At 44.4% G+C, this 72,089-nt stretch overlaps 3 protein-coding genes across 3 annotated transcripts; 1 reads left to right on the forward strand and 2 right to left on the reverse strand.

The window, feature by feature from the left end:
* The first annotated feature begins 12,727 nt into the window (after nt 1-12,727).
* On the forward strand, nt 12,728-16,677 carry LOC125518519 (putative disease resistance protein RGA4). Its single transcript, XM_048683343.1, has one exon. It carries the CDS (start codon nt 12,962-12,964, stop codon nt 16,292-16,294), a length of 3,333 nt encoding a protein of 1,110 aa, XP_048539300.1. The 5' UTR covers nt 12,728-12,961; the 3' UTR covers nt 16,295-16,677.
* Nucleotides 16,678-18,252: 1,575 nt separating this feature from the next.
* LOC125518530 (probably inactive leucine-rich repeat receptor-like protein kinase At5g48380) lies at nt 18,253-21,545 on the reverse strand. Its single transcript, XM_048683349.1, has 3 exons — nt 21,387-21,545; nt 19,620-20,505; nt 18,253-19,522 (listed from the first exon to the last, which is right to left on the reverse strand). The coding sequence occupies exons 2-3, from the start codon at nt 20,439-20,441 to the stop codon at nt 18,527-18,529; spliced, it is 1,818 nt and encodes a 605-aa protein (XP_048539306.1). The 5' UTR covers nt 20,442-20,505; nt 21,387-21,545; the 3' UTR covers nt 18,253-18,526.
* A 30,119-nt stretch (nt 21,546-51,664) lies between these two features.
* Nucleotides 51,665-54,185, reverse strand: LOC125518541. Its single transcript, XM_048683357.1, has 3 exons — nt 53,825-54,185; nt 53,660-53,719; nt 51,665-52,090 (listed from the first exon to the last, which is right to left on the reverse strand). Exons 1-3 carry the CDS (start codon nt 54,104-54,106, stop codon nt 51,917-51,919), a joined length of 516 nt encoding a protein of 171 aa, XP_048539314.1. The 5' UTR covers nt 54,107-54,185; the 3' UTR covers nt 51,665-51,916.
* Nucleotides 54,186-72,089: the final 17,904 nt, after the last annotated feature.

A 72,089-nucleotide genomic window follows, 5' to 3' on the forward strand; every position in this document is an offset into this window, starting at 1 on the left:
TTGTTTCGTTGAATTTTAATGCGTTCCTTGAGAAAGAAAAGTTGAAAGATGATGGTAGCAATTACACGGACTGGGTCCGTAACATGAGGATTATCATCATTGCTGCACAGAAGAATTACGTCCTGGAAGCACCGGTGGGTGCCAGGCCTGCTGCTGGAGCAACACCAGATGTTGTGAATGTCTGGCAGAGCAAAGCTGATGACTACTCGATAGTTCAGTGTGCCATGCTTTACAGCTTAGAACCAGGACTTCAACGATGTTTTGAACGTCATGGAGCATATGAGATGTTCCAGGAGTTGAAGTTAATATTTCAAGAAAATGCCCGGATTGAGAGACATGAAGTCTCCAATAAGTTCTATAGCTGGAAAATGGAGGAGAACAGTTCTGTCAGTGAGCATATACTCAAAATGTCTGGGTATAATAATCACTTGATTCAAATGGGAGTTAATCTTCCAGATGATTGCGTCATTGACAGAATTCTCCAATCACTGCCACCAAGCTACAAGAGCTTCGTGATGAACTATAATATGCAAGGGATGAATAAGACTATTCCCGAGCTCTTCGCAATGCTGAAAGCTGCGGAGGTAGAAATCAAAAAGGAGCATCAAGTGTTGATGGTCAACAAGACCACTAGTTTCAAGAAAAAGGGCAAAGGGAAGAAGAAGGAGAACTTCAAGAAGAACAGCAAGCAAGTTGCTGCTCAAGAGAAGAAACCCAAGTCTGGACCTAAATCTGAAACTGAGTGCTTCTACTGCACTGGTCACTGGAAGCGGAACTGCCCCAAGTATTTGGCGGATAAGAAGGATGGCAAGGTGAACAAAGGTATGTGTGATATACATGTTATTGATGTGTACCTTACTAATGCTCGCAGTAGCACCTGGGTATTTGATACTGGTTCTGTTGCTAATATTTGCAACTCGAAACAGGGACTACGGATTAAGCGAAGATTGGCTAAGGACAAGGTGACGATGTGCGTGGGAAACGGTTCCAAAGTCGATGTGATCGCGGTCGGCAGGCTACCTCTACATCTAACTTCGGGATTAATGTTAGACCTAAATAATTGTTATTTGGTGCCAGCGTTAAGCATGAACATTATATCTGGATCTTGTTTGATGCGAGACAGTTATTCATTTAAATCAGAGAATAATGGTTGTTCTATTATGGTCATGCACCCCTGAAGAGTGGTCTATTCTTATTGAATCTCGATAGTAGTAACACACATATTCATAATGTTGAAACCAAAAGATGCAGAGTTGATAATGATAGGGCAACTTATTTGTGGCACTGCCGTTTAGGTCATATCGGTGTAAAGCGCATGAAGAAACTCCATACTAATGGACTTTTGGAACCACTTGATTATGAATCACTTGGTACTTGCAAAACGTGCCTCATGGGCAAGATGACTAAAACGCCGTTCTCCGGTACTATGGAGAGAGCAATAGGTTTGTTGGAAATCATACATACAGATGTATGTGGTCCGATGAATATTGAGGCTCGTGGCGGATATCGTTATTTTCTCACCTTCACAGATGATTTAAGCAGATATGGGTATATCTACTTAATGAAACATAAGTCTGAAACGTTTGAAAAGTTCAAAGAATTTCAGAGTGAAGTTGAAAATCATCGTAATAAGAAAATAAAGTTTCTATGATCTGATCGTGGAGGAGAATATTTGAGTTACGAGTTTGGTGTACATTTGAAACAATGCGGAATAGTTTCGCAACTCACGCCACCCGGAACACCACAGCGTAATGGTGTGTCCGAACGTCGTAATCGTACTTTACTAGATATGGTGCGATCTATGATGTCTCTTACTGATTTACCGCTATCATTTTGGGGTTATGCTTTGGAGACGGCCGCATTCACGTTAAATAGGGCACCATCAAAATCCGTTGAGACGACGCCTTTTGAACTATGGTTTGGCAAGAAACCAAAGTTGTCGTTTCTGAAAGTTTGGGGCTGCGATGCTTATGTGAAAAAGCTTCAACCTGATAAGCTCGAACCCAAATCGGAGAAATGTGTCTTCATAGGATATCCAAAGGAGACTATTGGATACACCTTCTATCACAGATCCGAAGGCAAGACTTTTGTTGCTAAGTTCGGAAACTTTCTGGAGAAGGAGTTTCTCTCGAAAGAAGTGAGTGGGAGGAAAGTAGAACTTGATGAGGTAACTGTACCTGCTCCCTTATTGGAAAGTAGTGCATCATAGAAAACTATTTCTGTGACACCTACACCAATTAGTGAGGAAGCTAATGATAATGATCATCAAACTTTAGAACAAGATACTACTGAACCTCGTAGATCAACCAGAGTGAGATCCGCACCAGAGTGGTACGGTAATCCTGTTCTGGAAGTCATGCTGCTAGATCATGATGAACCTACAAACTATGAAGAAGCGATGGTGAGCCCAGATTCCGCAAAATGGCTTGAAGCCATGAAATCTGAGATGGGATCCATGTATGAGAACAAAGTATGGACTTTGGTTGACTTGCCCAATGATCGGCAAGCAATTGAGAATAAATGGATCTTCAAGAAGAAGACTGACGCCGACGGTAATATTACTGTCTACAAAGCTCGACTTGTCGCAAAAGGGTTTCGTCAAGTTCAAGGGATTGACTACGATGAGACCTTCTCACCTGTAGCGATGCTTAAGTCTGTCTGAATCATGTTAGCAATTGCCGCATTTTATGATTATGAAATTTGGCAGATGGATGTCAAAACTGCATTCCTGAATGGATTTCTGGAAGAAGAGTTGTATATGATGCAACCGGAAGGTTTTGTCGATCCAAAGGGAGCTAACAAAGTGTGCAAGCTCCAGCGATCCATTTATGGACTGGTGCAAGCCTCTCGGAGTTGGAATAAACGCTTTGATAGTGTGATCAAAGCATGTGGTTTTATACAGACTTTTGGAGAAGCCTGTATTTACAAGAAAGTGAGTGGGAGCTCTGTAGCATTTCTGATATTATATGTGGATGACATATTACTGATTGGAAATGATATAGAATTTCTGGATAGCATAAAGGGATACTTGAATAAGAGTGTTTTCAATGAAAGACCTCAGTGAAGCTGCTTACATATTAGGCATAAAGATCTATAGAGATAGATCAAGACGTTTAATTGGACTTTCACAAAGCACATACCTTGACAAGATTTTGAAGAAGTTCAAAATGGATCAAGCAAAGAAAGGGTTCTTGCCTGTGTTACAAGGTGTGAAGTTGAGTCGGACTTAATGCCTGACCACTGCAGAAGATAGAGAGAAGATGAAAGATGTTCCCTATGCTTCAGCCATAGGCTCTATCATGTATGCAATGTTGTGTACCAGACCTGATGTGTGCCTTGCTATAAGTCTAGCAGGGAGGTACCAAAGTAATCCAGGAGTGGATCACTGGACAGCGGTCAAGAACATCCTAAAGTACCTGAAAAGGACTAAGGATATGTTTCTCGTATATGGAGGTGACAAAGAGCTCATCGTAAACGGTTACGTTGATGCAAGCTTTGACACTGATCCGGATGATTCTAAATCGCAAACCGGATACGTGTTTACATTAAACGATGGAGTTGTCAGTTGGTGCAGTTCTAAACAGAGCGTCGTGGCGGGATCTACGTGTGAAGCGGAATACATAGCTGCTTCGGAAGCAGCGAATGAAGGAGTCTGGATGAAGGAGTTCATATCCGATCTAGATGTCATACCTAGTGCATCGGGTCCAATGAAAATCTTTTGTGACAATACTGGTGCAATTGCCTTGGCGAAGGAATCCAGATTTCACAAGAGAACCAAGCACATCAAGAGACGCTTCAATTCCATCCGGGATCTAGTCCAGGTGGAAGACATAGAGATTTGCAAGATACATACGGATCTGAATGTTGCAGACCCATTGACTAAGCCTCTTCCACGAGCAAAACATGATCAGCACCAAGGCTCCATGGGTGTTAGAATCATTACTGTGCAATCTAGATTATTGACTCTAGTGCAAGTGGGAGACTGAAGGAAATATGCCCTAGAGGCAATAATAAAGTTATTATTTATTTCCTTATATCATGATAAAGTTTATTATTCATGCTAGAATTGTATTAACCGGAAACATAATACATGTGTGAATACATAGACAAACAGAGTGTCACTAGTATGCCTCTACTTTACTAGCTCGTTAATCAAAGATGGTTATGTTTCCTAACCATGGACAAAGAGTTGTTATTTGATTAACGGGATCACATCATTAGTTGAATGATCTGATTGACATGACCCATTCCATTATCTTAGCAACCGATCATTTAGTATGTTGCTATTGCTTTCTTCATGACTTATACATGTTCCTATGACTGTGAGATTATGCAACTCCCGTTTGCCAGAGGAACACTTTGTGTGCTACCAAACGTCACAACGTAACTGGGTGATTATAAAGGAGCTCTACAGGTGTCTCCAAAGGTACATGTTGGGTTGGCGTATTTCGAGATTAGGATTTGTCACTCTGATTGTCGGAGAGGTATCTCTGGGCCCTCTCGGTAATGCACATCACTTAAGCCTTGCAAGCATTGCAACTAATGAGTTAGTTGCGGGATGATGTATTACAGAACGAGTAAAGAGACTTGCCGGTAACGAGATTGAACTAGGTATAGGATACCGACGATCGAATCTCGGGCAAGTAACATACCGATGACAAAGGGAACAACATATGTTGTTATGCGGTCTGACCGATAAAAGATCTTTGTAGAATATGTAGGAGCCAATATGAGCATCCAGGTTCCGCTATTGGTTATTGACCGGAGACGTGTCTCGGTCATGTCTACATTGTTCTCGAACCCGTAGGGTCCGCACGCTTAAGGTTACGATGACAGTTATATTATGAGTTTATGTATTTTGATGTACCGAAGGTTGTTCGGAGTCCCGGATGTGATCACGGACATGACGAGGAGTCTTGAAATGGTCGAGACATAAAGATTGATATATTGGAAGCCTATGTTTGGATATTGGAAGTGTTCCGGGTGAAATCGGGATTTTACCGGAGTACCGGGAGGTTACCGGAACCCCCCGGGAGGTATATGGGCCTTAGTGGGCCTTGGTGGAAGAGAGGAGAGGTGGCCAGATATGGGCCGCGTGCCCCTCCCCCCTTGGTCCGAATTGGACAAGGAGAGGGGGCCGGCCCCCCTTCCTCCTCTCTCTCCTCTTTCCCCCCCTCCACGAATCCTATTCCAACTAGGAAAGGGGGGGGAGTCCTACTCCCAGAAGGAGTAGGACTCCTCCTGGCGCGCCACACCTTGGCCGGCCGGCCCCCCTCCATTGAACCTTTATATACGGAGGCAGGGGCACCCCTAGAGACACAAGTTGATCCACGTGATCATATTCTTAGCCGTGTGCGGTGCCCCCTTCCACCATAGTCCTCGATAATATTGTAGCGGTGCTTAGGCGAAGCCCTGCGACGGTAGTACATCAAGATCGTCACCACGCCGTCGTGCTGATGGAACTCTTCCCCGACACTTTGCTGGATCGGAGTCCGGGGATCGTCATCGAGCTGAACGTGTGCTAGAACTCGGAGGTGCCGTAGTTTCGGTGTTAGATCGGTCGGGCCGTGGAGACGTATGACTACATCAACCAAACGCTTCCGTTGTCGATCTACAAGGGTACGTAGATCATACTCTCCCCTCTCGTTGCTATGCATCACCATGATCTTGCGTGAGCGTAGGAAATTTTTTGAAATTACTACGAAACCCAACAGTTTCGTCAAAGGGTCTCTGATCGTAGTGTCGCGTTAGCAGCATCCTGCAGTAGTGGGAGTTCATGGAGTTGTTGCATGTTCATGATGAGGGGCTCAATGTGCCCGTTGGTGTCCGCCCACATGCCAACCCTGAGTCGGCCAACAAGACCAAGATTCTACCCTACCTTGTTGAGAAGAAGCTAGCTAATGACAAGAAGACTTGGGTGCTGAACCCATTCTTTGACATCATGCATCGGATCTTCTGCAACTCACTCTTTCCTCGCAGAGGCAACAAGGACAAGGTGCATGCCTATCTTGTGGATATGATGCTCGTCTGTGAGAAGGCGCGCCTCCAACAGACGGAACCACTTGATGTCTCACATATCATGTGGTGTGAGCTGCAGTTTGCTGTGTTCAATCATACGGTGCCCATCTATGGACCTTACCTGTTTTTCTTGATCTCGAAGACTTGGGAGAAGCTCTTTCCAGGTGAAGAGTTTCATGCTCCCAACTAGATTCGCCATGAGCGTATCAAGCTACGCATCAAGAGCAAGTGGGCTAACACCACTACATGGGCGGAGGCAGAGGCTGCTAGGATGGATGTGGATGAGGATGATTTTGAGGAGGAGGAGGCGGCTGAGGACAGTTCTGAGGGATACAATCCTCCCTCTACTGAGCCCATTTGGGCTAAGAAGCTTGAGGCCAAGATGAAGGCTTTGTTCTGCACGCAGGCCAAGGGACAGTACCGGACTCATGTGAACGCCAACATGGCTCGAGTCGCGACAAGGCTATTATGAGACAGGTTGGCCTTGAGGTCCAGTATGGCTCTGAGGAGAGGATCACAGATGAGGAGCAGTGGACCAGACAACACTGCCGGTGGAGTGAGTCAGAGGAGGAGACTGGAGTTCCCTCTTCATCCCGTGCTGTTGAGGGGTCTAAGGAGGAGGAACATGACTGGTGATGCCTTAGAGTTCTACCAACACCTGTGTCGTAGGTGTCCTCTCTGCCTTTTTGGTGTCTCGATGCCAAAGAGGGAGAGAGTGTAGGATTTGCGAGTCTTGTGTCGTGTTTGCGAGTCTTGTGTCGTGTCTTGTTTCGCTTTGCTTTCGTTCTGTTGAACCTTCACTGCTTTGGCTTGTTGGTTTGTGGTTGTGTTCGTGTGAGTCCAGGAGACTATCATATGGTGTAAGAAATATGTCCTCAACTTATCTTATTGTCTTACCGTATTATCTAGTATGTTGAGTAGATTGTGAGCTTATACTATCTTGTGCCCTTTACTTCATGCTCATTTCTTTACCTTGCCTTCACTAGTAAATTCGCACGTGCAACGCACGTGTAATCTTCTTAAGCCTCTCATCTTGCAACAAGATGCCCTTTGTCCTTCGGAGAACACATCTCTAATAGTATATTTGTGTCATAGTGGTTATATGCGGACATATGTGCAACCTTCAATTATCTCCGACATTTGCCAAATTGATGAAGTATTAAGAAATGAATTAATATCACTACATTTGATCCATGAATGTTATTTAATAGCAGGTGATACCTAATACCACATGCCTATACTTAATCCCGATCTTGACAAACTCATCATATGAAACCACAAAAGAAAACACATTCAATCAATTACACAAAACACAGACTTATGAAGTATTTAATATCAACAAAATAAAGAGCAGGGCATTTCGGAGACCGACCTCCATGGAGCCCTTTATTTAGATATTTTTCATAAATTTCTGTTTTAAAAAAATCAGAAAAAAGATACACATATATGCAAGGATGTAAAGTGCATGTGTGGAAAAATTCAGGATGAAATATCTTGAATTGCGAGCTGCACAAAAAAACCATGGACTTTAAAGGTGAACAATACATATGCTAAAAGCCCCAGATTTCTCTTTTTGTGTAGCTCACATTTTAATGGTTTTCCATCTGAAAAATTCCACACATGTACATTATGTATCTAGGTATATGTGTATTTATTTATAGAATTTTTTGAAATTGAAAAGTTCAAATTTTGATGTTTTCAAATAAAGGCCTCCATGGAGCTCGGTCTCCGTTTGGCATTTTCGCAAAATAAAACTGTAAATTAACTTTGCATAAGCCATGACTTAAGTACGCGCAAATTCCACTGAAATCAATCATCCGACCCACTATTTTGTGCACAATGGATTATACACAAAAGTGAAAGAAATATTGTCGACTTAATCTTTTAGTAACTCTAGTATGATTGGAGAAGCATGAAGATATTTTACTGATCTTGATGCCTAGTAGAAGGAAAAAAGTAGAGCACATAGACTTACCAATGGCTAGTTGTCACGATGTTTTTTTCCAGATTACCATAAGTTACATACGATAAATATGTCATCTCTGAATTTATTGTAGTGACATCGCTGACTATCTTCTAAAAAGGATAAGACCTGAGCAATGAGTTATCAATTTTCCTTCACCAATATGATGGACCTCTCAAATGGGGCTTCTTGCAACCAGCAAAGATCCTACATCTTGTCACCTCAGGTTCAGAATATTAGCTTCAGCATAGCAACCACTCCAAGATTTGCAGTACTACTATCTACGCTATTTTTGTGCCCTTTCATATAAGTAACAACATCTATAAGATCATTAATATGCACCTTTATAGTAAGGCAAAATGAAATAATAAGCATCTACATGATAACAGGAAGTTCAGTTTTATACCGGTCTGCTTGTGAATGTACTTGATTAATCACATTGACTTGATTTTTTTCATATGGACAATACTATGCAGTTCCCTTCATCTTGGTGAGAACAAATGCATAGGTAGACGTCTATACATTTGAAATTGCTAATTAGCTGAAAAGGCGAGTCCGGTCAGATATAAACACAACAGAATAGAAAAAGACATCATATCAATATGACACCTGGCGGCTGGTGCGTGGCAAGGGCATGTAACTGGCCAAACTTAACACAATGATAGATCCAATGGCCATGGTCGTCGCTTGAGCCTGGGTTGGTTCCCGGCCGGGTGGATGCACCCTGTGGAAGCTGAGAACCCGAGGGGCAGCGTCAGCCGACACCTGCTCGATGTCGACCTTGGAAGGGCACCAAGCATGAAAGATAGAGTGAGAGCCGAACAGGGAGACCACCGCCGACTCTATTGCTCGCCATTCTCCCCGCCAAGAAGGAGATCAAAGGATCCGGTTGGAGGATGTCGAGGCTGCGAAGCTAGTGAGGCAGTTTTCCGTGGAGCCGCCCGGATGGACGGTGAATAACACCGACGAACATGAGGCGTCCCCGACGACCTGCTAGGCGGTATAGGAGGCGGCTTCCAAACGGCTGGCTGTAAGAGGATGTGCCGTCCCTGGCAGCCAAGCCAGGTGGTGTAGGAGGAGGCATCGCCGCCAACGACCGGCCAAGCGGGGTAGGGAGGCGGCGCCGCCGACGGCTGAGGCAAGGCGAGGTGATGGGTTGGGGCAACACAAAGATGGGAGAGGCGGCATCCTTCAAGGTGCGGCGGCTCGAGGCGATGGGGGAGGTGTCGTGAAGGTGCGGCGATCGGAGGCGATTGGGGCGATGCGATGATGCAGCAGTTACTCTCCTTTCTTTCTTTCTTGATTGACGTGGGCAGTTTATTTCCTTTCGTGCCAAAGGAATGTGATCACGGAAGAGAAATTACTTTCCTTTCTTTCTTTCTTGACTGATCGTGGGCAGTTTCTTTCCTTTCGTGCCAAAGGAAGGTGATCACAGAAGAGAAAGTTGTGTTTAGCACTAAACGCGTTTAGTCGCTCACCATTAGGACAATAACAACTGTTGGATGAATGCGAATGGATGGCCGAGATCTGTTGGATCTACCTCACTGGGTCTTTTTATATTGGTATAGATGCTTAATGTCATTCATATTGTTGCAAGGATTGCGTTGTTTATGAAATATAGGGGGAGTGTTGGTCCTAGTATGTGTGCCGTGCAGTCCAAAGCATTTCTATAGAGTGCACACATCTAGGGGGAGCTTGTCTATATTTTATAGATGTTGGGTTTGCTTATGTTCATTTTATATCCCTATGCGCAAATCCCGTATTGTCATCAGTCCACCAAAAAGGGGGAGATTGTAAGGGTATATTTCTCCCTGAGTGGTTTCGGTGATTGATGACAATGCATTTGCGGACTAATCATGTGCATTGAGCATTTCAGATATCTCATGTCTAGGCACAAGACGATTCGGTGCCCCTCGGAGCCTATCGAAGATGGCGTTTCTCTATGTTTCTTTTTGGTGGATTGGAGACATAGGAAAGTCGTACTATTAAGAGGGGTCCGCTTCGAAAAGGTTAGGGTGGAATCAACACATACACATATGTTCCTTTCCACCACCTTTTCTTCGCTTCATTGGAGCACCGGTCGTTTTCCCTTGTCGTTGCGAAGAGAAGATGAAGGCCTCCAAGTGCTATTGTTCTGTGGCGTGCAGTAGTACTGCTCAAGGAAGCAGTAGTACTGCAGCGGCCCACGGTAGTACCGCCCTTGGCAGCGGTAGTACCGCTCCTAGCGCGGTAGTACCGTGCCCTCTAGCCCAGAAGGGTGGCATGCGCGGAAGTAGGGGGAAGTAATTTTTTACTTCCGCACCCTACGCAGTAGTACCGTTCCCTGCGAGTTGTAGTACCGTGCTGGATTTTCGCACAAACCGAAACTCAGCGGAAGTAGCCACGGATGTAATTTTCTTAGTCCGTGCCTTCCCAGCCCAGAGTGAACCCTGCCTTGTGGTAGTACCACAAGGGCACGCGGTAGTACCTCTCTGGCGGTTCTACCGCTCATTGCTATACGCAACAGGGCCTCGTCTGGCCCCTGCCGCACGAGCGGTAGTACCGCACAGCCTAGCGGTAGTACCACACGCCCGTGTGGTAATACCGTGGGTATGTGCGGTAGTACCACCTGTCGCCGGCTGAGTAAGTGGGTAACGGTTGGATCCTTTCTCCCACTATATAAGGGGGGTCTTCTTCCCCAAGTTGACCACCTCTTCCCTCCCCAAGCTCCAATGTTGCTCAAAGCTCCATTTTCGTCTGATCTCTGTCTCTAGCCAATCAAACTTGTTGATTTTCTAGGGATTGGTTGAGAAGTCCCCGATCTACACTTCCACCAAGAGAAATTCGATTCCCCCATTAATCCCTTACGGATCTTGTTACTCTTGGGTGTTTGAGCACCCTAGACGGTTGAGGTCACCGCGGAGCCATATTCCATTGCGGTGAAGCTTCGTGGTGTCGTTGGGAGCCTTCAATTAAGTTGTGGAGATTACCCCAACCTTGTTTGTAAAGGTTCAGTCGCTGCCTCCAAGGGCACCAATAGTGGAATCATGACATCTTGCATTGTGTGAGGGCGTGAGGAGAATACGGTGGCCCTAGTGGCTTCTTGGGGGGCATTGTGCCTCCACACCGCTCCAACGGAGATGTACTTCCTCTCAAAGGGAAGGAACTTCGGTAACACACCCTCGTCTCCAGCGGCTCCACTCTTGGTTATCTCTCACCTTTACTTGTGCAAGCTATATTGTGTTGTATCCCTTGCTTGCTCTTGTGCTTGTTGTTGTTGCATCATATAGGTTGCTCACTTAGTTGCATATCTAGACAACCTACTTTGATGCAAAGTTTAATTTGGTAAAGAAAGGCTAAAATTGTTAGTTGCCTCTTCACACACCCCCCCTCCCCTCTAGTCAACTATATCGATCCTTTCACAAGCTCTACATCGACGACTCGGGCTGGGTCCGGAGGCCGACTCAATCAAGTATGGGTACCGGGTCCCCTTCGGCAAGATCCATGCCTTCATCGGCATAATTGGCAAATTTGGTCCCGAGCCGAACATCGTCTCCGACATCGGCGAGCCGGCTCTACGCACCAGGCCTGCCTAGGCAAGATCCGATCGGACTCACACTTTCGTTGGCTTCACCCATGGAGTCAACCTGTCAGGAAATCCGGCGCGGGCGGCGACTTGGCGGCGATCGATCCGGGGCGGCGGCGACCCGGGGGGCTCGGCTCAGCGGATCCGGGGCGCGTGGTGGCCTAGCGGCGTGATTCCGTCGGTGGATATAGCCGGAATCGAAGGCGGCGGGACGGGCAGCAACGGTGCCGGGTGGCTGCAGGATGGGGCGGGGAACGCGCGCTGAAATGTCCCTCCAGCCAACCGCTTTCACGAGATACAGGCACCGACGGGGTGGGAGAAAACTATGTTTTCACGGGTCGGAGGGGCAATTTACCGAAAAAGGCTTTCGCCCCGCTTTATATATAAAGCAATAACCACACCTTACAACCAACAGGACAATAGGAAACGGAAAATACAATCGACACGGATAAAAGCACTACGGAACAGCTAACGAGCTCCGAAGAACCCAAAAGTACTTCGGAGCCCACGACGGTTACATATCATGACACGGACACGCCCGCAACAAGGGAGCTAATCGTCGCCAGAGGAGAGCCATGCTTCGTCGTCTCCCATGGCCACTCGGTTCACCATCCGAATCTGCCGCCGAAGAGGGCACCCCCGCCCTCTCGTCCTGGATCAAAGGACGTCGACCCATCAGCAAGCAAAGCAGCTCACCCCGAGCACGCTTGAACCAATGAACCAGTTGCCGAGAGAGTGACCGCCCTGGCGACCTCACCTCTGAAAGAAACCCATACATCGCCACCGTTTTCGGTCAAGACCCAGAAGCCCACCGCAACTGTCGAGCATGAACCCTACTAAAGAAGCCGACCAACACCATGCCAAATCCCGGACCGATGATCACCCAAAACGACGCCTTCAAGAAGTACACGACGCTGACGCGCCATCGCTGCCCCAATCCAGAGATCGTAGGGTTTCACCCGAGACCAGGAGGCGAGGGACAACGGCGCCACGGGCGTTGCCAACGTCGCGAATTTTTTTAAGGATCGGACGCATTTACGATGTCATCCCTGTTCGTGGTAGTACCCTTTTCTCGCGAAACAGCAGTTATTTTGTGGGTCCGCGCCATGTAAGGGTCCTGCAGCAGGAAATCTGTAGTGCCGTCGAGTAGATTCGAGTGGCCAGTGACTCCGGTAGTCCCTCCGTCATTCCCCACGCGGAGGCGACGCGACCCAGCCAAGTTTCGAGCCCGTCGGGCGTCGGCGTCGCCAATGCGAGAAATAGCCCCGAAAACCACATGGCGAAGCGTCCGAAATTTCCACGGCCTGACAATCCAAAACCCCTCGAACGGCCCGGAGGAGGCTCCACCTAGCCGCTGACCCCTCGTCTCGTCAACTCCTCCCAATCCCCTCGGCTCCCGACGACCGGCCGGCGAGATGGCGGAGGCGGTGGCCGGCTGGCTGGTGTGCCCGGTCATACGGATCGTCGTCGACAAGGCCAAGTCCTGCGCCGCCGACCGGATCAGGTGGCTCAACGGCGGCGTCCCTGATGCGCTCCAGCAGCTGGACGGGGCGCTCACGCAGCTCCGCGCCGTGGCGAGCGCCGTCGAGCGGAGCCGCGGCGGCGGCGACCTCGACCGGTGGCTGCTGCAGCTCAAGGACGCCGTCTACGAGGCCGACGAGGTCGTCGACGAGTTCGAGTACCGGACGCTCGGCCCCCCGCGCTCCCCCCTCGTCAAGATCGGCAAGCAGCTCGTCGGCACCGACGAGTCGCTAAACAGGCTCAAGGGCGTCATCAAGAAGCTGGACGGCATCAACGACAGCTCCGGGCGGCTGATGCAGGCGGCAGGCCTCCAGCCGTCGTGGTCCGGCGAGTTGAGCGGCCACCCGCCCACCCCGGTCGGCCCGGCCACAGGCTCGCTGCTGGAGGACAGCGAGGTGTTTGGGCGCGACGCGGAGCGGAAGAAGATGGTCTCTTGGCTGGTCGCCGCCAGTCCGCCCGACCGCGCAGATCCGCGCGCCGCCGCCATCCCCGTCGCCGCGATCATTGGGCTCGGCGGGATGGGGAAGACCACGCTGGCGCGCGTCCTGCTCCACGACGATTTGGTGAAGGAAACATTCAATCTGGTGATGTGGGTGTGTCCTTCTACCACTTACCACAAGGTCGGGCTCGTGAAGCAAATCCTGCAGTCTGCTGGGGTAGAAGTTCCTGACAACATGAACAACTTTGACTGTCTCCAGAGGCGGCTCGAGGATGCCGTGTCATCCAAGAGGTTCCTGCTGGTTCTCGACAATGTCTGGAACAAAGGGGGCATGGACGAGGATAACTGGAGCGAGGTCTTGGCTCCTCTCAGATGTGGCCAGCCCGGCAGCAAGATCATGGTCACCACCAGGAAAAAGATTGTAGCAAACCTGCTGAAGGCGAGCAAGCTGGTCCCGTTGGACGGACTGGCGTTCGCGGATGTCTGGTCGCTGTTCACGAGGATTGCTTTCAGCAATGACAGCGCTGACAAGCATCCGGCGTTGCAGGCAATTGGAGAGCAGCTTGTTCACAAGCTCAAGGGGTTGCCATTGGCTGCCAAGGTCGTCGGCGGGATGCTCAAGGCTTCCCGGAGTATCAGTCACTGGAAGAGGATCTCGGAGATGGAAAGCTATGCCAATGTAACCTCAACGCTAGAGCTGTGTTACCGGAACCTGCAGGAGCACCTGCAGCCATGCTTTGCAATCTGCAGCATATTTCCGAAGAACTGGCGGTTCAAGCGTGACAAGTTGGTTAAGATTTGGATGGCCCTGGATTTCATCCGGCCAGCTGAAGCTGATGGGAGGAAACTGGAGGATGTAGGGAAGGAGTACTTTGATCAACTTGTGCAGGGGTCCTTCTTCCATGAACGCAAAGAGGGCCATCAGAATTACTATTACATTCATGACCTGATGCATGACCTGGCAGAGAGTGTCTCACGAGTTGACTGTGCAAGAGTTGAGAGTGCTGAGGAGAAGCAGATACCTCGTACAGTTCGGCACTTATCCGTTACTGCTGATGCTGTCACGCAGCTCAAAGGCCGGTGCGAGCTCAAAAGATTGCGCACGTTCATAATTCTAAAGCATTCCTCGTCTTCTCTCAGTCAGTTGCCAGATGATATCCTCAAAGAATTGAAGGGTGTCCGTGTGCTTGGTTTGGATGGCTGCGATATGGTTGATCTGTCGGATAAAATTGGTCAACTGATGCACCTCAGGTACCTTGCTCTTTGCAAGACAATTACAAGGCTTCCACAGTCATTGACAAAACTGTTCCTTCTTCAGACCCTAAGTATCCCTAAGAGGTGCCGCCCCGAGCAGTTTCCGAAAGATATGCGGAACTTGAAATATTTGCGCCATCTGGATATGGACAGGGCAAGTACGTCGAAAGTTGTGGGTATTGGGGAACTGATTCATCTCCAGGGATCAATTGAGTTCCATGTTAAAAGGGAAAAAGGTCATATGTTGGAAGATTTGTATGATATGAATGGTCTCTGCAGAAAGCTCCATATCAAGAACCTTGATGTTGTATCCAGTAAACAAGAGGCCAGCAAAGCTGGCCTGAGAAAGAAACAGGGTATTAAGGTGCTGGAACTAGAATGGAATTCCACTGGTAAGAGTGACCCTTCTGTCGACGCTCAAGTGTTAGAAGGCCTTGAACCGCACCCGCATGTTGAAGAGGTCCGTATCAGAAGATATCATGGTGATAAGTCACCGTGTTGGTTGGACATGAGCTTCAAGTTGAAGGAGGGAAGTACACCGTGCCTACTTAAATCTTTATATTTGACCAACTGTAGGAAGTGGGAGGTCCTGCCTCCTCTTGGGCAGCTTCCCTGCCTGAAGGTTTTGCATTTGAAAGAGATGTGCTCACTGAGACAGATTGGCAGTGAGTTCTATGGAACCAAGTTGATTGCATTTCCATGTCTGGCAGAACTTGAATTTGATGATATGCCACAGTGGGTTGAGTGGACCAAAGAAGAGAGCATGACCAATGTTTTTCCCAGGCTCCGTAAGCTGAATCTTTTGAACTGTCCCAAATTGGTTAAAGTGCCTCCTTTCGCTCAGTCCATCAGGAAGGTCACTGTCCGAAACACAGGGTTTGCTTCACACATGAAGCTATCCTTCTCATCATCGTCGAGAGCTTGCAGTGTTGCACTAGAGACATGTTGTGCCACCATCCTTACAATAGGTTTGCTGCACCGGCAACAGGTGGAAGCAGTCGCAGTTTTGACTCTGCGGCGCTGCCAAGGCGTAAATTTTGAGGACCTTCAGGCACTTATCTCACTGAAGAAGCTGCATATATCCCATCTAGACATAACAGATAAGCAGCTGGGTACTTGTTTGCGAGGTTTACGATCACTCACCTCTCTGGAGATAGACAACTGCAGCAACATAACATCTCTTCCACATGTTGAGAGTTCGAGCGGATTGACGACGTTGCACATTCGACAGTGCTCCAAGTTGTCCTCTCTGCATTCCTTGGCGAGTTTTGCAGCACTGGAAAGCATGTCGGTCGACAATTGCTCCAAGCTCACCTTAGAGTCTTTCCCTGCCGACTTCATCAGCCTCAGTTCTCTGAGAAAATTGAACATAATGTGCTGCACGGGGCTGGAGTCGCTGCCAAACGGCTTCCCGTCTTCACTGCAAGTTCTTGATCTGATTGGGTGCAAGCCAGCGCTGTTGAACCAGCTGCAGCTCAAGGACGGGCCAGAATGGGATAAAATAGCTCATATCCCGATTAAACGGATCCATTGACCAGAGGCTCGTTGTGTTGGTGCATCCGATGCCGTTATCATTCAGTTCGTTGTCGCCGTTCAAGAATGCCACCTTTCCTATGAAATGATCAGATAGAATCGACGCGGTATGTGCATTTCAGATTACATAGTCGATGTCTGCCATTTGTGTGTGAAATTCTAGTATGCAAGATGAGAGATGCCGGATGGATCTGTATCCCTCCTGTATGTATGTAATGTGTGAAATTCTAGTATACTCATACGTTCTGTATGTAACTAATGTGCCCTTTTGGCTGATGTACATTCTCATTACTCTTTGTCTCTTTCTGTTTGTAGCCTTGCTGCGATTGACTGAGCTGTTAACAAATGTAATCACTAGCTAAATTGGATTGGTGTTATTTCTTTTCGTTGCTTCAACTTGTCCCCCCTTTACGTTGATTGGTAAATAACAAAATGTGGGTCAGATTTCAGTCCACAACGCATACGTCACATGTACTACTTTTATCATTGGGATTTTTTGTTTTTTTGCTCTAGTCTGAATTCTGAAACATGTTTCAGCACACAACACCTACGTCAGGACCTTTGGATCAAGTGCTAACTTGATCCTCCTTTTCCTGGTCTACAATTTGAAATTTTAAATTATTTCAATCACGGCATACTACAGAAACCCTTTTTTTTTGCAAGTAACCAATTTCAGGATATGATTAGGAGTAATTATGGCTGATAAAACCAATGTTAATATTTTCATTCAGCATATCATTTTCCATATAATAAAAGTTTCGAAAAGGTTGAGAGACACCCACTTTTCTGAACGAAGGGAGCACCGTAAGGTACCATTTCAGACATTCGCGCCTTATATATATTTTTTTTCTCAATAAAGGACAATACACACTCAGTTTGTAAATCAAGAACTAGTCGAGACATTGAGGATGCACAGGGACAAATTATTAAATAAAAGAGAGAACAAATAACATGACGCCCAAAGTGTCCTCAAGGCGACCAAGGGCACCCTACACACCATTGATTACGAGTCGAGGGACTAGTCGAGACTAGTCGCTAGACTAGTCTATGAGTCGCATTCTGGGTGTCGACTAGAAATCTCATGTAGACTAGTTCGCCGAGTCAAGGAGTCGAAGGACTAGTCGTAGACTAGTCTAGACTAGTCGTGCACCTTGAGTCGTTCGACTCAATTTTTTTATTTTTTTAGGGATTGGGAGGGGATAAGTGAGCCAGCCACCCTGCCCCTTTCCTTCATTGCTTATGCTCTTCATGGATCTGCACTGGCCATTTCCCTCCATTGCTTCTGCTCTCCCTAGATCTGCCCTACGGTCTCCCTCTGCTGCCTTCTGGCTACTGGATCCGCTCGTCCCTCAGGTTGCAGTAAGCAAGCAAGCATACTAGCAAAGTAATTTCTCCCTTCTCTTCCTTCCCTTCTTTGATTCGATTTTTACCCCCTGCCCTCTTCTTTATTTCGTTTTGTTTGCTTCAGTTTCAAGATCCTTAGGTCTAAAGTGCAATGCCTATGCCGGAAATATCTCAAGTACTATATTCAGCAGCTGCAGCTCAGACCAATGAGCAATATGATCCATCGAAGGATCCTGCAAGAAGCCAACTAGGAGCAAGGATCCAACATGGAAATATGCTTACTGGACTAATCTGCAGGACAAATTGACGCTCCAATGCACTTTCTATAGTATATATTATTAATACTAGGTTTTAGTAATTGATTACTGCAAGTTGTGAACTACAGTACCATGTCGACTAGTCCAGCAGTAGTCTACACTAGTCACGATTAGTCTATGAGTCTCAACCTTCAACGACTCATCGACTCGTAAACGTTGCTACACACATCCTTGGCAACACATGCACTACAAAAAAAGGTACTCAAAAAGTCGAAGACAACGCCTTCAGGAATGCGCCGCCTTCGCCAAATCCAGAAGGCCAGATAACGGGTGTTCACCCCAGAGCGCAATCCCAATATGGCATAATCACATAGTAACTCAAGAGTTAGCTAACTAACAGGCACTCCATTCTTAAACAGGTAGTATGAAAATTATCCTCGCTGCTACTAGCACCACCTTCCAATGGTGGATAAGGGAACCAAGCTACAAGAACTATATATACATCGTATGCAGCGTACCGCTACTCCACTTGAAGCATGGTAATAATGCTCATGGAAAAAATATTAAAGACCATACAGGGGAAACGCCTTGCGGGCAGTCATACTTGCCATCTGCAACATAAGAATTTGTGATTACATGGCGACAATGAGCTCGTCCGGGGTTTCTCCATCTGTGCTTAGAGGTGGCAGCATCATGTCGTCCCCGGCCGAGAAATGATACTTCTCCCCAATGGCTCTAAGCAGCTGATAAACCTCAAACATGGTGGGTCTCTCCTTCGCGGTGGTGACTGTGCAAGAACATGCGACTTTCAGGAACTGCATCAGCTCACTGTCATTGTCCTTCCCTATCAACGACTTGTCGATTGAGTCTTGGAGAATGGAATTGTTGGATAGGTAGGTGATCCACTCTACTAGATTCCCCCTGAAGTTATCTGGAGCAGTGGAAACCTGAGTAGGCCTCTCACCGGTGATAAGCTCGAGGAGAACCACTCCGAAGCTGTAGACGTCACCCTTCGGTGTGGCCACCAGCGTGCTCCCATACTCTGGTGCCACATAACCAATATCTCCAAATTCCCCGTTGACAAAGGTACTGAGATGGGTGTCTAGGGGGTTCATAAGCCTAGCAAGCCCAAAATCTGAAATCTTTGGTTCATAGTCGTCATCCAAGAGGATGCATTTGGAGCTTATATTGCGGTGAAGGATTCGAGGATTGCAAGTGTGGTGAAGATATGCAAGACCTTTTGCTGCACCAATACCAATTCTTAACCTCAGAGGCCAATCCATCTTGCAATCTTTCCCCTCTTCATGTAACTGATCATAGAGTGATCCTTTGGGTGTGTGCTTGTACACCAACAACTTCTCCTTCTTAGCAATGCAAAATCCAAGTAGAGGAACCAAGTTGCGATTCCTTACTTGGCCAAGTGTCTTCATTTCTGAAGTGAACTGTGATTCAGAATGTTGTGAATCTTGTAGCCTTTTGACAGCAAGAAAAGAACCATCAGGTAGCACTGCCCTGTACATAGTCCCTGTCCTTCCAGTAGCTATGATGTTTTCCTTGCTGAACTGTTTGGTGGCCTTCATAAGATCACTTAGTTTCATCTTTGAAACTGGATTCTCAAACATAGACACCTGGATAATTGACAAAACCATGACAACAGTAAGTTATTGTTTTGCACATTGCCTTTCGATCCAAAATAAAAGAAAAGGAAACAACAAAGTAGTTTACCTTGATTGTTTTTGTTCCTTTGATACTCTTTGCCCACTTATTTTCATCCTCATCCTTTTTTGCTTTCTTGGCTGGTAATTTCCGCAGACAAACGAACACAACTATTGCAACAATTATGATCACAACTACGACGCCAACAATAGCTCCAACGATTGCCGCATTGTTCTTGCTCTTTGCTGAAGCCTGGCATTCATCTAATGGAGCCCCACATAGCCCTTGATTACCGGCAAAATTCGATGCCGTGAAATTTTTTCCTAATGAATATGGAATAAACCCTGATAGTCGGTTCTCTGCGACATTGAATGCAGTTAACCGAGTCAGAAGACTGAACTGCGGTGGAATTTCGCCACTAAACTGGTTATGTTGGAGATTGAGGACGTTCAGGTAAGTCATGTTTGATATATTTGGTGGGATGGTGCCAGAAAAACCATTGTAGGAGAGGTCCAATGATGTTAAGTATGGTATTTCTCGGGAGATGTCTTGAGGGATAGGTCCTGAAAAGTTGTTGTTTGACAGATCCAGCCCAGTCATACTGCTACAATTCTGAAGACCGTGAGGAAATGAACCCTGGAGACCGAGGTTGCCTAGGTGCAAAGAAAGAACTCGGTCCTCATCCGGGTGCCAACATTCCACGCCGGTAAATCGGCATGTGAAACCAGCAGTGCGGTTGTCAAAATTCCATGAGGACTTGAGTACACCGTTGGGGTCAATCACTGACTGCTGAACAGATCTCAAGCACTGGATATCAGCTTCAGAGGCGAAACAAGGGAAGACCAACAACAGTAGAAGAATAACCCTGAGAGGAGCATAATGATTTGCCATCGAGCACTTGCGCCTAACGTCACCTCTCGTCCGTGACAATACCACTTGTAGATTCAAGCTTCACCTACACGTAAACAGAATCGAATTTATAAAATTAGAGAAACACATACCAGTTGGTGATAACAGACATATTCCAAAACGAAAATATTGATTTGATTGTAATACTGAAAAGCATAACACAAGGACGGCATCAGTGGGGAACTGATCCCCACTACAGCCATAGCACATAACATATGATGCGAAGGTTCAGCTACGATTAGCACCAAAGAATAAGTGCAACCGGTCGCATGGTAATTAATCATCCCCCCTAATAATAATAATAGTAAAAACTTGCAACCCTGTTCTTCCATTATCTATATGAACATAAGTGGAAACTTGCAGCCGGAGGCAGTTCCTGACCCAAGAACCACCAATCGAGACCACAATTATTATTTATAGGAACAACCAACGAGGTTTTTCTTATTAAATATCTCGAATTTCTCGCAACAGAAGCGAACGGCTCGAACCGCCAAAAGGCGCACTTTACAGAAAGAAGGAAATCTAAGGGGCAGCAAAGAAAAATCTCCAAAAGGGATGGCGCCGCACCATCCATATGTCGCATGTGTGTATGCTATTTTTCTCCCTGATTTCCCTCCCGGGGGCCGGCCCTCTTGGATTTTTTTAACTAAAAATGAAGAACCACCGGACGGACAAACCCCTTGCTGCTGCTGCTTCCCCAGCAACAAACCCCCACCAATCAGGCCAAGAGGCAGCGATTTCTTCCCCCGGAATTTCTAGCCGGAAGACGAACTCCCTCGCCGTACATGGACATGGCAACTCCGCGAACCGCTACTGTACCCCCCCCAAGAACCCGCATCCACGGCGGCACCAAGATCATTTTTACCACAGCAAAGCATGGAAGAACATCAGGAAATCTGAGAGAAGAGGCGACGTCGAATCGATTACCTGAAGCTCGCCGTCCGCGCATAGGTGGGAACCGGGAGGACCCAGGGAGGGGGAGGGGAGAGAAGAGTCTGTGAGTAGTGGGGAGAGGAGGGAGGGAGGACCGGAGGTGGGAGGAGGTGAGAGGAGAGGAGAGCAGCCGCCCGTCCGTCAAAGAAAGGGAAAAGAAAGTGGAGGCGAGGGAGTTTTTCTAAGCGGGTGGGGGCCCAGCCGTGGGCCCGGCGAGGGCGAGAGGGGCGCGCAGTATGGACTGGGGACGCGGAGATCCACGGACTTTGCCGGTCAACTGCCCCAGTCAACCCGTCTGCTCCCTCTCTCTCTTGATGATGGGTGGCCGGCCGGACGAATGGCTACGGCGCCACCGTGTCACTGAGGTCGGAATGGAGGAGGTGGTGGGTGACGGCCTGACGGGTCTCGGGTCCCTTCCTTTTTCTCCGTCGTGACCACGGAAGATATTGCAAGAACTAGCCAAGGGGCGTTCAGGCTTCCGGTTTTTGTTTTCATTTTTTGCGGGCGAGGTTTCCGGGTTACCGCGGCCATGATCGTGACTGCTAAAATTTGGAGTATGTTGCACGCTCGTAAAGCTTAGCCCAAAAAGTCTTTCGCCCCATTTTATTTATTATATATAAAGCAATGATCAAGCATTACCACCATCGTTACGCAGAAAACGAACGCTGGCAAAGTTTAGACCTGGACAATATTTCTCCATTTTAACACCAAATTAGTGCAAATAATGTTGTATCGGGAATAAAAAAATCATTTTGGCGAACTGGACGTAGCTAGGATGATTAGATTCCTGGTGGAGAAATAGGTCCATCGGTTTTCAAGTTCTAGTTTTGACGCTAGTGTTCGTACTTTTCTAAACTTATTTGAGATTTCGGTGATGTTCGTTCGGTGGGAAACGAAGTTCCCGTCGATTACAACGCCTATGTGGTAACTTCGTCAAATATAAGATGTGTCAGCTCAATCCCTCGAAGATGTGTGCACACGTTCATAGGGCTGCGTGTACATGAACATTTGCATTTTTACAATGTTTCAAAAGAGAGATCATTTGAAAAAGCATATTCTCTCCAACTATATTTTAAGGAAAAATACCCAAAGAGCATTTCATAATTGAAATTTATCAACAAAAAAGTAGACAAAGACTTCTGGGTAAGTGTGGCGATTATTTAGGGATCAACTGATGCATTTCTCGATCCCCCCTCCCTCCCTCCCCCAAACATATCTTTTTTCTTGGAACTTCGCTACCTCTTTCGGTTTTTCAGATGTTCAGGTGGTAACTACCGGTGGAAAAAACAGTCACTCTGATTGAATCAATTTTGGTTCCAAGTTTGCCACGTTTTTCTCGCTTCGCCTTGGTGTCGGGGACATGGCCCTAACACCTAACCAATGGCGGAGCTACAGCAAGGCCGGATTGGCCATGGCCTGCCCAATATTTTGAAGTTTGTACATTTTTTTACCGTTGGACCTTATAACACTAGTCCACACGCTATTTCCTTCATTTTGGCCCGCCCAGCCTGCCCAGAGTTGGGCTTTAAGCTCCGCCACTGCACCTAGCAAACTCGTATAGAAGGCAGCTCACTCCTGGATTTCAGGGGCCCAAAGCAAGGTGGAGCAAGCTAAGGCGAGATCTAGGTGAAGGTTAAGGGTTAGGGTGGAACATCCACCAATGCCATATGGTTTAAAGAGAATACTAGATATGCTGACAATGTCATCTAGACTTTACCACCAATACAAGTACAAAGCTATAATTTAAGTACGAATGGTGGTAAGGATAAAAACCGCACAAGGACATGACACAATAATATATCAAATTTGAATATAGCATCAACATTGATTGTATCAATACATTTTGCTTTGCACCTCGAAATATAGTTGATTTTTTTATTAATTTGAATGTAGCTCTAAGCCAACCAGCCCATCGAAATTGGGATTTTTGTTGTTGCCACTATATTTTGATAAGTAGTTTCATATCAACTGAATCAAAAAATATTAGCTACGGTAGGTTGCTTTGTCTCCTCGGTTGGTATTTTTTTTCAATGTTAGAGTGTGGGTTTTGAAGTAACTGGGCTGAAATAGATAATTATTAGTTATGCCCTCTCATCATTCTTGAAGCATAACTCAATTAAATAGCAATCTTTACTTTTAGTTTATCTCTTACTTTTCTCATAATAATAAAATTATAAATGAAAGTTTGTATAAATGTATCTGAAATATTAGTATACCAAATATCATAGATCTTAGGTACGATGTAGTCATATGAGTTATTCCACATGTTATGTGGAATGTGAGATTGAAAGGCTTGGAAACAACGGTCGGCTTCTCCGACGTCGGTTTGTCTGCGTTCGGGCCGTCTCGACCTTCACCCCTTCTCCTCGTCGCCCGGGCGCTACTCCCATCAAAGGGCTGGTCCTCTCCTAGCTGCGGTCCACCGCTCATCTCGCGCCCGATGCCGCAGGACCGAGCTCGTCTCGCGCATGATGCAGCAGGACCGAACTCGTCTCGCGCGCGATGCAGCAGGATTGACCTCGCCCCCCTCTCGTTGTTGCAGGACCGAGCTCGTCTCGCGCTTGGGGCAGCAGGATGGGTCGGTGGATGACAGTTCTGGCCGACCTATTGGGTCTCAACGCTGGGGGTTGCCCAGGGGCGTGAAAGGTGGGACCTTTCCGCCCGTCTCTTTCTTTGGGGTGCGGCGGGTCTCGGGTGAGGTGGTGTCGAGGTCTTGGATGCTGGGGCGGCGGCCCTGGTGGTGGTTGCGTGGTGCTCTTGGGCAGAGCCCGTGCCTTGGTGCTGCCCGGTCACCATGGTCGTGTGGGCAGCGTGGTTGCCGGGGTGTGGCGTTCGGTGGCGGTGAATGTTGGCCGAGGTGAAAACCTGCTCTATCTTCGGACGGACCATCAGCGGCGAAGATCGTTCCCTTCTTGAAGGCGTCGTCGCGGCTCTCATTGCCCATCATGCGGCTCCGGGGAAACTCTGATCCTTGGATCGGGCGGTGGCGGCGCTCCGGCGTCGTATCCTTCCTGAAGGCGCCGCCTTGGAGCGCATGGTTCGTCATATGTAGCTTCATCTCTTCGGGGCGGTAGTGCTAGGTGTTGGGGAACGTAGCAATAATTCAAAATTTTCCTACGTGTCACCAAGATCTATCTATGGAGAGACCAGCAACGAGGGGAAGGAGAGTGCATCTACATACCCTTGTAGATCGCTAAGCGGAAGCGTTCAAGTGAACGGGGTTGATGGAGTCGTACTCGTCGTGATTCAAATCACCGATGACCAAGTGCCGAACGCACGACACCTCCGCGTTCAACACACGTGCAGCCCGGTGACGTCTCCCACGCCTTGATCCAGCAAGGAGAGAGGGAGAGGTTGAGGAAGACTCCATCCAGCAGCAGCACAACGGCGTGGTGGTGATGGAGGAGCGTGGCAATCCTGCAGGGCTTCGCCAAGCACCACAAAAAAGGAGGGAGAGAGAGATGCAGGGCTGCACCAACGAGAGATCGAATCACGTGTGTTATGGGCAGCCCCCTAGGCCTCATATATATAGGGGAAGGGGAGGAGGCTGCGCCCCCTCTAGGGTTCCCACCCCTAGAGGGGCGGCAGCCCCAAACCCATCTAAGGGTGGCGGCCATAAGGGGGAGGAGAGGGAGGCGCAGGGTATATGGGCCTTAGGGCCCATCTGCCCTTAGGGTTTGCCCCCTCTCCCCTTCTAGGCGCATGGGCCTTAGTGGGACTGGTGCCCTTGGCCCAAGTAGACCAAGGAGCATTCCCTACAGCCCATGTGGCCCCCGGGGCAGGTGGCCCCACTTGGTGGACCCCCGGGACCCTCCCGGTGGTCCCGGTACATTACCGATAAACCCCGAAACTCTTCCGGTAACCAAAACAGGACTTCACATATATAAATCTTTACCTCCGGACCATTCCGGAACTCCTCGTGACGTCCGGGATCTCATCCGGGACTCCGAACAACATTCGGTAACCACATACAAACTTCCTTTACAACCCTAGCATCATCGAACCTTAAGTGTGTAGACCCTACGGGTTCGGGAGACATGCAGACATGACCGAGACGTTCTCCGGTCAATAACCAATAGCGGGATCTGGATACCCATGTTGGCTCCCACATGTTCCACGATGATCTCATCGGATGAACCACGATGTCAATGACTTAATCAATCCCGTATTCAATTCCCTTTGTCTAGCGGTACGATACTTGCCCGAGATTCGATCGTCGGTATCCTGATACCTTGTTCAATCTGGTTACCGGCAAGTCTCTTTACTCGTTCCGTAACACATCATCCCGTGATCAACTCCTTGATCACATTGTGCACATTATGATGATGTCCTACCGAGTGGGCCCAAAGATACCTCTCCGTTTACACGGAGTGACAAATCCCAGTCTCGATTCGTGCCAACCCAACAGACACTTTCGGAGATACCTGTAGTGCACCTTTATAGTCACCCAGTTATGTTGTGACGTTTGGTACACCCAAAGCATTCCTACGGTATCCGGGAGTTGCACAATCTCATGGTCTAAGGAAATGATACTTGACATTAGAAAAGCCTTAGCATACGAACTACACGATCTAGTGCTATGCTTAGGATTGGGTCTTGTCCATCACATCATTCTCCTAATGATGTGATCCCGTTGTCAACGACATCCAATGTCCATGGTCAGGAAACCGTAACCATCTATTGATCAACGAGCTAGTCAACTAGAGGCTTACTAGGGACATGGTGTTGTCTATGTATCCACACATGTATCTGAGTTTCCTATCAATACAATTATAGCATGGATAATAAACGATTATCATGAACAAGGAAATATAATAATAACTAATTTATTATTGCCTCTAGGGCATATTTCCAACAGTCTCCCACTTGCACTAGAGTCAATAATCTAGTTCACATCGCCATGTAATTAACACTCACAGGTCACATCGCCATGTGACTAACACCCAAGAGTTTACTAGAGTCAGTAGTCTAGTTCACATCACTATGTGATTAACACTCAATGAGTTCTAGGTTTGATCATGTTGCTTGTGAGAGAGGTTTTAGTCAACGGGTCTGAACCTTTCAGATCCGTGTGTGCTTCACAAATCTCTATGTCATCTCCTAGATGCAGCTACCACGTTCTATTTGGAGCTATTCCAAATAACTGTTCTACTATACGAATCCAGTTTACTACTCAGAATAATCTGGATTAGTGTCAAAGTTTGCATCGGCGTAACCCTTTACGACGAACTCTTTTACCACCTCCATAATCGAGAAAATTCCTTAGTCCACTAGTTACTAAGGATAACTTTGACCACTGTCCTGTGATCCATTCTTGGATCACTCTTGTACCCCTTGACTGCCTCATGGCAAGGCACACTTCAGGTGCGGCACACAGCATAGCATACTGTAGAGCCTATGTCTTAAGCATAGGGGACGACCTTCGTCCTTTCTCTCTATTCTGCCGTGGTCGAGCTTTAAGTCTTAACTTCATACCTTACAACTCAGGCAAGAACTCCTTCTTTGACTGATCCATCTTGAACAACTTCAAGATCATGTCAAGGTATGTGCTCATTTGAAAGTACCATTAAGCATTTTGATCTATCCTTATAGATCTTGATGCTCAATGCTCAAGTAGCTTAATCCAAGTTTTTCATTGAAAACACTTTCCAAATAACCCTATATGCTTTCCAGAAATTCTACGTCATTTCCGATCAACAATATGTTAAAACATATACTCATCAGAAATTCTATAGTGCTCCCACTCACTTCTTTGGAAATACAAGTTTCTCATAAACTTTGTATAAACCCAAAATCTTTGATCATCTCATCAAAGTGTACATTCCAACTCCGAGATGCTCACTCCAGTCCTCAGAAGGATTGCTGGAGCTTTGCATCCTTATTAGCATCTTTTCAGGATTGACAAAACCTTTCGGTTGTATCACATACAACCTTTCCTCAATAAAATCGTCGAGGAAACAATGTTTTGACATCCTATCTGCAAGATTTCATAAATAATGCAGTGACTGCTAATATAATTCCAACAGACTCTTAGCATCGCTACGAGTGAGAAAATCTCACCGTAGTCAACTCCTTGAACTTGTCAGAAAACATCTTAACGACAAGTCGAGCTTTCTTAATGGTGACATTTACCATCATTGTCTGTCTTCCTTTTAAAATCCATCTACACTCAACAGCCTTACGACCATCAAGTAGTTCTTCCAAAGTCTACACTTTGTTTTCATACATGGATCCTCTCTCGGATTATATGGCCTCAAGCCATTTATCGGAATCCAGGCCCACCATCGCTTCTCCATAGCTCGTAGGTTCATTGTTGTCTAGCAACATGACTTCCAAGACAGGATTACGTACCACTCTGAAGTAGTACGCATCCTTGTCATCCCACGAGGTTTGGGAGTGACTTGATCCGAAGTCTCATGATCAATATCATAAGCTTCCACTTCAATTGGTGTAGGTGCCACAGGAACAACTCTTTGTGCCCTGCTATACACTAGTTGAAGTGACGGTTCAATAACCTCATCAAGTCTCCACCATCCTCCCACTCAATTCTTTTGAGAGAAACTTTTCCTCAAGAAAGGACCCGATTCTAGAAACAATCCTTTATTGCTTTCGGATCTGAGACAGGAGGTATACCCAACTGTTTTTGGGTTGTCCTATGAAGATGCATTTATCCGCTTTGGGTTCGAGCTTATCGGCCTGAAACTTTTCCACATAAGCGTCGCAGCCCCAAACTTTTAAGAAATGACAGCTTAGGTTTCTCTAAACCATAGTTCATACGGTGTCATCTCATCAGAATTACGTGGTGCCCTATTTAAAGTGAATGTGGTTGTCTCTAATGCTTAACCCATAAACTATTGTGGTAATTCGATAAGAGACATCATGGTATGCATCATATCCAATAGGGTGCAGTTATGATGTTCGGACACACCATCACACTATGGTGTTCCAGGCTGTATTAGTTGTGAAACGATTTCCTCAATGTCTTAATTTTGTGCCAAACTCGTAATTCAGATATTCATCTCTATGATCATATCATAGATCTTTTATCCTCTTGTCACGACGATCTTTCAACTTCACACTGAAATTACTTGAACCTTTCAATAATTCAGACTCGTGATTCATCAAGTAAATGTACTCAACATCTACTCAAATCATCTGTGAAGAAAGAACATAACGATATCCACTACATGCCTCAGCACTCATTGGACTGCACACATCAAAATGTATTACTTCCAACAAGTTGCTTTCTAGTTCCATTTTACTGAAACCGAGGCTTTCAGTCATCTTGCCCATGTGGTATGATTTGCATGTCTCAAGTGATTCAAGATCAAGTGAGTTCAAACGGTCCATTTGCATGGAGTTTCTTCATGCATATACACCAATAGACATGGTTCGCATGTCTCAAACCTTTCAAAAATGAGTGAGCCCAAAGATCCATCAACATGGAGCTTCCTCATGCATTTTATACCGATATGACTTACGTGGCAGTGCCATAAGTAGGTGGTACTATCATTACTATCTTTTGGCATGAACATGTGTATCACTACGATCGAGATTCAATAAACCATTCATTTTAGGTGTAAGACCATTTGAAGGTATTATTCAAATAAACAGAGTAACCATTATTCTCCTTAAATGAATAACCGCATTGCGATAGACATAATCCAATCATATCTATGCTCAACGCAAACACCAATCTTGATGGTAGAGGGAGCGGACGATATTTGATCAACCTTGGAAATACTTCCAACACATATCGTCATCTCACCTTTAGCTAGTCTCCGTTTATTCCGTAGCCTTTTGTTTCGAGTTACTAACACTTAGCAACCGAACCGGTATCTAATAACCTGGTGCTACTAGGAGTACTAGTAAAGTACACATCAACACAATGTATATCCAATATACTTCTATCGACCTTGCCAGCCTTCTCATCTACCAAGTATCTAGGGTAATTCTGCTCCAGTGGCTGTTCCCCTTATTACAGAAGCACTCAGTCTCGGGTTTGGGTTCAACCTTGGGTTTCTTCACTAGAGCAGCAGCTGAATTGCCGTTTCATGAAGTATCCCTTTGTTCCCTTGCCCTTCTTGAAACTAGTGGTTTCACCAACCATCAGCAATTGATGCTCCTTCTTGATTTCTACTTTCGTGGTGTCAAACATCGCGAATATCTCAAGGATCATCATATATGTCCCTGATATATTATAGTTCATCACGAAGCTCTAGCAGCTTGGTGGTAATGACTTTGGAGAACCATCACTATCTTATCTGGAAGATCAACTCCCACTCGATTCAAATGATTGTTGTACTCAGACAATCTGAGCACAAGCTCAACAATTGAGCTTTTCTGCCTTAGTTTGCAGGCTAAGAAAATCGTCGGAGGTCTTATACCTCTTGACGTGGGCACGAGCCTGAAATCCCAATTTCAGCCCTCAAAACATCTCATATGTTTCGCGACGTTTCAAAACGTCTTCGGTGCCTCAATTCTAAACCGTTTAACTGAACTATCACGTAGTTATCAAAATGTGTATGTCAGATGTTCGCAACATCCATAGACGACGTTCGAGGTTCAGCACACTAAGCGGTGCATTAAGGACATAAGCCTTCTATGAAGCAATGAGGACAATCCTCAGTTTACGAACCTAGTCCACACAGTTGCTACTATCAACTTTCAACTAATTTTTCTCTAGGAACATATCTAAACAGTAGAACTAAAGCGCGAGCTACGACATAATTTGCAAAATCCTTTTGACTATGTTCAGGATAATTAAGTTCATCTTATGAACTCCCACTCAGATAGACATCCCTCTAGTCATCTAAGTGATTACATGATCCGAGTCAACTAGGCCGTGTCCGATCATCACGTGAGACGGACTAGTCAACATCAGTGAACATCTTCATGTTGATCGTATCTGCCATACGACTCATGCTCGACCTTTCGGTCTTCTGTGTTCCGAGGACATGTCTGTACATGCTAGGCTCGTCAAGGTAACCTAAGTGTTTTGCATGTGTTCCGAGGCCATGTCTGTACATGCTAGGCTCGTCAACACCCGTTGTATATGAACGTATGAATCTAACACCCGATCATCACGTGGTGCTTCGAAACTACGAACTGTCGCAACGGTGCACAGTTAGGGGGAACACTTTCTTGAAATTTTAATGAGGGATCATCTTATTTACTACCGTCGTTCTAAGCAAATAAGATGTATAAACATGATAAACATCACATGCAATCAAATAGTGACATGATATGGCCAATATCATATTGCTCCTTTTGATCTCCATCTTCGGGGCTCCATGATCATCATCGTCACCGGCATGATACCATGATCTCCATCATCATGATCTCCATCATCGTGTCTTCATGAAGTTGTCACGTCATCTATTACTTCTACTACTACAGCTAACGGTTAGCAATAAAAGTAAAGTAATTACATGACGTTTAAGTTGACACGCAGGTCATAAATAAATAAAGACAACTCCTATGGCTCCTGCCGGTTGTCATATTCATCGACATGCAAGTCGTGATTCCTATTACAAGAACATGGTCAATCTCATACATCACATATATCATTCATCACATCCTTTGGCCATATCACATCACATAGCATACCCTGCAAAAACAAGTTAGACGTCCTCTAATTGTTGTTTGCATGTTTTACGTGGCTGCTATGGGTTTCTAGCAAGAACGTTTCTTACCTACGCAAAGACCACAACGTGATATGCCAATTGCTATTTACCCTTCATAAGGACCCTTTTCATCGAATCCGATCCGACTAAAGTGGGAGAGACAGACACCCGCCAGCCACCTAATACAACTAGTGCATGTCAGTCGGTGGAACCGGTCTCACGTAAGCATACGTGTAAGGTTGGTCTGGGCCGCTTCATCCCACAATGCCGCCGAATCAAGATTGGACTAGTAACGGTAAGCATATTGAACAAAATCAACGCCCACAACTACTTTGTGTTCTACTCGTGCATAGAATCTATGCAATAGACCTAGCTCATGATGCCACTGATGGGGAACGTAGCAATAATTCAAAATTTTCCTACGTGTCACCAAGATCTATCTATGGAGAGACCAGCAACGAGGGGAAGGAGAGTGCATCTACATACCCTTGTAGATCGCTAAGCGGAAGCGTTCAAGTGAACGGGGTTGATGGAGTCGTACTCGTCGTGATTCAAATCACCGATGACCAAGTGCCGAACGCACGGCACCTCCGCGTTCAACACACGTGCAGCCCGGTGACGTCTCCCACGCCTTGATCCAGCAAGGAGAGAGGGAGAGGTTGAGGAAGACTCCATCCAGCAGCAGCAGAACGGCGTGGTGGTGATGGAGGAGCGTGGCAATCCTGCAGGGCTTCGCCAAGCACCACAGAAGAGGAGGGAGAGAGAGATGCAGGGCTGCACCAACGAGAGATCGAATCACGTGTGTTATGGGCAGCCCCCTAGGCCTCATATATATAGGGGAAGGGGAGGAGGCTGCGCCCCCTCTAGGGTTCCCATCCCTAGAGGGGCGGCAGCCCCAAACCCATCTAAGGGTGGCGGCCACAAGGGGGAGGAGAGGGAGGCGCAGGGTATATGGGCCTTAGGGCCCATCTGCCCTTAGGGTTTGCCCCCTCTCCCCTTCTAGGCGCATGGGCCTTAGTGGGACTGGTGCCCTTGGCCCAAGTAGACCAAGGAGCATTCCCTACAGCCCATGTGGCCCCCGGGGCAGGTGGCCCCACTTGGTGGACCCCCGGGACCCTCCCGGTGGTCCCGGTACATTACCGATAAACCCCGAAACTCTTCCGGTAACCAAAACAGGACTTCACATATACAAACTTCCTTTACAACCCTAGCGTCATCGAACCTTAAGTGTGTAGACCCTACGGGTTCGGGAGACACGCAGACATGACCGAGACGTTCTCCGGTCAATAACCAACAGCGGGATCTGGATACCCATGTTGGCTCCCACATGTTCCACGATGATCTCATCGGATGAACCACGATGTCAATGACTTAATCAATCTCGTATTCAATTCCCTTTGTCTAGCGGTACGATACTTGCCCGAGATTCGATCGTCGGTATCCTGATACCTTGTTCAATCTGGTTACCAGCAAGTCTCTTTACTCGTTCCGTAACACATCATCCCGTGATCAACTCCTTGATCACATTGTGCACATTATGATGATGTCCTACTGAGTGGGCCCAGAGATACCTCTCCGTTTACACGGATTGACAAATCCCAGTCTCGATTCGTGCCAACCCAACAGACACTTTCGGAGATACCTGTAGTGCACCTTTATAGTCACCCAGTTACGTTGTGACGTTTGGTACACCCAAAGCATTCCTACGGTATCCGGGAGTTGCACAATCTCATGGTCTAAGGAAATGAGACTTGACATTAGAAAAGCCTTAGCATACGAACTACACGATCTAGTGCTATGCTTAGGATTGGGTCTTGTCCATCACATCATTCTCCTAATGATGTGATCCCGTTGTCAACGACATCCAATGTCCATGGTCAGGAAACCGTAACCATCTATTGATCAACGAGCTAGTCAACTAGAGGCTTACTAGGGACATGGTGTTGTCTATGTATCCACACATGTATCTGAGTTTCCTATCAATACAATTATAGCATGGATAATAAACGATTATCATGAACAAGGAAATATAATAATAACTAATTTATTATTGCCTCTAGGGCATATTTCCAACACTAGGAGTGGTGTTGTTGTGCCCAACGCCTATGTATCATGTCCTGGGTGTGTGCGTGTGTTGCGTTGGTGTGGCGTGTGGTTGTACTGGATGCTTGTGGTTTTGTGCTTTATATATAAAGCGGGGCGAAAGCCTTTTTGGATAAAGGCTTGGAAAATGTATGTGGGTGTAAGGGTTTTCTAGAGCACTTGTGCCCTATGGTACAGGGCAACGATCACATGAAATAAGAAAGGTGTCGCAAGAAATCTGTAGTTTAAACCGTCTACAAGCAAACTCAAAGAAGATCAAGCTTTCACGTCCAACAAAAGGCACATATTTAAGAAGCTAGAGGCCACAATGAAATACAAGCAACCAAGATCCAACACTAAAGCCATAGCAAGCAACTCATACCATGCAAAACGAGCAGTCGCCATATTGATCTTGAAGAACTCCCTCATCATTGTTGATTTAGATCCAATAATACATGATCGACATGACTTCGCCGTCAATACACGAATGCGTCCTACCTTTAGGTGCAACCCATAAGTAGTTATTGCTTAGTCTCACTGTCCTTGTTTCCCGTGAAATCACGATCTAACGTTGGCCTCCATGATCATCTCAAAATGTCCACGTGGATCAAAATCTCCACCTGTTGGTTATCCATACATCTTCTCCACACATCCATATTGGGCCATGTTGAGGTTTCCAAACCGATACTCGTCCATCGATGACTGTACCTCTACCACTACGACGAGAAAGTGAATGTGAGATCAACATGATCTGTTATAGAATCAAGTGTAGGGCAGAATCACACTCAGTAGAGTATTTTTGTTTTTGCGTTTTGAGAGACTTCTCTCATATGAATGAACATGGCACCATATTACTCATGAGAGCATGTATCGAGCAAGTTTCTTGTTGAGTGAGATTGACTAATCTAAGAATCCAAGTTGTGTATTTTGCATTCCTATCTCAACAGAGACACGTGGATGCATCTTCAAGGAGAGTGCACGCCGTCGAGAAAGCGCGGGTGCCCATGGTCCTACCTCTGGTGCAATGCAGATACCGGTTATGTAATAGGACCAACAATTGTATGCATATTCCTAGGTGGTTGGTGAGGGACTCGGCGGCCTTTGCATAATTTAGCCCTAGTCTCAACTCTATGTGGGAGGAGAAAACAAATCTAAAGAATACTAATTGATGAAAAGTGTCCTCTTAAGAAAAATTGAGGGGGGCTTACTAAAGCCCACATCTTCGTTAACCACGCGTGACACATCCATCCACAACGATAGAAATGTTATGACTTCCTAATCATCAAGCGTAATAATTTTGGTTCTAGTAATCGTATGTCAGTGCGTACATAAAAGGCAAGGAACATTTTTATAGACTAAACCACGATTATATGCTTGGATGTGTTCATGGTATGCTTTTTTAACATTTTCTTTAGTTTTGTTGAGTAGGCTAGAGCCACCTAAGGCCCTTTCCAGTGCTCCACTGTGTGTACAGGTGCTAAGGGTGCCACATAGGTAGAAAAATGATGTGGCAAAGCAATTAAAGAGGAAAAGGAGCATTAAAGTATGGTTAATAATATAGTCGATTGATGGCTATAACATGTTGTCATGTCATCTGTAGCCAATGTAATAGCCAACATGTATAGTAGTGGGCTACAAGAAATTACTAGTTTTCTACTGCATGGCCCATCATACAGTCTCACATAGCTTCTTGGAGCCCATTACTACAGCCGGCTGTAAATCTACAGCCTGCTTACCTTCTCTCCCCTCTTCTCTCTCATCCAACTCAGCAAAGATATAATATTTAAAGTCTTACAGCCCGCCTACTGATACGTCTCCGTCGTATCTACTTTTCCAAATATTTTTGCCCATGTTTTGGACTCTAACTTGCATGATTTGAATGGAACTAACCTGGACTGACGCTGTTTTCAGCAGAATTGACTTGGTGTTATTTTTGTGCAGAAATAAAAGTTCTTGGAATGACATGAAAATCAACGGAGAATATTTTCGAAATATATAAAAATATGGCGAAAGAATCAAGGCCAGGGGGCTCACACCTTGTCCATGAGGATGGGGGGCGCGCCCCCTGCCTCGTGGGCCCCCTAGTGCTCCTCCGACCTTAACTCCAACTCTATATATTTGTGTTCGGGGAAAAAAATAGGAGAGAAGGATTCATCGCGTTTTACGATACGAAGCCGCCGCCAAGCCCTAATCTCTCTCATGAGGGCTAATCTGGAGTCCGTTCGGAGCTCCGGAGAGGGGAATCCGTCGTCATCGTCATCATCAACCTTTCTCCATCACCAATTTCATAATGCTCACCACCGTGCGTGAGTAATTCTATCGTAGGCTTGCTGGACGGTGATGGGTTGGATGAGATTTATCACGTAATCGAGTTAGTTTTGTTAGGGTTTGATCCCTAGTATCCATTATGTTCCGAGATTGATATTGCTATGACTTTGCTATGCTTAATGCTTGTCACTAGGGCCCGAGTGCCATGATTTCAGATCTGAACCTATTATGTTTTCATGAATATATGTGAGTTCTTGATCCTATCTTGCAAGTCTATAGTCACCTATTATGTGTTATGATCCATTAACACCGAAGTGAGAATAATCGAGATACTTATCGGTGATGACCGTAGTTTGAGGAGTTCATGTATTCACTAAGTGTTAATGCTTTGGTTCGGTACACTATTAAAAGGAGGTCTTAATATCCCTTAGTTTTTAATAGGACCCGGCTGCCACGGGAGGGTAAGGACAAAAGATGTCATGCTAGTTCTTTTACATAAGCACGTATGACTATATTCGCAATACATGCCTACATTACATTGATGAACTGGAGCTAGTTCTGTGTCACGCTATGTTATAACTATTGCATGAGGAATCGCATCTAACATAATTATCCATCACTGATCCATTGCCTACGAGCTCTTCACATATTGTTCTTTGCTTATTTACTTTTCCGTTACTATTGTTACAATCACTATAAAACCAAAACTATTACTTTTGCTACCGTTACCACTATTATCATATTACTTTGCTACTAAATACTTTGCTGCAGATATTAAGTTTTCCAGGTGTGGTTGAATTGACAACTCAGCTTCAAATACTTGAGAATATTCTTTGGATCCCCTTGTGTCGAATCAATAAATTTGGGTTGAATACTCTACCCTCGAAAACTGTTGCGATCCCCTATACTTGTGGGTTATCAAGACTATTTTCTGGCGCCGTTGCCGGGGAGCATAGCTCTATTCTTTAAGTCACTTGGGATTTATATCTGCTGATCACTATGAAGAACTTGAAAGATAAAAGAATCAAGATTTTTCCCTCAACTACGAGGGGAGGTAAGGAACTGCCATCTAACTTTGCACTTGATTCACCTTCTGTTTTGAGTAAACTTGCGACACCTACACCTGCTATTCATTCTGATATGCCGCATGTTATTGATGATGTGACTTCTTCTTTGCATGATACTTATGATGAAACTACTTCTATGCTTGATAATATTGTGCCATTAGGTGAATTTCTTGATGAACAACTTGCTAGGGTTAGAGAGAATGAAATTATTGAAACTGATAATATTGATGAAAGTGATGATGAAGATTCTCCCCCTAGATATGAATTGTCTGTTGTGCCTGAGAGTTATGTTAGCTTGCAATGATATATCTGATCTTAAGAAATTATTAGCTAAGCTTAAAGAAAAGTCTTTGAATGCTAGAATGAAATATGACCCTGCTTTTGCTACTTCACCTATCTTTATTCTCGATAAGGATTATGATTTCTCTGTCGACCCTGAGTTAATTACTTTGGTTGAATCTGATCCTTTTATGGCTATGAATCTGAAACTCTTGTGGCACATCTTACTAAATTAAATGATATAGCCACCCTGTTTACTAATGATGAGAAAACTCGCTATTACTTTATCCTTAAGTTGTTTCCGTTCTCATTAAAGGGTGATGCTAAAATATGGTTTAATTCTCTTGATCCTGGTTGTGTGCGTAGTCCCTAGGATATGATTTATTACTTCTTTGCTAAATATTTCCCCACTCATAAGAAACAAGCTGCCTTAAGGGAAATATATAATTTTGTGCAAATTGAAGAAGAGAGTCTCCCACAAGCTTGGGGGAGGCTTCTCCAATTACTTAATGCTTTGCCTGATCATCCTCTCAAGAAAAATGAAATACTTGATATATTTTATAATGGACTAACTGATGCTTCTAGAGACCACTTGGATAGTTGTGTTGGTTGTGTTTTCAGGGAAATAATTGTTGATCAAGCTGAATTGCTATTGAATAATATGTTGAGTAATGAAAATGATTGGACACTTCCTGAACCAACTCCGAAGAAAAGGGGTATTCTATTTCTCAATCCTGAAGATATGCAAGAGGCAAAGAAATCTATGAAAAAAAGGTATTAAAGCTGAAGATGTTAAGAATTTACCACCTATTGAAGAAATACATGGTCTTGATAACCCGACACAGGTAGTAAAGGTAAGTTCTCTATATAGATTTGATGAAGGTGATATTCCTCGTTATAAGTCTGCTAGCCAATGCTTGGATGAGTTTGATAATTTTATTGTTAAACAAGAAAACTTCAATGCTTATGTTGGTAGACAATTGAAACACAATGCTGATATGCTTGAACACTTGAGTGATTATATGTCTAGAGTTAAAGGTGAACTTAAACTCATTAGTAAACATGTTTCTATGGTTACCACTCAAGTAGAACAAGTACTTAAAGCTCAGAATGATTTGCTCAATGAATTAAACAATAAGAAAAATGATAATGTTGTTAGAGTTATGACTAGAGGGGGTAAAATGACTCAGGAAACTTTGTATCCTGAGGGTCACCCCAAGAGAATTGAGAAAGATTCTCATAGAACTAATGTTGATGCATCTAGTTCTTCTAAGAAGAGGAAAAAGAAAAATGATGGAACTTTGCATGCTTCTAGTGAACCTGTTATTGACACCTGAGAATCCCAATGATATTTCTATTTCTGATGCTGAAACACAATCTGGTAATGAACATGAACCTAGTGAGAATGTTAATGATGATGTCCATGTTGATGCTCAACCTAGCAATGATAATGATGTAGAGATTGAACCTGCTGTTGATCTTGATAACCCACAATCAAAGAATCAACGTTATGATAAGAGAGATTTTGTTGCTAGGAAGCACGGTAAAGAAAGAGAACTATGGGTTCAGAAACCCATGCCCTTTCCTCCTAAACCATCCAAGAAAAAGGATGATGAGGATTTCGAGCGCTTTGCTGAAATGATTAGACCTATTTTTTGCGTATGTGTTTGACTGATATGCTTAAAATGAACCCTTATGCTAAGTACATGAAGAATATTGTTACTAATAAAAGAAAGATACCGGAAGCTGAAATTTCCACCATGCTTGCTAATTATACTTTCAAAGGTGGAATACCAAAAAAACTTGGAGATCCAGGAGTACCAACTATACCATGCTCCATTAAAAGAAACTATGTTAAAACTGCTTTATGTGATCTTGGAGCCGGTGTTAGTGTTATGCCTCTCTCTTTATATCGTAGACTTGACTTGAATAAGTTGACACCTACTAAAATATTTTTACAAATGGCTGATAATTCAACTGCTATACATGTCGGTATTTGTGAGGATGTGCCCGTTGTGGTTGGAAACGTTACCATTTTAACGGACTTTGTTATTCTTGATATTCCCAAGGACAATAGTATGTCTATTATCCTTGGTAGACCCTTTTTGAATACTGCAAGGGCTGTTATTGATTGCAACAAAGGCAATGTCACTTTTCATGTTAATGGTAATGAGCATATGGTACACTTTCTGAGGAAACAACCTCAAGTCCATAGTATCAATTCTATTAGAAAATTTTGAACGATTATTATTGGAGGTTTTTAATTTCCTCTTCCCATTGTCAAGAAGAAATGTGATATTCTTATTGTTGGGTATGTGCATATCCCCGTTGAGGTAACCTAGTGTTATTCGAAATTTCTCCGGTTTCATGCGATTCGGAATGAGTTTGTTAACAAGACTTGATCAACCTTGTTAGTGGATTCCTTTTGATGAGCATGAGATGGATGAAGTTAGAAAGCACAACCTTCTGTACCCTCTTTTAATTTCTATTATTTATCTTAAATAAAGTAAAAATAGTATTTTCTGTCTGTTTTCTGAATTATCCTTGCAATAAAAAATACCCTGAAAATAAAAATTCTCCCATTGCCCTGAAAATGAAATATGATTTTTTTCCAGAATATTTAAGAATTATTGGCACTAAGAACACATCAGGGGGACCCACCGTGTGCCCACGAGCGCCCTACCCCCTGAGCGTGCCCCCTGCCTCGTGGACCCCACATGGGTCCCCTCCACTTATTCTTGCACCCACACACTTCGTCTTCATCCAGAAAAAATCATCCACCAGCTCAAACCCGTGTTCTAGCTCATCTTGCTGCCATTTTCAATCTCCTTGCTCAAAGCTCCATTCACAAAACTGCTTTGGGGAATTGTTCTTTGGTATGTGACTCCTCCAATGGTCCAATTAGTTTTTGTTCTGGTGCTTTATTTATTGCAAATTTTTGCTGCTTAGGTGACCCTGTTCTTGAGCCTGCATGTCAATATTATGTGGTCAAAAGTAGTTTTAATGCATGATATAGCCTCTAGACACTTGTAGGGGTAGTTGCTATCAATTTTGGTGAGTTTGGTTCATTTTTATTTTAAGTTACTAAAAATTTCAGAAATTTTCAGAAAAAGATGAAGAGATTTTTGAGGGGCTCATCGAGTCGAAGCTCGAAGGATAAGCAAAGTGAAGAGAATAAGAAGCCCAAGTATAATCTCCCTCGTAGTGCAGAGGTTCGGCCGTGTGAATGGTCGTGTGATGAGTTCTTGAGAGAAGCCGAGATTTATGAAGATTTTTATTATTTGGCTGAGAATGCAGGCCTCACCGACTTCCTCCACGACCAGCGTGAACAGTATCTCCTACTCACCAATATTTTTGTGCAAAATTTTCATTTCCATGCTAGGAGATCGCTGCCTTTGGTGGAATTTTATTTATATGATGAGCACAAGGAGATGTCACTTTATGATTTTTGCCGGGTTTGTAGGATACCCTTTGAGGGCAGCATAGAGAAACCACATTGTAATAATGTGGAAGGATTTATTGATATGATTGCTGTAGGGGAAACGAGGAAGGTTTCCAATGCAAGAATTACTAGCATACATTTTATTGTCCTACGTTACTTTGCAATATTTGCTAGTAGATGCTTAATTGGTCGCGGGAACTGTGGAAATCTTAGTGCCCTGATATTGTTATTTTGCGACATGCTTTGTTTCGTGATACCACTTTTAGTTTAGGCGCTATTGTTGCTAAACGGTTAAATCTGAACCGTACAAAGGGTCTCGTCTTAGGAGGCATCTTCGCCTCGCGCCTTGCTGCACACTTTAATATTAGGCATTATGAGAAAGAGAAAAAGTTGTTGCCTCATATTTTTCTAGATTATAAGAGCATGGTAGCACATGATTTTATTGTTAAGAATAAGAAGAAGATGCTTAACTATAGACTAATATTTAATAAGAATCACTTTGAGACTATTACCTTGCCTGCTCCATCTTTGTTCAACATATTTTCAGGCACGTACCTTGTTTGGCCGGAGGCCGTTCAGGCATACCAGAGCCTGACATCGGCTCCAGAGCCGGAGCCACTATCTGATCCTCACTGTCAGTTTGTTTATTAGTGGGATCCGGAGGAGATCGCTAACCAGTGGCACCCTGAGGATCCTCCTCAGTACATCGGAGAGGGCAGCTTTGATCCATGGGCATAGACCAACTTAGGCCAAAAGCCTAAGCTTGGGGGAGTACGTATCTATCACCGACATTACATTCATGTGCACACATTCATGCCAGTTATCGGTGCTCATACTTTTTCATTGTACTATCCGTGCTAGTTCAATTTCTTTTTCTAGCTTTCTTCTTGTGTGTTTGAAAAACCTTAAGATAAAAATTAAAAAAATTAGTTGTAGCTTTTAGCTAGTTTACTTTCCATGCTTGTAGTAGTAATAATTAAAAGAAAACCCCAAAAGATTTCTCGTTCTTCTTTTGCTTGTTGGGAACTTTCCCGTGTAAATAGTTTTGTTTCTTTTCTTTTCTATAGGGGTCGAGAGGGGAAGACCTTAATGAAAATGTTAAGTGGCTCTCATATGCATTATTGTCGATCTAACAAAGAGCCTATATTACCTTGTCTTCTCTCTTCAATTGAATGCTTGCAGATTCTAGCTTAGTCCAATGCACGTGCACTATTATTATTATTATTCACATCATTCGGTCGTGCAAGCGAAAGACAATAATGACGATATATGATGAACTGGTTGAGATGAAAAAAGTTGGTATGAACTCGACCTCTCCTGTCTTTATAATACGATTAGTTCATCGTTTCTGATTCACCCTATTATGAGTGAAACATGTTTGCAATGACAATTAAAGATTATAGTTGCTTATGTTATGCTTAATTTGCTAGGAGTTTATAATGGTTTACCTTGCGTGCCAACATGCTATTAAAATGGTTGTGATGTGGTATGATAGGGTGGTATCCTTCTTTGAACGATTCGAGTGGCTTGACTTGACACATGTTCACGCATGTAGTTGAAACAAAATTAGCATAGCCTCCACGATATTTATGTTCATGGTGATTTATATCCTACTCATGCTTGCATTCAACATTGATTAATTTTAATGCATGTTCATGACTATTGTCGCTCTCTAGCTGGTCGCTTCCCAGTCTCTTTATAGCCTTCACCTGTACTAAGCGGGAATACTGCTTGTGCATCCAATTCCATAAACCCCAAAAGTTGTTCCATGTGAGTCTACCATACCTTCCTATATGCGGTATCTACCTGCCGTTTCAAGTAAATTTGTATGTGTCAAACTCTAAACGTTTAAATAAAAATTCTGTTTTGTATGCTCGAATAGCTCATGTATCTTCCATGCTAGGCGGGTTATTCTCAAGAGGAGTGTACTCCGCTCCTCACTTACGAGAAAATGGCTGGTCACCGGGATGCCCAGTCCCATGCTCAAATCAAATCAAAATAATTACAAACAAAACTCCCCCAGGATTATTGTTAGTTGGAGGCACCCGTTGTTTCAGGCAAGCTATGGATTGATGCTTGTTTGTGGTAGGGGAGTATAAACTTTACCATTCTTTTTGGGAACCGCCTATAATGTGTGTAGCATGGAAGATATCGAGATCTCTCGGTTGTTATGTTGACAATGAAAGTATACCGCTCAAAATATTATCCATCTCTATTCAAAAACTGAGCTCTGGCACCTCTACAAATCCCTGCTTCCCTTTGTGAAGGGCATATCTATTTACTTTTATGTTGAGTTATCATCCTCTTATTAAAAAGCACCAGTTGGAGAGCACCGTTGTCATCTGCATGTATTATTATTAGTTTACGTTGAGTATGACTGTGAATGGATCTCTTTTACCATGAATTACAATTTCCAGTCAGTCCTTGATCTTCAGGGGTGCTCTGCATTTATGTTTTGCGGTCTCAGACAGGGCTAGCAAGACACCATCTTGTTATATCATATTATGATTGTTTTGAGAAAGTGTTGTCATTCGAGATTTACTATTATTGCTCGCTAGTTGATTATGCCATTGATATGAGTAACATGAGACCTAAATGTTATTGTGAATATGGTTAGTTCATAATCTTTGCTAAAAACTTGAATGCTGACTTTACATATTTACAACAACAAGAGCAAGCAGAGTTTGTAAAAGTTTTTATTTATCAATTTCAGTTTGTCAACTGAATTGCTTGAGGACAAGCAAAGGTTTAAGCTTGGGGGAGTTGATACGTCTCCATCGTATCTACTTTTCCAAACACTTTTGCCCTTGTTTTGGACTCTAACTTGCATTATTTGAATGGAACTAACCCGGACTAACGCTGTTTTCAGCAGAATTGCCATGGTGTTGTTTTTATGCAGAAATAAAGGTTCTCGGAATGACCTGAAACTTCACGGAGAATATTTTTGGAATTTATAAAAAAATACCAATGAAAGAATCAAGGCCAGGGGGCCCACACCCTGTCCACAAGGGTGGGCGCGCGCCTACCCCCCTGGGCGCCCCCCTGCCTCGTGAGCCCCCTGGTGCTCCTCCGACCTCAACTCCAACTCTATATATTCGTGTTCGGGGAGAAAAAATAGGAGAGAAGGAATCATCACGTTTTACGATACGGAGCCGCCGCCAAGCCCTAATCTCTCTCGGGAGGGCTGATCTGGAGTCTGTTCGGGCCTTCGGAGAGGGGAATCTGTCGCCATCGTCATCATCAACCTTCCTCCATCACCAATTTCATGATGCTCACCGCCGTGCGTGAGTAATTCCATCGTAGAATTGCTGGATGGTGATGGGTTGGATGAGATTTATCATGTAATCGAGTTAGTTTTGTTAGGGTTTGATCCCTAGTATCCATTATGTTCTGAGATTGATGTTGCTATGACTTTGCTATGCTTAACGCTTGTCACTAGGGCCCGAGTGCCATGATTTCAGATCTGAACCTATTATATTTTCATGAATATATGTGAGTTCTTAATCCTATATTGCAAGTCTATAGTCACCTATTATGTGTTATGATCCATTAACCCCGAAGTGAAAATAATCGGGATACTTACCAGTGATGACCGTAGTTTGAGGAGTTCATGTATTCACTAAGTGTTAATGCTTTGGTCCGGTACTCTATTAAAAGGAGGCCTTAATATCCCTTAGTTTCCAATAGGACCCCACTGCCATGGAAGGGTAGGACAAAAGATGTCATGCAAGTTCTTTTCCATAAGCATGTATGACTATATTCGGAATACATGCCTACATTACATTGATGAACTGGAGCTAGTTCTGTGTCACGCTATGTTATAACTATTGCATGAGGAATCGCATCTAACATAATTATCCATCACTGATCCATTGCCTAAGAGCTCTTCACATATTGTTCTTTGCTTATTTACTTTTCCGTTGCTATTGTTACAATCACTATAAAACCAAAACTATTACTTTTGCTACCGTTACCGCTATTATCATATTACTTTGCTACTAAATACTTTACTGCAGATATTAAGTTTTCCAGGTGTGGTTGAATTGACAACTCAACTGTTAATACTTGAGATTATTCTTTGGCTCCCCTTGTGTCGAATCAATAAATTTGGGGTTCGCACAAGTATGGGGGTCGCAATAGTTTTCGAGGATAGAGTATTCAACCCAAATTTATTGATTCGACACAAGGAGAGCCAGAGAATATTCTCAAGTATTATCAGCTGAGTTGTCAATTCAACCACACCTGAAAGACTTAATATCTGCAACAAAGTATTTAGTAGCAAAGTAATATGGAAGTAATGGTAACGGTGACAAAAGTAACAGTAGCAGTTTTGTAGCAATTGTAACAGTGACAACGGAAAAGTAACTAAGCAAAGATCAATAAGTGAAAAGCTCATAGGCAATGGATCAATGATGAATAATTATGTCGGATGCGATTCCTCATGCAACAGTTATAACATAGGGTGACACAGAACTAGCTCCAGTTCATCAATGTAATGTAGGCATGTATTCCAAATATAGTCATATGTGCTTATGGAAAATAACTTGCATGCCATCTTTTGTCCTACCCTCCCGTGGCAGCGGGGTCCTATTGGAAACTAAGGGATATTAACGCCTCCTTTTAATAGAGTACCGGACCAAAGCATTAACATTTAGTGAATACATAAACTCCCTAAACTACGGTCATCACCGGGAGTGGTCCCGATTATTGTCACTTCGGGGTTACCGAATCATAACACATAGTAGGTGACTATTAACTTGCAAGATAGGATCAAGAACTCACATATATTCATGAAAACATAATAGGTTCAGATCTGAAATCATGGCACTCGGGCCCTAGTGACAAGCATTAAGCATAGTAAAGTCATAGCAACATCAATCTTAGAACATAATGGATACTAGGGATCAAACCCTAACAAAACTAACTCGATTATATAGTAAATCTCATCCAACCCATCACCGTCCAGCAAGCCTATGATGGAATTACTCATGCACGGCGGTGAGAATCATGAAATTGGTGATGGAGAAAGGTTGATGATGATGATGGCGACGGATTTCCCTCTCCGGAGCCCCGAACGGACTCCAGATCAGCCCTCCCGATGAAGTTTAGGGCTTGGCGGTGGCTTCGTATCGTAAAACGCGATGAATCCTTCTCCCTTATTTTTTTCTCCCCGAACGTGAATATATAGAGTTGGAGTTGACGTCAGTGGATCCTCAGGGGGCCCACGAGGCAGGGGGCGTGCCCCGGGAGGGGGGCGCCCTGCACCCCCGTGGACAAGGTGTGGGCCGCCTTACGCTGATTCTTTCACCAGTATTTTTTATAAATTCCAAAACGTGTCTCCGTGAATTTTCAGTTCATTCCAAGAACTTTTATTTCTGCACAAAAATAACACCATGTCAATTCTGCTGAAAATAGCATCAGTCCATGTTAGTTCCATTCAAATCATGCAAGTTAAAGTCCAAAACAAGGTCAAAAGTGTTTGGAAAAGTAGATACGTTGGAGACGTATCACCCACGTTACCTTATTATACTTGCTCTTATAGTGACCTCAAGAAGAACCAATGTTAAGCACGTGGACCTATAGAAAAAGACTACCAACCAATACATAAAGGAGTTTTGTTATTAAAAAATTAAATAAAGAAAGCTTAGCTACAAAAGCTAAGCGCCCATGCATTAAGGTCATTGGTCGCTAAGCATTTTAATGCACTTAGCACCCCACTTTAGCACCAATGCATTGGAAGATGTCTAACATTAAAACTAGATACTCTAGGTGGCCTCTCATGATTCGGTCCTTCTAGACCATCTGACCATGCGTCCGTGACATGTACATCCTTGACCATTGGGTGCAACTCACCTTGTAAAATGGGTCAAATCTTGACTTTAGGGTTTTTTCCCATGGAAAAACCATGGCATATGGTTGATTGCTCCACAATTCCGCTTGACGCGAGCACGAGAAAAGTTTGACACTCGACAAGATTGCACACATATTATGAAGGACTAGCCCAAAAGAGTTCCCATTACTAGCAATATCCGGTCCTTCTATTACTAACAAATAACTATCTTCCACGAAAAAATAACTTCTACATTTCATTACATCCCGATGAGGATATGACACCTGGGTTACAACTAATTAGGCAACACACTGGCCACGTCATTTCCAAGCAAGCCGAGTCAATGGCTTGGGCCCAAGAGCCACACCAACGCCGCACTATCTTGGGAGGCAAGACAACATCAACCTACAGACGCACGACATGGTCTGGTTCAACCAATTCATGCTAGCCCACCTTTTGTCCTACCCGGACCATGTAACCCTAACTCGGTTAGGTACATAAGGTGAGCTAAGTCCCCATCCTGGGCGGGGATCTAACACATTCTAATGCCATATAGGGCTAGGGTTCCTTGCTAACCACCTTGGCCGCCTTCCCGGCATACCTTGTAATTCAAGACGCAATTCCAGTGATCTTCCCGATCTTCGATGAGCACTCGAGCAATATAACTCAAAGCAAGCGGGAGTAGGGTGTTACCTCTCCATTGAGGATCCGAACCTGGTTAGATTGCGTCTCTGTGCAACCATCTCGATTCACCACTCGATTTCTGTTCGAACAAATCAGTCGTCACTCGGCGGCATTGCCGGATCTAGAACATGAAACATCCATACATCTATGTAAGTTTCTACCATTTTATCATCAAATTGATGGATGGGATGCCACTTGCAATGATCTAATAGAGGAAGCAATGTATCTCAATACGCGTGTTGATGCACGGTGTGGACCGAGGCACCGAGCAATGCATACCTGCGTTACTCTTGAGTGGCTCATGGGTCCACACTTGTTTAATATGCACGTGAAGTATGTTACTCTTGAGTGGCTCATGGAGTATGTTCCAAGTTTTTTGTATGTTCTGTTACATTTTCTCGCAAGTCTTTGTACACCAAGTAGGTAGCTAGAAAGATGGGATTTGTGGCACGCAGGTGCTGGGGCACCGACCCTATCTTTTGGGCTTTCGATTTTGAGTCTTTTGCATCTTTTTAACCGAAAGTCCAAATTAAGTTTGAATAGGTTTTAATGAGTTTTTAAAATTTCAAGTGTGAAACTTCATACGAATGAACGACAAAATCATCAAGTTTTATACACTAAAACTTAAAATTTGGCAATGCCCTCGTGCAGAATCCAATGACTATGTGGATAGTGAAGCAATCGTGAAGCAATGGTGCGGCCAGGCAGGTGCGTGCCCTGTGAATTTCCGGCTAGGCCATTTCAGCCGGCAATCATGAAGCAGTCCTCTAAAGTTTACGACCATATTTCAACCTGGTTTTTCTTGTAACTTGATGCGTCTGTACGATTCCGTTCTTTAACACCAGCATCGAGGTTCTTGCGCGGCGCAGATGCGGGAGCTCCCATTTGGTTCCCCGCTCGCACGAACCACGTCGCCTAGGACCGATTAATTTTGTATTCCATCTCTAAAACTTCTCGGGGGGCATTTTACAATTGCTACCGGGCGTGGTGACCATGACCCACATGCACTTCTATAAGCAATACTTTTGTACGGCCTACTACTCTCGTTGCACTCCTCCCTTTTTGTCGATCACACACACGGCATCTGAGCCAGCTCCGCGAGCCGGAGATGCCGCGCCGATGGATGGAGGCGCGGCGCGGCGCGGCTGGCCGGGTCAAATTTCGCGGGTTTTCTCACGTCCCTGTCTGCCATGGCAGGCCTTGAACCGCGCTTACGTGGTGCTTGGAATGGTCCGGCGACTGGTTTCCTGGGCACGGCCATCGAATGGATTTGTCTCAGACTCTCGGTGTCACGGCAGTTGCCGTCTTGCCGAGTCGAATATTCGTAGCTTTGTCGCCGGATGTGTGCGTCAAGATTTCTCGAGACTTCTGAGTGCACCAACTAGTGGTCTTTTGATTTTGTGGTGTCCCGGTTTTCACAAGATGTGACGGTAACCTGATAAGTAACCGTTTCACTTGTAAACAGGCCATCACGCTTTACCCGGTGCCCAGGACTTCATCAGGTGTTGACATTCCTGAAGCACTGGCCCGTCTTTGGGGTTTGTTTTTGGTGCCTGACCTGCCTGGTCAAGGAAGCATGCCACTGGGAATGAGGCAGCGGCCAGAGTAGTCAACAAAGGATGGAAATGACGGCAGATAGAGTGGTGCACTGGTCCGCGCTCGCGCTCCACGCCGAGCAGCTGTTTCAGACTCATTTTTCTCACCGGAGACCGTTTCCGCTTCGTGCCATGGAAAATTTCCGCGGACGCAGCCGGCGGTGGCAACCGTGGGCGGCGGCGAGGACGCTGGGACGCGGGTGCGGGAGGCCATGCCGGCGAGGCCCTACGGCGTGGGGAAGGGGCGGTAGAAACCCCAAGAAGTACGCGGTGACATGCCGACGGACTGGGATCAGGTGACATGCGCTACGGTGACATGTGACCCAAATTTAAATTTAAACATTACAAAAAAATCTGAAAAAAATCATGCATGTTCACATCACATATTAAGATAATCCCTAAAAATTTCAGATCAAAATTCGAAACATAATCGAGAAATAAAAAAGAGAAATTCATATGTGAATAGTCTACAGAGAACCATTCGGGAACTATTCATGACAGATTTTTCTTTTTTGTTTCTCGATGTATGTTTTGAATTTTGATCTGAAATTTTTAGAGGTTATCTTAGTATGTGCTATGAACATGCATGACTTTTTTCAGATTTTTTCGCAATGTTTAAATTTGAATTTGAGCCGCATGTCACCATGCATGTCACCGTAGCGCATGTCACCTGATCCCAGTCCCATGCCGACATGCTGAGGGAAAGTTGGGACGGGGGGCGTGGTGTTTTTCAGGCTAAACACGTTCACTTTATTAATTAAATAATAATGTTCAGGCAGATACAATTTAGTATTCCCTCCGTCTCATAATATAAAAGCATTTTTAACATTAGCATTAGTGTCAAAAACACTCTTATATTATAGAACAAAGGGAGTAGATTCGAAAGTTGAAGAAGCCACGAATGGCGTCCTTCAGGAAGACCTATAGCATATTTACCGAGGCTACCGAGGCTATGTGTCTCGATGTTCGAACTTCTACCTTCGAAGATGAAGGTGCGGGACTGAAATTGTGCGGCTGTAGTTACGATCTCTATAATGATGATGTTGCCATGCATGCCTCTAGTATGACTGTTGATGTCATTCATGACCTCTTTGCAATTTGAAGCAATCAAAACATGGGCGATAGAGAGATCATTAGCTAGAGCCAGCGCTTCTCTACACGGGATAATACGGGATAAAAGAATCTTCAACCGCCACCCCCCCTACTTTGCCCCATATGCTCGGGCGTATCATCACAGCTATATTCTTTGTCATAAAACACCACTCAACCGAGCAGTGGCAGAGCTAGCTTGGGATGACTGGGGAGGCTACAAAAATAAATTCTTGCAGGGGTAAAAGTCTGTATTTTCTTCAATCTATGTGGCTACAAAAATAAATTCTTCAGAAAAAATCCCAAGGCTGGGGGGCAATGCCCCCCCCCCTCCCCCAGCCTCAACATAGCCCCGCCACTGCAACTCGGCTCTCAACGGTCCATATGCCTGGGTTGTTTGACATCTCTCAAACCAACTTCATATGTGGGGTGGATTTAGGCTCGGACGTGCCACGCCAATTACGCCGGATCCACCCCAAATCTCTCTAAACTTCCCCAATCCTCCTCTGCCCTGCCCTCCTCCACTCTTCTTCCTCGTTCGCATTACCCCTTTCCTAGCTCTGGTGTCATTCCAACCCTAGATTTGCCGATGTCCCCATCCCACGACGCCGTCACCAGGGGCCCCAAACCCCTCACGACCATAATTGCCGCCTCAGACACGGTAGCCACCTTGAAAGTGGCACTAGTACGCTATACACCTTGCCTGCCATGTGTTCGAAGAAATGTCCGAGCTAATTTTGATATTCTTTACTTGTTTGTAGGCAAGTGGTGGATTAGCCAGATGATGATTTTGGTTACAAAGAGCTTGATGAGTACATATTTAGAGGGTTCATTGGTTCGTTCAATTCAAACATCGATGCCGACGAAGATGTTGACATGATGATGATGCATCCAGGAAGAAATGGAGAAGTAAGAGGAACATGTTTGCAACTTCAAGGGTTCGACAAAAGAGCAGGCCCGTTGTTTCTAGGGATATGATAAGTGGCGCACAACTTCAAACCCAACCCGGTATATTTTATGAGTTTTTTTTGGCGTCGCTTCGAGATGAGCACTCATTTATTCTTGCCCATAGTGAATGGGGTGAAGGCATGTGATCATTACTTCACACCGAGGAAGGATTGTTGCGGACAACTGTCATTCTCTCAGTTGCAGAAATGAATGACTACTATGAGGATGTTGCATAAGGTAAAGCTATAAATGTTGTTGATGAGTACGCCCGGCTGTGAAAATCACATGCATTGATGCCATGGAGCAATTTACCTACACGGAGTACTCAAGAGAACCAAATGTCAAGGACACATAAACGTTATTAACATTTGGAGTAGCAAGAGGTCTTTTAGGTATGCTTAGTTCAGTCTATTGTATGTATTGGCGATGGAAAAAATTGTCAGACCAGTTTGCACGGGCAGTACCAAGAGAAAACCAAAGAGGCCACCATCATACTTGAAGTAGTGGCGTCAAAGAACTTGTGAATTTATCATGCTTTCTTTGGCATGCTAAGTTCTCACAACAACATCAATGTGCTTCAGGGATCTCCGCTGCTCAAGAGACCTTGTGTTTGGGATGCTCCTGCGTGCAACTACACCATCAACGCGCATGACTATAACATGGGGGTACCACCTTGTCAATTGTTTTTATCCTCAGTGTGGGACGTTTGTGAAAACTATACCCAATCCCCAAGATAAAAAAGATGCCTCTTTGCACAAATGCAAGAAGTTGGGAGGAAGGATGTGGAAATGCCATTTGAAGCGCTTCAAGCCTGTTGGGGTATTGTTCGTGGAGGTGCAGTGATGTGGGATCCTGAGACATTGCGGCACGTGATGACTTGTTCTGTAATCTTGCACATCATGATTATGGAGGATGAGGGAGAAAGGAGCAGCCCACACACATGATTTTGACAAGGTGAAGTGCATGCCCGCCTCCCAGAACAAGATGCAGAGCATGTTGTGAACTTTCTAGAGATGCATCAACAATTCCAAGATACACAGATGCATGTGCAACTACTCAATGATCTTGTGGAATATATGTGGATCCACACTGAATATAAGTTTTATTTGTGTGTTATATTCATTGTTTATGTGTATTCGCATCATGCAATGGTCGGTCGTGTGTGTGTGTGTGTTTGCATGGGTTTGAGATTTTGAAGATGGAGGGTCTCTACGAGACCGGCCCAGGTTGGCATCCTCTCCTTTTCTGGGGAAGCGTATTGAGTGAGTTTGCTGACGCAGCGTGGTCAACCAGCGCGTAATATGGCGGACCAGACGGTTTGTCCTCCCACTTCAGATAGAACGGGCCAAGAACACACACCAATGCGAAGGAAACGGGAAACTCCCAAGACGCAGCATTTCATTTTTTTTTCTTTTTTTGATGATGGGAAGATGCAGCATTTCTAAAAGCCCCCATAGGGTACGTAGTCATGCCAGAAGGTAAAACGTACAGCTTGAAAAAATTCTAGGAGCGAAGTGTATGGCAACCAAAGAAAAAAAAATGTCTGAAGAAAGACTGAACCCCAACGATCAGAGCACATCTTGTGCACTCAGCGCAGGCACGGCGCCGTGAAGCTCACTCGCTGGCTTGGACGTCTGCTCCTTCTCCTGTGACTGCAGCAGCAGCGTCCGCCTTGTCAAAGTCCTCGAAGCTGAGGCTCAGAGTTTGCAGCTTGAAACCAACTCCCTGGATGGCTTCCACCAGGTTTGAGGCGACCCCGGTAGCTTGGACTGTTGTCGCCTTCGTTAACTGCAGTTGCTCCAGCAAAAACATACATCAACGGTGATAATGTATCACATAACCTCACGAAATAAAATGGCATGAATAAAACATAGAACTTTATATTTAAATAAATTCGCTTCTGCAGCCATGCATCAAGGCTCTTGAAGCTGGAAATGGAATGAATTATTACAGAGTGAGAAGACTCTTAAAAATGAGCACATGCATATTAATTGTTCTAGAACTGATGTGCAGGTGGCTACAGAGGTTTTTTCCCAACATGGGTGGCAGCATAACCTCCGGATCGATCCACCACCACCTTCGACATAGGCATAGTGTCAGCCTATAGGACTCTACTGTTGCCGATATGTCGGTTTTATTTCATGATTTTTGCCAAACTTTTGGATTTGGCTGTGTGCATCTTTAGTTATGCAGAGGCCTGGTGTTACTCATAATGCTTTGTATCCGTTCGATACTACATTCTGAGATAATAAAAACGTCCTTTATCAAAAAAGAACTGCAACGTTTTGGCTATTGCTGGCAGCTAAGTTTAACCCTTTTTTTGTCTTGTACTTTTTGGGCTAACAAAACACTGCAGTTTATGCTAGGCTCTGGATGTTTCAACAAACTAAGGAAAATGAAGGTGTTTCATTTCCTCGCACTGTAAGGAAAATGAAGTTTAGAAGTTTGAGGAAACTTGAAAATAAATATGACTTCTTGGTGAAAATAGAAATTTGTCAAGAAATCAGTGTGAACTGTTCTACATCTTAACTATTTGGAGTTTCGATCTTGATCTGTTTTTTTTAAAAAAAATTCAAATAAAAACAAAAGTGGTCTTCAAGTTTCAACTTAAATGGTATTTTTCTAACATGACGATATAACTACATAGTGAAAAATCAGATAAGTGCTTACCACATAGTGACCTAACTGATATTTTTTGTTGTTGTGCTTTCCAGGTGCCCTGAGGATAGAACCACTGCAAGGAACTTTCCTTGTTCCTCACCACATTGTCCGTAACGGCGTTTTTGTTTGTAAAATGTTGCGACTACAACTCACTTTTATAAGCGTAATGGATACAAAAATATACAGCGTTGCTCTCATCTCTCCTGATTATATTTCCATGGTTAATCTGTCAGCAATAGAGACAGGATTACAGGAGTAGCTTGCAGTGACCTTTGTAGCTAATTGTGTTTTGCTTTCTTCTTTTGATTCTTTCAGATAACTTGAGTGCCAGACAAAAAGAAATTATAGACATTTGTGGGTTTTCCTTTTGACAGGAGTTTGTAGGAAAGAAAATCGTTTGGGCCTAGAATTAAGAGCCTACTATCGAGACTACTTACTATCTGACGATAATGCTCTCTCTGCTTGTAAGGCAGTCTTTTCTTGTGCTTGCAGAGTACACTTCTCATGATACAATGTGGCTGAGAAATAGATTGATCACATGAGCGCTCATGTTTACAAAATTGGGATAATGGTTTGAGCATATGACTGTAGACAGATAAGTATATTCCACGCAAAAGAAATGCACATATATACGTGCACACTGAATACTAGGAGCAGTGGACGATGAAAAATCAGGAGCAGAGGGGGCAAATTTACCACAACACTTCCGATGCCTTCTTCGATGAGCACCTCCAGGTCAGTGACGCCATCCATCCCCTACAACACACACGCACATGTTCACCTCAATCGACGGTTGATTTACCGGCCGACGTTCATCGTCCATCCCAATCAGCAACAAATCAATCAATCAGTGAATGTCACCTCGAGGGCCTGGGTGATCTTGGGAACAGCCCTCTCCTCCATGGTGCCCTCGGCCTTGAAGTATAGGATGAGGGACTCGGTGGTGTAGGCGGGGGCGCCGGCGGCCTCGGCCACCTCCGCGGTGGCCGCGCGGACCACCGCCAGGCGGCCGCTCCGTCTCCTGCTCCTTGGCGCAGCTCCGCCGGCGACGCGGGAGAGCTGCACGGAGGCGAGGCGAGGGAGCAGGGGCGCCGCGGGCGCGGGGCGGAGGAGGTGGGTGGACGCCGGCGACGACATCGTCATCTCTTCTTTGTCCTTCAACGGCTCTTCCTCCTCTTATCCTCGAATGCTTTCTTCACTCCTGAAGCTTATCATTTTGCTGGGACCTCGCTCGACTCGTCTGCGCGGGGCCGGGGCGCTTGTTGAGGCCTTGAGCGCGCGTCTTCTGTACCTCAAGCGAGGTCGGCCCAATAGGGTCGCGTGGGTCCGCTACGTTTCGTTCGTTTTTTCCTCTCATTTTTTCTTCTTTCTTTTTTACTTTTGTTTATATATTTGAAATATTTAAATACAAAAATAATTGTTTCAAAATATCAAAATATTTCATCACGCAACCAAAAAAATTCACACGTTTCAAAAAATATTTGTGACATTTAAAAAAAGTTCGTGCATTTCAAAATTTGTTTCAGAAATTTAAATAAAAGTATACAATGTAAATAAATATATGCGTGATTTAATAAAAAATTATACCATTAAAAAAATGTTCCAAAATTTCAAACATATGTTCTCGACATTTAAAACATATTTATAAAATGTTAAAATATATATTTGGGTAAGTAAAAAAAAGTTACGAATATTCCAAAAAATGTTTGTCGCATTTAAAAGAAATCTAACAGTTAACAAATGGTTTGCATGTTTAAAAAACATGTTCATGGCATTTATGCATAATGTTCAATGTGTGTTAAAAAAATTCATCGTGTATCAAAAAATGTTCAACATGTATTTGAGAAAAATGTTCAACCCATAATTGGAAATACTCAACGTGTATGTGAAAACCGATAATCATGTATACGAAAAATGTTCTATGTGCATTTGAAAAATGTGTGCGTGTATTTCAGGAATGAAGGAAAAAATAAAAGGAATGGAAGACAATAATAAATAAATGAGGACAAAAAAAAGGAGAAAATCGAAAGGAAAAAAATCGATATAGAAAACACATAGAAAAGATCACGCGGAAATTTCAACTAGTCCAAACCGGTCCATATTAGCTTTCTAAAACCACAAAACACACCTGGGTCTGCATGCTAGCGGCGCCAGGGGCAAGACGAGATGAGCTACCACCTCGTAAAGAGTGAGATATAGCTCTCGTGTTGTTTGGTACACACGGGACTAGGAGCAGGGATGGAGCTTAGTTAAAACAAAAGTGGGTGGTGGTCCGCCCAGCCTTAGGCCAAATCATTGAATAAGGTGAAATTGGGTCTGGGAAGCTAAACTTGTGTGCTTTTCTTCAATTTAGCCCGTCCAATAATATTTTGGTACCTCCTCCACTGCTTGCGAGGGCTTTCAGGGATTTTCCCTGTTGGGCTGAAAAGCCCAAAAATACCCAGAGTGACGTTTTCGACACATGGTTTGATAGTTTCTGCCTCGTTCTATCTCCGGAGTTCCCACCATCGAGGTGGACCGTGCAGCTTTGACCTTCCTTCAGCCGAGGTAGATCCCAGACGATGCGTGCTTGAAAGATCGTGTCGCCTAGGGGGGGTAAATAGGCGCTTTAAAATAATTATGATTTAAGTTTAAACAAAAACGGAATAAAACTAGCGTTTAATTTGTCAAGCACAAAACCTAAAACAACTAGGCTCACCTATGTGCATCAACAACTTATGCTAGGTAAGATAAACAATTAGGTGATATCAAGAAAGATAACATGAAACGCTATGGTTATCACAAAGTGAAGTGCATAAGGCTCGGGTAAGAGATAACCGAGGCACACAGAGACGACGATGTATCCCGAAGTTCATACCCTTGCGGATGCTAATCTACGTTTGGAGCGGTGTGGAGGCACAATTCTCCTCAAAAAGCCACTAGGGCCACCATAATCTCCTCACATCCTCGCACAATGCAAGATGCCGTGATTCCACTAAGAGACCCTTGAAGGCGGTCATCGGACCTATACAAATGACAACCCTTGGGGGCGGTCACCGAACCCATAAACTTTTGGCAACCCTTGGGGGCGGTCACCGGTACCCGTCAAATTGCTCGGGGCGATCTCCACAACCTAATTAGAGACCTCGACGCTTGCCCGAAGCTTTACACCACAATAATTGAGCTCCAAACACCACCAACCATCTAGGGTGCCCAAGCACCCAAAAGGAACAAGCTCCAGGGTACCAAGCACCCAAGAGTAATAAGCTTCTCAACTTGTAACTTCCACGTATCACCATGGGGAACACAAAACGGTGCAACTAATGCAATGGCAAGGGCACACGAAGTGCCCAAATCCATCACTCTCAAATCCCATCAAAGCAACTAAAGCTATGGAGGAAAAGGAGAAGAAGAACAAGAAGGAGAACACCAAGAACTTCAAAATCTAGATCCAAGGGGTTCCCCTCACATAAAGGAGAAAGTGATTGGTGGAAATGTGGATCTAGATCTCCCATCTTTTTCCCCCAAAACTAGCAAGAATCCATGGAGGGATTGAGAGATAGCAAGCTCGAAGAAGGTCAACAATAGAGAAAGAACACGAACTCAAGAGATAAGTTTCAATGGGGAAGAAGACCTCCTTTTATAGGTGGGAAAAAATCCAACCGTTATGTGCTCATCCCGCACACGAGCGGTACTACCGCTCCATCGAGTGATACTACCGCTCGGGCGGTAGTAACAAGAAAATAGAGCAACAACAAAGAACCTTTGGGCGGTAGTGCCGCCGAAGCGGTACTGCCGCTCATCCCAGCGGTACTACTGCGGGAGAAGCAGAACACATGAGCAGAGTAGGCAGGACAGAGCATAGCGCGGCGATAGTATTGTAGTAGCGGTACTACCGCCCAATAGGGACGGTACTACTGCTTATAGGCGGTGCTGCCGCACCTCACTTCCGCCCTACTACTGCTGAACACGATACGAAAAATAGGACCCCAAGAAAGCAGCGGTAGTAGCCGCGGAACTGACAACAAAAGTATTGCTTACAAGCGGTACTACCGCTTGACATGGACGGTACTACCGCTTACAGGCGGTACTTGTTGGGGAACGTAGTAATTTCAAAAAAATTCCTACGCATACGCAAGATCATGGTGATGCATAGCAACGAGAGGGGAGAGTGTTGTCCACGTACCCTCGTAGACCGAAAGCGGAAGCGTTAGCACAACGCGGTTGATGTAGTCGTACGTCTTCACGATCCGACCGATCAAGTACCGAACGCACGGAACCTCCGAGTTCTGCACACGTTCAACTCGATGATGTCCCTCGAATTCCAATCTAGTCGAGTGTTGAGGGAGAGTTTCGTCAGCACGATGGCGTGGTGACGATGATGATGTTCTACCGACGCAGGGTTTCGCCTAAGCACCGCTACGATATGATCAAGGTGGATTATGATGGAGGGGGCACCGCACACGGCTAAGAGATCAAGAGATCAACTGTTGTGTCTTTGGGGTGCCCCTGCCCCCGTATATAAAGGAGTGGAGGAGGGGGAGGGCCGGCTCTCTCTATGGCACGCCCTAGGAAAGTCCTACTCTCACCGGGAGTAGGATTCCCCCTTTCCTAGTAGAACTAGGAGCCCTTCCAAGTAGTAGGAGTAGGAGGGAAGGAAAGGGAAGGGAAAAGGAGAAGGAAGGAAGGGGGCGCCCCCCTCCCTAGTCCAATTCGGACCAGCCCATGGGGAGGGGTGCGGCCACCCTTTGAGGCCTTTCTCTCCTTTCCCGTATGGCCCATTAAGGCCCAATACGAATTCCCGTAACTCCCTGGTACTCCCGAAAATACCCGAATCACTCGGAACCTTTCCGATGTCCGAATATAGTCGTCCAATATATCGATCTTTACGTCTTGACAATTTCGAGACTCCTCGTCATGTCCCCGATCTCATCCGGGACTCCGAACTTCTTCGGTACATCAAAACACATAAACTCATAATATAACCGTCATCGAACTTTAAGCGTGCGGACCCTACGGGTTCGAGAACTATGTAGACATGACCGAGACACGTCTCCGGTCAATAACCAATAGCGGAACCTGGATGCTCATATTGGCTCCTACATATTCTACGAAGATCTTTATCGGTCAAACCGCATAACAACATACGTTGTTCCCTTTGTCATCGGTATGTTACTTGCCCGAGATTCGATCGTCGGTATCTCAATACCTAATTCAATCTCGTTTACCGGCAAGTCTCTTTACTCGTTCTGTAACACATCATCCCGCAACTAACTCATTAGTTGCAATGCTTGCAAGGCTTAAGTGATGTGTATTACCGAGTGGGCCCAGAGATACCTCTCCGACAATCGGAGTGACAAATCCTAATCTCGAAATACGCCAACCCAACAAGTACCTTCGGAGACACCTGTAGAGCACCTTTATAATCACCCAGTTACGTTGTGACGTTTGGTAGCACACAAAGTGTTCCTCCGGTAAACGGGAGTTGCATAATCTCATAGTCATAGGAACATGTATAAGTCATGAAGAAAGCAATAGCAACAAACTAAACGATCAAGTGCTAAGCTAATGGAATGAGTCAAGTCAATCACATCATTCTCCTAATGGTGTGATCCCGTTAATCAAATGACAACCCATGTCAATGGTTAGGAAACTTAACCATCTTTGATCAACGAGCTAGTCAACTAGAGGCATACTAGTGACACTCTGTTTGTCTATGTATTCACACATGTATTATGTTTCCGGTTAATACAATTCTAGCATGAATAATAAACATTTATCATGATATAAGGAAATAAATAATAACTTTATTATTGCCTCTAGGGCATATTTCCTTCAGTCTCCCACTTGCACTAGAGTCAATAATCTAGTTCACATCTCCATGTGATTTAACACCAATAGTTCACATCACCATGTGATTAACACCCATAGTTCACATCGTCATGTGACCAACACCCAAAGGGTTTACTAGAGTCAACAATCTAGTTCACATCGCTATGTGATTAACACCCAAAGAGTACTAAGGTGTGATCATGTTTTGCTTGTGAGAGAAGTTTAGTCAACGGGTCTGCCACATTCAGATCCGTAAGTATTTTGCAAATTTCTATGTTAACAATGCTCTGCACGAAGCTTCTTTAGCTAATTGCTCCCACTTTCAATATGTATCCAGATTGAGACTTTGAGTCATCTGGATCAGTGTCAAAACTTGCATCGACGTAACCCTTTACGACGAACCTTGTGTCACCTCCATAATCGAGAAACATATCCTTATTCCACTAAGAATAATTTTGACCAATGTCCAGTGATCTACTCCTAGATCACTATTGTACTCTCTTGCCAAACTCAGGGCAGGGTATACAATAGGTCTGGTACACAGCATGACATACTTTATAGAACCTATGGCTGAGGCATAGGGAATGACTTTCATTCTCTCTCTATCTTCTGCCGTGGTCGGGTTTTGAGTCTTAGTCAACTACACACCTTGTAACACAGGCAAGAACTCCTTCTTTGACTGTTCCATTTTGAACTACTTCAAAATCTTTTCAAGGTATGTACTCATTGAAAAACTTATCAAGCGTCTTGATCTATCTCTATAGATCTTGATGCTCAATATGTAAGCAGCTTCACCGAGGTCTTTCTTTGAAAAACTCCTTTCAAACATTCCTTTATGCTTTGCAGAGTAATTCCACATTATCTCCGATCAACAATATGTCATTCACATATACTTATCAGAAATGCTGTACTGCTCTCACTCACTTTCTTGTAAATACAGGCTTCACCGCAAGTCTGTATAAAACTATATACTTTGATCAACTTATCAAAGCGTATATTCCAACTCCGAGATGCTTGCACCAGTCCATAGATGGATCACTGGAGCTTGCATATTTTGTTAGTACCTTTAGGATCGACAAAACCTTCTAGTTGCATCATATATAACTCTTCTTTAATAAATCCATTAAGGAATGCAGTTTTGTTTATCCATTTGCCTGATTTCATAAAATGCGGCAATTGCTAACATGATTCAGACAGACTTAAGTATAGATACGAGTGAGAAACTCTCATCGTAGTCAACACCTTGAACTTGTCAAAAACCTTTTTGCGACAATTCTAGCTTTGTAGATAGTAACACTACTATCAGCGTCCGTCTTCCTCTTGAAGATCCATTTAATCTCAATGGCTTGCCGATCAATGGGCAAGTCAATCGAAGTCCATACTTTGTTCTCATACATGGATCTCATCTCAGATTTTATGGCCTCAAGCCATTTCGCGGAATCTGGGCTCATCATCGCTTCCTCATAGTTCGTAGGCTCGTCATGGTCAAGTAACATGACCTCCAGAACAGGATTACCGTACCACTCTGGTGCGGATTTCACTCTGGTTTACCTACCAAGTTCGGTAGTAACTTGATCTGAAGTTACATGATCATCATCATTAGCTTCCTCACTAATTGGTGTAGTAGTCACAGGAACAGATTTCTGTGATGAACTACTTTCCAATAAGGGAGCAGGTACAATTACCTCATCAAGTTCTACTTTCCTCCCACTCACTTCTTTCGAGAGAAACTCCTTCTGTAAAAAGGATTCATTCTCAGCAATGAATATCATGCCTTCGGATCTGTGATAGAAGGTGTACCCAACATTTTCTTTTGGGTATCCTATGAAGATGCACTTCTCTGATTTGGGTTTGAGCTTATCAGGTTGAAACTTTTTCACATAAGCATTGCAACCTCAAACTTTAAGAAACAACAGCTTAGGTTTTTTGCTAAACCATAGTGCATACGGTGTCGTCTCAACGGATTTAGATGGTGCCTTTTTTTAATGTGAATGTAGCTGTCTCTAATGCATAACCCCAAAACGATAGTGGTAAACCAGTAAGAGACATCATAGATTGCACCATATCTAGTAAAGTACGATTACGACGTTCAGACACACCATTACGTTGTGGTGTTCCAGGTGGCATGAGTTTGTGAAACTATTCCACATTGTTTTAGTTGAAGACCAAACTCGTAACTCAAATATTCGCCTCTGCGATCAGATCGTAGATACTTTATTTTCTTGTTATGATGATTTTCCACTTCACTCTTAAATTCTTTGAACTTTTCAATTGTTTCAGACTTATGTTTCATCAAGTAGATATACCCATATATGCTCAAATCATCTGTGAAGGTCAGAAAATAACGATACCCACCGCGAGCCTCAACACTCATTGGACTACATACATCAGTATGTATTATTTCCAATAAGTTTGTTGCTTGCTCCATTGTTCCGGAGAACGGAGTCTTAGTCATCTTGCCCATGAGGCATGGTTCGCAAGCATCAACTAATTCATAATCAAGTGATTCCAAAAGCCCATCAGCATGGAGTTTTTTTCATGCGCTTTATACCAATATGACCCAAACGGCAGTGCCACAAATAAGTTGCACTATCATTATTAACTTTGCATCTTTTGGCTTCAATATTATGAATATGTGTATCACTACGATCGAGATCCAACAAACCAATTTCATTGGGTGTATAACCCAAGAAGGTTTTATTCATGTAAACAGAACAACAATTATTCTCTGATTTTAAATGAATAACCTTATTGCAATAAACATGATCAAATCATATTCATGCTCAATGCAAACACCAAATAACATTTATTTAGGTTTAACACTAATCCCGAAAGTATAGGGAGTGTACGATGATGATCATATCAATCTTGGAACCACTTTAAACACACATCGTTACTTCACCCTTAACTAGTCTCTATTTATTCTGTAACTCCTGTTTCGAGTTACTAATTTTTTAGCAACCGAACAAGTATAAAATACCCAGGGCTAGGTACACATCAATAACCCATATATCAAATATACCGTTGTTCACTTTGCCATCCTTCTTATCCACTAAATATTCAGGGCATTTCAGCTTCCAATGACCAGTCCCTTTGCAGTAGAAGCACTTAGTCTCAGGCTTAGGTCCAGACTTGGGCTTCTTCACTTGAGCAGCAACCTGCTTGCCGTTCTTCTTGAAGTTCCCTTTCTTTCCCTTTGCCCTTTTCTTGAAACTAGTGGTCTTGTTAATCATCAACACTTGATGCTCTTTCTTGATTTCTACCTTCATTGATTTCATCATCATGAAAAGCTCGGGAATCATTTACGTCATCCCTTGCATACTATAGTTCATCACGAAGTTCTACTAACTTGGTGATGGTGACTAGAGAATTCTGTCAATCACTATTTTATCTAGAAGATTAACTCCCACTTGATTCAAGCGATTATAGTACCCAGACAATCTGAGCACATGCTCACTGCTTGAGCTATTCTCCTCCATCTTTTAGCTATAAAACTTGTTGGAGACTTCATATCTCTCAACTCAGGTATTTGCTTGAAATATTAATTTCAACTCCTGGAACATCTCATATGGTCCATGACGTTCAAAACGTCTATGATATCCCGATTCTAAGCTGTTAAGCATGGTGCACTAAACTATCAAGTAGTCATCATATTGAGTTAGCCAAACGTTCATAACGTCTGCATCTGCTCCTGCAATAGGTCAGTCACCTAGCGGTGCATCAAGGACATAATTCTTCTGTGCAGCAATGAGGATAAACCTCATATCACGGAGCCAGTCCGCATCATTGCTACTATCATCTTTCAACTTAGTTTTCTCTAGGAACACATATAAAACATAGGGAAGCAATAACGCGAGCTATTGATCTACAACATAGATATGCAAATACTATCAGGACTAAGTTCATGATAAATTAAAGTTCAATTAATCATATTACTTAAGAACTCCCACTTAGATAGACATCCATATAATCATCTAAGTGATCACGTGATCCATATCAACTAATCCATAACCGATCATCACGTGAAATGGAGTAGTTTTCAATGGTGAACATCATTATGTTGATCATATCTACTATATGATTCACACTCGACATTTCGGTCTCCAGTGTACCGAGGCCATATCTGCATATGCTAGGCTTGTCAAGTTTAACCCGAGTATTTCTGCGTGTGCAAAACTGGCTTGCACCCGTTGTAGATGGACGTAGAGCTTATCACACCCGATCATCACGTGGTGTCTGGGCACGATGAACTTTGGCAACGGTGCATACTCAGGGAGAACACTTTTTATCTTGAATTTAGTGAGAGATCATCTTATAATGCTACCGTCATAACTAAGCAAAGTAAGATGTATAAAAGATAAACATCACATGCAATCAAAATATGTGACATGATATGGCCATCATCATCTTGTGCCTTTGATCTCTATCTCCAAAGCATCGTCATGATCTCCATCATCATCGGCATGACACCATGATCTCCATCATCTTGATCTATATCAATGTGTCGTCACATGGTCATCTCGCCAACTATTGCTCTTGCAACTATTGCTATCGCATAGCGATAAAGTAAAACAATTATTTGGCACTTGCATCTTATGCAATAAAAATACAACCATAAGGCTTCTGCCAATTGCCGACAACTTCAACAAAACATGATCATCTCATACAACAACTTATATCTCATCACGTCTTGACCATATCACATCACAACATGCCCTGCAAAAACAAGTTAGACGTCCTCTACTATGTTGTTGCAAGTTTTACGTGGCTGCTACGAGCTGAGCAAGAACCGTTCTTACCTACGCATCAAAACCACAACGATAGTTTGTCAAGTTGGTGCTGTTTTAACCTTCGCAAGGACCGGGAGTAGCCACACTCGGTTCAACTAAATTTGGAGAAACTGGCACCCGCCAGCCTCCTGTGTGCAAAGCACGTCGGTAGAACCAGTCTCGCGTAAGCGTACGCGTAATGTCGGTCCGGGCCGCTTCATCCAACAATACCGCCGAACCAAAGTATGACATGCTGGTAAGCAGTATGACTTATATCGCACACAACTCACTTGTGTTCTACTCGTGCATATGACATCTACGCATAAAACCTAGCTCGGATGCCACTGTTGGGGAACGTAGTAATTTCAAAAAAAAATCTACGCATACGCAAGATCATGGTGATGCATAGCAACGAGAGGGGAGAGTGTTTTCCACGTACCCTCATAGACCGAAAGCGGAAGTGTTAGCACAACACAGTTGATGTAGTCGTACGTCTTCACAATCCGACCGATCAAGCACCGAACGCACGGCACCTCCGAGTTCTGCACACGTTCAACTCGATGACGTCCCTCGAACTCCGATACAGCCGAGTGTTGAGGGAGAGTTTCTTCAGCATGACGACATGGTGACGATGATGATGTTTTACCGACGCAGGGCTTCGCCTAAGCACCGCTACGATATGATCGAGGTGGATTATGGTGGAGGGGGGCACCGCAAACAGCTAAGAGATCAAGAGATCAATTGTTGTGTCTTTGGGGTGCCCCCTGCCCCCGTATATAAAGGAGTAGAGGAGGGGGAGGACCGGCCCTCTCTATGGCGCGCCCTAGGGGAGTCCTACTCCCATCGGGAGTAGGATTCCCCCTTTCCTAGTAGAACTAGGAGCCCCTCCAAGTAGTAGGAGTAGGAGGGAAGGAAAGGGAAGGGAAAAGGAGAAGGAAGGAAGGGGGCACCCCCCTCCCTAGTCCAATTCGTACCAGCCCATGGGGAGGGGTGCGGCCACCCTTTGAGGCCTTTCTCTCCTTTCCCGTATGGCCCATTAAGGCCCAATACGAATTCCCGTAACTCCCCGGTACTCCCGAAAATACCCGAATCACTCGGAACCCTTTCCGATGTCTGAATATAGTCGTCCAATATATCAATCTTTACGTCTATACCATTTCGAGACTCCTCGTCATGTCCCCGATCTCATCCGGGACTCCGAACTCCTTCGGTACATCAAAACACATAAACTCATAATATAACCGTCATCGAACTTTAAGCGTGCGGACCCTGCGGGTTCGAGAACTATGTAGACATGACCGAGACATGTCTCCGGTCAATAACCAATAGCGGAACCTGGATGCTCATATTGGCTCCTACATATTCTACGAAGATCTTTATCGATCAAACCGCATAACAACATACGTTGTTCCCTTTGTCATCAGTATGTTACTTGCCCGAGATTCGATCGTCGGTATCTCAATACCTAGTTCAATCTCGTTTACCGGCAAGTCTCTTTACTCGTTCTGTAACACATCATCCCACAACTAACTCATTAGTTGCAATGCTTGCAAGGCTTAAGTAATGTGTATTACCGAGTGGGCCCAGAGATACCTCTCCGACAATCGGAGTGACAAATCCTAATCTCGAAATACGCCAACCCAACAAGTACCTTCGGAGACACATGTAGAGCACCTTTATAATCACCCAGTTACGTTGTGACGTTTGGTAGCACACAAAGTGTTCCTCCGGTAAACCGGAGTTGCATAATCTCATAGTCATAGGAACATGTATAAGTCATGAAGAAAGCAATAGCAACAAACTAAACAATCAAGTGCTAAGCTAACGGAATGGGTCAAGTCAATCACATCATTCTCCTAATGGTGTGATCCCGTTAATCAGATGACAACCCATGTCAATGGTTAGGAAACTTAACCATCTTTGATCAACGAGCTAGTCAAGTAGAGGCATACTAGTGACACTCTGTTTGTCTATGTATTCACACATGTATTATGTTTCCGGTTAATACAATTCTAGCATGAATAATAAACATTTATCATGATATAAGGAAATAAATAATAACTTTATTATTGCCTCTAGGGCATATTTCCTTCAATACTACCGTTGTCCAGAGTGGTACTACCACAGGTGTGACAGCTCGGTTTTTGCCCTTTTCTCTTTGCCTGATTTTCAGTTGATTTGATTTTGAAATTTGGAGTTTTGAATCTTTTCAGTTGGACTTAAAACCCTTGGGTACCCCTTTACTTTCACCCAAGTGTCTCATTTCCCTCTCTAACTATCATTTCTTCTCTGGTTCACCTCAAAATAGCAATTTGAATATTTTTCTTAAAGGAAAATATTCATTTCCCTCTCTAAAACCCTAGCTAGCTCAATGTGCTCCAAAGCAACCCTAATTTTTCTTGCCCACAAAAATGTGAAAAAATTCCCAAATATTCTCTAAACCCTAGGGCACCTTTCTGAGCAAAAATATTTCATCACTTTTTGGAATATTTTTGCTATAGAAAATCTTTTTTGTTCTAGACAGAAATGGGGGTTTCTACAGCAACTACCATTTTACTTGCTCTATTGTGGCTGATTTTTCTTGTGCATCATCACCTTATTAGATGATTGCTAACCTCCAAAGCCCAGCTCCCAACTCTGAGTAGTTTGACCACAGTAAGTTCTCAAAGTTACTGACCAGAAACTTACCAATGAGTTGAAATCCATTCTACTGTGTCTGAGCTCAAACCAAAGCGTGGTAACATCTTAATCTACCACGAACTACATGCCAGACATGAAGTTTGGGCTTAGGTCGGCCTGAGGTCAGAGTTCACGCGGTGACCGCGTTCGTCCAGGCGTGCTAGCATACGGCTGACGCGCTCTGCGTCGCGCCCGAGCCTCTGTTGCGCGCGTTCTTGCTTCCCTGACTGCCAAGCCTTGCCAAACTTAGCCACGATCATCATCCCGACCCTCTTAACTCCCTCCTGGCGCTCGCTGACGCCGGAGCTTGCCGCAGCGAGCACGGGCATAAGCGAAAACGTGGCTGAGAGTAAGCAATCCCCTTTCCTAGTGGTTGAGTCATGATCAGAAATATTGCGAAAGAAAGTGAAATGTCCTATCGTCGTCCCAATTTGGGTAATCCACGATGTCTCCATTTTATGTATCCATCTTGACTCGTTTTCGGTGTATCGATAGTTCGTTGTATTACACTTTGAACTAACCTAGAGGCCGTGCTTAGGCGAAAAACGATATCAGTGAAGTAATCCCGGTCCGGCCAACGCAACAGTGCGTTGCGCACTGTGTTCGTCGCCACTCTCTCGCCCCTGTGCTCGTCTCTGCTCGCCCACAGTTCCCGCGTGAGCTGCGTCGCCTTCCCCCTCGCTCACTGATGCCGTTCATCGCCGGGTGCCGTGTCCAGGTGTCCTTCGGCGGAGCCCAAAACCTCCTCGTCGCTCAGCTATAAATAGAACCCTCCCCAGCCTCCTCGAGCCTCATCCACTCCACACACACACTCCACGATCACGTAGAAAGTCGTAGCCCGGCCGGGCAAGCTGCAGGCCGCCGTCCCCGAGCTCAAGCTCGCCGGCGATCCCCTCGGGTTGTCTTCGCATCTCCAACCCCTCCCAGGCTCAGGCCACCTTCCAGGGCCTCCGTCGTGCCTCGGTGGTGCCGTTCCGCCCGGTTGGAGCCCCTGGTGTCGCCTCTAGTCACCGTCGTCCTCAACTCCGGCGACCTCTGCTTCCTGTCGCCGCTGGAGAGGTCGTTTCCGACACCGTCTGACCACCCCTAGCTAACCTACGTGTACGGGCAGGTGCGCCTCCATCTTCTCTTTCGATCCCTCCCTCTAGTTCGGGCCAAGGAGCCCTCCTCGCCAGTGTGTGCTCCGGCGAAGCCGCACCATCCTCTATTTCCCTTTCCCCTCCCTCTCACCTGACTAGCAGGGCCCGCTAGTCAGCCACTCTGTACGCGCGCGAAGCGGTACAAGTGGTGGCGCCCGCGAGGTTTACGCCTTCGACGCCCCCCCTTTGTTCTATTTTATTTAAATTCAAATCCAGAGATCTTGAAACAACCAAAACTTTTTAACCATAAGTCCAAATGAATTGATTCTTTTGCATTATGTTCTTTATGAAGAAATCTAGCAGATCACCAAAAATGAGATTTTTCTCTGTTGTCTAGATTTTCTGGTGAATTTCAGAAGGGTTCTTGATGTTTTCTTTTGGTGTTTATAATTATTTTCAGAGAGTGAAGCTTGTCTTGAGGATCACCAGGAGGTTTGTGAACCTCATCTGCACTAAGGCAAGCCACAACAACATTTTCAAGGTGCCATTACAATATATGTGATTTTTCAACTTGAATTAATGATTTAATCCATGCATTTAAATCATTAGTATATTACTTATATTCTGCTAGGTTGCTTGCTTAAATTGATATGCTTAGTTTATAGAAAGTTTGAAGCTAACTAAGTTGGTTAAGTAACTAGAAGTAATAATTGTTATGAAGAAGTAATATGGTTATGGATATAAGTAATTATTTTGAGTATTTTCTTGGATAAAAAAATGATAAATTTGCTAGTAAGGAGTCTGTTTAAAGTAAGGATTAATCATAACCAGGGAAGTGTTATGAGTTGTTGATGATTATGCTTAGTGTGGATATAGTTGACCCAGTTATTTCCGTTGAGATATGATGTGCATGTTAGTGCTGCATTTCATGGCATATTATGACACAGGTTGCATTCACTTTAAGTTGAACCTGATAATAACTCAACTTGAATATATCGTTGACCGGGTCATGATGCCACTGAATCGAGTTTTTCCCAGTGCAACCACATTTGCCTTTATGGGAAGGCCTTTATTCGGTCCGTTGTCATGCCTCTGGTCGGTGCCTCCAACGAGGGAAGGCTATGGGCGTGCGGTACCCTAGCCCGGTAAGCAGACATAACCTTGTGTGCCCATTTTTGATGTTATGGTACCTTGTCCCAGTGTGGGACTGTTTATGTTTTGCCACAACGGTGGCCGTTGGTGTCTTTTGTAGACACGGGGCCACCTAGGACTAGCCCGATGGGGAGTGAGTCGGAGTGGCCGAGAGAGTGTCATGGCAATGGAGGGGTTCCGTTGGAATGCCGTTGGTACACCCGAATGGGAGTGCGAGGCCATGGGTTCTGTGGTGTGGGTACAGTGCGCTACCTCTGTAGAGTTTATTAAATCTGTCGATAGCCGGGTCCTGATGTCTACTACACAACCTTCCTCTTGTAGACGTTGTTGGGCCTCCAAGTCCAGAGATTTGTAGGACAGTAGCAAATTTCCCTCAAGTGGATGACCTAAGGTTTAATCAATCCGTAGGAGGCATAGGATTAAGATGGTCTCTCTCAAGCAACCCTGCAACCAAATAGCAAAGAGTCTCTTGTGTCCCCAACACACCCAATACAATGGTAAATTGTATAGGTGCACTAGTTCGGCGAAGAGATGGTGATACAAGTGGTATATGGATAGTAGATAATGGTTTTTGTAATCTGAAAATATAAAAACAGCAAGGTAACTAATGATAAAAGTGAGCACAAACGGTATTGCAATGCGTTGAAACAAGGCCTAGGGTTCATACTTTCACTAGTGCAAGTCCTCTCAACAATAATAACATAATTGGATCACATAACTATCCCTCAACATGCAACAAAGAGTCACTCCAAAGTCACTAATAGCGGAGAACAAACGAAGAGATTATGGTAGGGTACGAAACCACCTCAAAGTTATTCTTTCCAATCAATCCGTTGGGCTATTCCTATAAGTGTCACAAACAGCCCTAGAGTTCGTACTAGAATAACACCTTAAGACAAAATCAACCAAAACCCTAATGTCACCTAGATACTCCAATGTCACCTCAAGTATCCATGGGTATGATTATACGATATGCATCACACAATCTCAGATTCATCTATTCAACAAACACAAAGGACCTCAAAGAGTGCCCCAAAGTTCTACCGGAGAACCACGATGAAAACGTGTGCCAACCCGTATGCATAGGTTCATGGGCGGAACCCGCAAGTTGATCACCAAAACATACATCAAGTGAATCACGTGGTATCCCATTGTCACCACAGATACGCACGGCAAGACATACATCAAGTGTTCTCAAATCTTTAAAGACTCAATCCGATAAGATAACTTCAAAGGGGAAACTCAATCCATTACAAGAGAGTAGAGGGGGAGAAACATCATAAGATCCAACTATAATAGCAAAGCTCGCGATACATCAAGATCGTATCACCTCAAGAACACGAGAGAGAGAGAGAGATCAAACACATAGCTACTGGTACATACCCTCAGCCTCGAGGGAGAACTACTCCCTCCTCGTCATGGAGAGCACCGGGATGATGAAGATGGCCACCGGAGAGGGATTTCCCCCTCTGGCAGGGTGCCGGAACGGGTCTAGATTGGGTTTTGGTGGCTACAGAGGCTTCTGGCGGCGGAACTCCCGATCTAATCTCCGTTCGAAGTTTTTAGGGTATATGGGTATATATGGGAGGAAGAAGTACGTCGGTGGACCTCCGGGCTGTCCACGAGGCAGGGGGCACGCCCAGGGGGGTGGGCGCGCCCCCCACCCTCGTGGGCAGCCAGGACTCTCCTGGTCCAACTCCGATACTCCGTGGGCTTCTTCTGGTCCAAAATAAGTTCCATGAAGTTTCAGGTCAATTGGACTCCGTTTGATTTTCCTTTTCTGCGATACTCTAAAACAAGGAAAAAACAGAAACTGGCACTGGGCTCTAGGTTAATAGGTTAGTCCCAAAAATCATATAAAATAGCATATAAATGCATATAAAACATCCAAGGTTGATAATATAATAGCATGGAACAATCAAAAATTATAGATACGTTGGAGACGTATCAGCATCCCCAAGCTTAATTCCTGCTCGTCCTCGAGTAGGTAAATGATAAAAACAGAATTTTTGATGTGGAATGCTACCTAACATATTTATCCATGTAATTCTCTTTATTGTGGCAAGAATATTCAGATCCATAAGATTCAAGACAAAAGTTTAATATTGACATAAAAATAATAATACTCCAAGCATACAAACTAAGCAATCATGTCTTCTCAAAATAACATAGCCAAAGAAAGCTATCCCTACAAAATCATATAGTCTGTCTATGCTCCATCTTCACCACAGAAAAATATTTAAATCATGCACAACCCTGATGACAAGCCAAGCAATTGTTCCATACTTTTGATGTTCTCAAACTTTTTCAATCTTCACGCAATACATGAGCGTGAGCCATGGACATAACACTATAGGTGGAATAGAATGGTGGTTGTGGAGAAGACAAAAAGGAGAATATAGTCTCACATCAACTAGGCGTATCAACGGGCTATGGAGATGCCCATCAATAGATATCAATGTGAGTGAGTAGGGATTGCCATGTAATGGATGCACTAGAGCTATAAAGTGTATGAAAGCTCAACAAAAGAAACTAGTGGGTGTGCATCCAACTTGCTTGCTCACGAAGAACCTAGGGCATTTTGAGGAAGCCATCATTGGAATATACAAGCCAAGTCTATAATGAAAGATTCCCACTAGTATATGAAAGTGACAACATAGGAGACTCTATCATGAAGATTATGGTGCTACTTTGAAGCACAAGTGTGGTAAAAGGATAGTAGCATTGCCCCTTCTCTCTTTTTCTCTCATTTTTTTATTTATTTTTATTTTTTTATTTGGGCCTTCTCTTTTTTTGTATGGCCTCTTTTTTTATTTGGGCTTCTTTGGCCTCTTTTTTTCGTCCGGAGTCTCATCCCGACTTGTGGGGGAATCATAGTCTCCATCATCCTTTCCTCACTGGGACAATGCTCTAATAATGATGATCATCACACTTTTATTTACTTACAACTCAAGAATTACAACTCGATACTTAGAACAAAATATGACTCTATATGAATGCCTCCGGCGGTGTACCGGGATGTGCAATGACTCATGAAGTGACATGTATGAAAGAATTATGAACGGTGGCTTTGCCACAAATACGATGTCAACTACATGATCATGCAAAGCAATATGACAATGATGAAGCGTGTCATAATAAACGGAACGGTGGAAAGTTGCATGGAAATATATCTCGGAATGGCTATGGAAATGCCATAATAGGTAGGTATGGTGGCTGTTTTGAGGAAGGTATATGGTGGGTTTATGGTACCGGCGAAAGTCGCGTACTAGAGAGGCTAGCAATGTGGAAGGGTGAGAGTGCGTATAATCCATGGACTCAACATTAGTCATAAAGAACTCACATACTTATTGCAAAAATCTATTAGTTATCGAAACAAAGTACTACGCGCATGCTCCTAGGGGGATAGATTGGTAGGAAAAGACCATCGCTCGTCCCCGACCGCCACTCATAAGGAAACAATCAATAAATAAATCATGCTCCGACTTCATCACATAACGGTTCACCATACGTGCATGCTACGGGAATCACAAACTTAACACAAGTATTTCTCAAATTCACAACTACTCAACTAGCATGACTCTAATATCACCATCCTCATATCTCAAAAATCATCAAGTATCAAACTTCTCATAG

This window comes from Triticum urartu, chromosome 1, assembly GCF_003073215.2.
Source record: "Triticum urartu cultivar G1812 chromosome 1, Tu2.1, whole genome shotgun sequence".
Taxonomy (NCBI): Eukaryota; Viridiplantae; Streptophyta; class Magnoliopsida; order Poales; family Poaceae; genus Triticum; species Triticum urartu.

Excerpts from the sequence above, each read along its gene's own strand:
- LOC125518519 (XM_048683343.1), top strand. The coding sequence starts at position 12,962 with ATGGCGGAGGCGGTGGCCGGCTGGCTGGTGTGCCCGGTCATACGGATC.
- LOC125518530 (XM_048683349.1), bottom strand. The coding sequence starts at position 20,441 with ATGGCAAATCATTATGCTCCTCTCAGGGTTATTCTTCTACTGTTGTTG. Across the intron at positions 19,523-19,619 it reads AAGGAACAAAAACAATCAAG|GTGTCTATGTTTGAGAATCC; the intron begins GTAAACTACTTT and ends TCAATTATCCAG.
- LOC125518541 (XM_048683357.1), bottom strand. The coding sequence starts at position 54,106 with ATGACGATGTCGTCGCCGGCGTCCACCCACCTCCTCCGCCCCGCGCCC. Across the intron at positions 53,720-53,824 it reads AGATCACCCAGGCCCTCGAG|GGGATGGATGGCGTCACTGA; the intron begins GTGACATTCACT and ends TGTGTGTTGTAG. Across the intron at positions 52,091-53,659 it reads AAGGCATCGGAAGTGTTGTG|TTAACGAAGGCGACAACAGT; the intron begins GTAAATTTGCCC and ends GAGCAACTGCAG.